The sequence below is a fragment of the Gigantopelta aegis genome, chromosome 4 (assembly GCF_016097555.1).
Source record: "Gigantopelta aegis isolate Gae_Host chromosome 4, Gae_host_genome, whole genome shotgun sequence".
NCBI lineage: Eukaryota > Metazoa > Mollusca > Gastropoda > Neomphalida > Peltospiridae > Gigantopelta > Gigantopelta aegis.
This window is the reverse complement of record NC_054702.1, coordinates 59317744-59378691: the sequence shown is the minus strand read 5'-3', so window position 1 is coordinate 59378691 and position 60948 is coordinate 59317744. Positions and strand designations below refer to the sequence as shown.

Sequence of the window (60948 nt, the reverse complement as noted above, 5' to 3'; positions counted from 1 at the left end):
TCGTAGTAGCAGACGAATCGCAAACAGGCTTGGTCTATGGCTGGGCTATGTTTCTCAGTACGTCGTTTGCCGGGCCTTCAAATGGCGAGGCGTGGCCCCCAGGGAGAAACACTGCTCGTATATTTAAGGCTTCATGTCGCCATATCATCACAAATCCGTGAATAAACGAGCAACATTTGTTTGTCTACAAATTTGTGTAAATGTGGATATGGAAATTCTTAAATACGGTAAGTGAAAACATTGTTGTAAGAACAACCACAAATAAAAATAATGATTAGGAAAAAAAAAAAAATTATAGACGGAAAACTGAAATGTCTGGTAATTGTACGCTATTTTTTATTTGTTAATATTCGTTTTATTCTCCATCCGAGTGTAAACATTGTTCCTGGTCTTTTGACGGTTCACCATATTCTGGTGGTGTGTAATCATCTTGGACCGACGAGGAAAGATATATATTTTGTTAGACAAAATGTGATAGAATCATTTCGATTCCACCCTGAACTTATCTTGAAGTTGCTACGAGATACTACATTTTATTCGAAATTTTAATATGCTTACCTGTAATACTCATACTTTTGCACATAACTACCTGTGATAGGCTACTTATACTTTTGAAAGTTCTTTACACTGGCCACCACCCCCTGCTACGGGCCTGTTATATGGCGTCGGACATATGGTTAAAGACTACGCAGATATTGAGGGAGGAAACCCGCTGTCGCCACTTCATGGGTATTCTTTTCGATTAGCAACAAGGGATCTTTTATATGCACCAGCCTAGAGACAAGATAACACATACCACGGCCTTTGATATACCAGTCATGGTGTACTGGCTGGAGCGAGAAATAGTCCAATGGGCCCACTGACGACATCACGAAATGATACTGTACTGCCGTCACATATTCTATATCAAGTTTGTTTTGTTTAACGACACCACTAGAGCACATTGATTAATTAATCATCGGCTATTGGATGTCAAACATTTGGTAATTCTGACACGTAGTCATCAGAGGAAACCCGCTACATTTTGCCGTTAGCAGTAAAGGATCTTTTATATGCACTAAACCCACAGACAGGATAGCACATACCGCGACCTTTGATATACCAGTCGTGGTGCACTGGCTGGAACGAGAAATAGTCCAATGAGGATCGATCGTAGACCGATTGCGCATCAGGTGGACGAGAAGAGGGGGGGGGGGGGGCGACTATTGGTGTGTATGTGTGTGTGCGTGCGTACGTGCGTGTGTGTGTGTGCAACCCGCACTATGTATGTATGTATGTATGTATGTATGTATATATCTATGTATGTATGTATCTATGTATGTATGTATGTATCTATGTATGTATGTATCTATGTATGTATGTATGTATGTATGCACATAAAAATAAAGAAAAAAGGTGTGATTGGGAGGGGGGGGGGGTGTCATTGCCCCCGTGCCCCCTTCCCTCCCTCGCTACGCCACTGATTGACCAACTGTTTGTAGTAGCTCAAACTTCAATTAACTTTTATATACATATTGCAGTGAAGACCAGAACCACACTGCATATATACAGACACTGGTATAGATATAACATATAACATATATATAATATATATAGTCGTTAAAAAGGGTTTAAAAAGTGGTCGATCTAGGATTGATCCCCGTTGGTCGGCCCATTGGGCTCTTTTTCGTTCCAGCCGTTGCACGACGACTTATATATCAAATGCTGTGGTATGTGCTATCCTGTATCTGGGATGATGCATATAAAAGATCCTTTGCTACAGATGCAAAAAAAAATATGTAGCGGGTTTCCTCTCTAAGACTATATCTCAAAATAACCAAATATTTGACATTCAATAGCCCATGATTATTAAATCAATGTGCTCTAGTGGTGCCGTTAAACAAAACACACGTTAACTTTAACACTATAACGGCTGTAAATTCAGGACATTTTTCCAGACAAGGCTGGACACACCACATCTTCGCAAGTCAAAGGAATAGAACCCTTCACTTCTGGAGATGGAAGAAGAAGTTTGTTTTGTTTAACGACACTACTAGAGCACATTGATTAATTAATCATCAGCTATTGGATGTCAAACATGTGGTAATTCTGACACGTAGTCATCCCTCTGCATTTTTCCTAATACAGCAAGGGATCTTTTATATGCACTTTCCCACAGACAGGAAAGCACATACCACGGCCTTTGACCAGTTGTGGTGTACCAATCAGATGAATGGATCCACCGAGGTGGTATGATCCTGCGACGCAAGCACCTCAAGCGAGTACTCAATGGACTGAGATAACCCCCCCCCCCCCCCCCCCCCCCCCCCCCCCCCCTTGCGCAGATGGATTAACCACAGTCTGTGACAGATTAATTATTTTGGAGCTTTGGTAGGACCACAAAATGACCCAGTGGGTTCATCTTGGGAAATCGATCCTATGACATACAGAAATGTCTACATACCGGTCGAAGATTACTCTTGTAGACGTATTTCTACCTATTGTGAAAACCTATCAAGTATATTAAACACCCACTGTCCAAAATTGCATTTCTCTATTTGATTTTAAAAATAATAAGCAAATGCCCTTATTACATACAGCTGCAATAAGACCCGTTTTCACTACAAAAAAATAAAACTCAAACAATTCTCTCTCTCTCTCTCTCTCTCTCTCTCTCTCTCTCTCTCTCTCTCTCTCTCTCTCTCTCTCTCTCTCTCTCTCTCTCTCTCTCTCTCTCAACATTGCATAAGAAAACGAAATTTCTAAATCAGTTTCTTGTGTCTAATGCTAGTGTCAGACTGTCAAATGTCACGACAAAATTGACCAACTCGACAGTTGCGTTGTAATTTCCCCAACTCTCGACTTTCGAAGTGTGCGCTCAGATTAACAACCAATGTGTTATATGACGAGAATCGACTAGCAATTGGACAGTCGTAGAAGTGGCGACAACAGAAAGTTGGCCATCCTTCTGCTGGCAGTTGGTAGTCTGAGCCTAGTATAATACAGGTACACGCCATCAACTTCCAGCTTCGGCATTTTTGACCTTGACAAGTAAAACATGTCCACAACCACTAAGCCTAATGAACAGTTCATATCAGAAACATTCTAGAACCCCTGACCGCTTTAAACATTCAGCTTCCACTTGCAATTGCGTTCTTGGCATGATATTTGCACCCGGCGAACCGCTGGGAACCTCGTGTCAAGGCCGCGGCGATGATCATTTCCCCGTTCGTTGATAACTCTCTATTTAATTAATGGGCAAAGCGCACCACGTGCTCTAGGTGTGTGCGTGTGTAGCTCGTCTTAATAACGCCAATGTATTATACAATAATGCAAGGTGTATTTTTAAAAGTGCCTTGTCATCAGTACTGGTTGGGATAAATGTCTTACGCCAATAGGCTGATACTTTTTCTTGAGTGGATGGAATCGGAGGAAAAATAATTGCATCTCTTGAAGATGATGACACTTTTGTTCCTGATACATTTGGAGAAGAAGTATTATATACCTCAGTGAACAGGTGAACAATTCCACATGGCTTTCAGCTACCGTGTTTCAGAACTTTTCAACATTACAGGTATTGCCGCAAATTGGAATTTCATTGGATACAATGTATAATATTTAGTTTTTTTCTGTTTTCGAAGGTAATGATTTAAATGTATGTGTTTAAAATCATCAAAATTAAGGAGTTTTGGCAACATATAAAATAATTATACTAGAGATTTTAAATATATGTTATTTTCTCGGTCCTTTAATGGATTTAATTATGGTTATTGATAATGAGTGAGATGGGATGGCGATAGATGAAGTGGACATCAGATATGGCATACACGCCTTGTGGCATGTAAAACAAAAATACTTTGTGCTAATAATTACTTAATATAACTATGAAACAACTATAGACCTATGTAAAAAAAACCCACCTATATTATCATCCCCCCTTTTCCAAGAAAAAAGAAAAAAAAGAAAAAAAAGAAAAAAAAAGAAAAAAAAAAAAAAAAAAAAAAGAAAAAAAAAAAGAAAAAAAAAGTCGGTCTCTTGTCAAACCAAAGTTCTAGAATTAAAGGGGCGATGCGGCTCTTTTTGGTTCCATGGATTGCAGAGAAAAGGTGGGTATATTTAGATTTTTATGTCCTGCTCATCTGCCTTGGTCCAGCCTCAATGGCCATGGTGCCACCTCCCTTGCCTTGGTACCCTAAATATTTTTCTTTACATTTTCCATATAGTCACGGCAATTTTTATTACTTCGAATTTGGCCGCAGATATTTTAAAAACAATCCATGCTACTCATTCAGAACAACAGGACCTGTTTTAGAAAGAAATTAAAGAAAGCTCATAGTCGAAGCCAATATAAAGACCATTTTGGCTTCAAATGCGATTTTATGTTCTAGCAAGAAACACTCAGCAATAATTATACTGCGAGGGTCAAAATCGACACGCACGATAACCAGAGAAAAATCAAAACAAAACAACAATCAAAATGTATTCATTTTCTTATTTATTAATTTCATTTCAACTTATTTTCGTGCATATCCGATTAAGATTCAAGCACGCTGTCCTGGACACACACCTCAGCTATTTGGGCTGTCTGTCCAGGACAGTGGGTTAGTTGTTAGTTGGTTAGTGGTTAGTGAGAAAGAAGAGGGTGTAGTGGTCTTACACCTACCCATTGAGCCCTTAAGAACTCGCTCTGGACTGGAGCCGGTACCGGGCTGCGAACCAGTACCTACCAGCCTGTAGTCCCATGTAGTGGCGACAGCGGGTTTTCTCTCAAACTCTGTGTGGTCCTTAACCATATGTCTGACGCCATATAACCGTAAATAAAATGTGTTGAGTGCGTCGTTAAATAAAACATTTCTTTCTTTTTTCAGTATGTATCAATTTAATTTTAAATATTCACATTTACACTAAGAAGAGATACATTAATAATTAATACATGTATATGACAATAAAAAACGTAAAAGTAAAAGTTTGTTTTGTTTAACGTCACCACTAGAGCACATCGATTTTGACATTTAGTCTTAGAAAGGAAACCTGCTACATTTTTTTCCATTAGCAGCAAGGGATCTTTTATATGCACTTTCCCCACAGACAGGAAAGCACATACCACAGACTTTGTCCAGTTGTGATGCACTGGTTGGAACGACAACCCCCCCCCCCCTAACCCTAATCAGTTCAATAGATCCACCGAGGTGATTCGATCCTGCGACGCAAGCACCTCAAGCACCAACAGCGAGCACTCAACCGATTTGCCCCGTAATGCCATATTAAATATCCAAATGCCTTAAATGATATTTGACACGTAAATATTATACTGGTCGTGATTAATACAGCATTGTTATAGCTAGATGGTATTTGTAAACTTGGCACTGTTAGTGGCTCATTTGCTTATTTTGATGACAGACACGTATTGAAGTATGTAGTCCAGAGTAAACCCAAACAAACCGGTATGCCAGGTGTTCAAGGAGGCATGGCCTGTGACATTGGCGATTGCCAGGGCTGCGTTCAGTCAGACCGAGCGAAAAAACGTCCGCTAGACCGGTTTATGCGCTTCACGTTAAACCAAATGGCCACGTCGGGCACCAATCAAATAGTTCGCGAACGTTAGCGAAACGTTTACTGGTTGAACTTGGGGCTGGAGATACACTGGCGTAGCGAGGTTTTATATTGGGGGTGGTGGGGGAGGTGGGGGGGGGGGGGGTGGTGCAATCCACTTTTGTGGGGGGCGAACCCAACCTATTCATGCATGTATGTATGTATGTATGTATAATTTTATAAAGTTTAATACAGTAACAAAAAAATAGAACAAAATGTTTGATGTGGGAGGGGGCATTACCCACGTGCCATCCCCCATCCCCTCGCTACGCCACTGAGGTGATAACAATGCAAATCGAAGTCAAACAGGACTAAATGGAACATTCCTTCATCCAAACATTTTGCTTACTTTAAGATATGCACGAAGAATTCCTTTTTCCATATTAAATTAAAGATTTGAAATTCACTGCGTTATCCATCTACATATTTAAACAAATCAACTGAAGTTTGGTTAATCTATAAACCTATGTCTGTATTAAGTTACAATAAAGTGAAACATGAGTCTGTGACGCTGAAACGGGTAAATACCCTCTAAAAATAGATTAGAGCTCGTCTCCATAACAGTTATTTCTCAGAGGTACATGTGTTTCTAAAAATATGGAAAATGCATTTCGTGATATTAGAAACATCAGCATGACCAGAAACACTTCAGATGTACGGAAATGGATAATCTAAACAATAAAATCTACGTAGGCCTAATGTCAGATTTCAGTTATCAAGAAAACACACACACACACACACACACACACACACACACACACACACACACACACACACACAAAACACAAAATCACCCACAAAACCCCCCTCCCCCCAACCCAAACAATAACAACCGGATCTAATAGTGAAAAATACGCGAAAGCGTTTAAAACTAGGGCCTCCACGAGTGCAAAATATTGGACTCGAGTACTCGAGAGTCAAACTCGACCAGGACCCGAGTACCCGACACTGACACTGGATGAATGAATGAATGAATGAATGAATGTTTAACGACACCCCAGCACAAAAATACACATCGGCTATTGGGTGTCACAAATGGTAAGTGCACTAGATGATGATGAGATTGAGGAATAAAGCAAAATACTAGCATTATACATCTTAATTCCAGCGCTGAACATGGATGCCAAATCATGCCATTGTATTGCATTTAGAAGTGCTGTGACGGACGGACGGTCAGTTAAAATGAGAAACAAGCACATGATCATATAATGATTGTGTAACTTATATCGTTGATTATCTACTGCTGAAATTATTGTCCTACTTTGTCCGTTGTAATGTAGTTGTTCATTGTATTCCACCCTGTACGGGTACTCGAGTCCTGTGAACGGACTCGAGTCTTGCTAGACCTGACTCGTGCCCGAGTAGCCTACTCGTGGAGACCCTATTTAAAACCTTGAGTATGTCACTTTAATTGTAACCCGTGTTAAAGCCAAACAGTTTGATCATACATATGCGAGCTAAATGGAGAACTGTTCTAATACACATTACTGACCAAACGTGAATTCGCGTAACAACACCAAAACCCCCAAAAAACTTCACCACTTGCAGATAACAAAAACACCTTTACCAAACTGAAGAATTGTTGGGTTTTTTAAAAAGAGAAACTAATTATCATGCTGTCTGTTTAGTTTGCTATGATTCGTTCATAACGGCTATTTCTGTGTTCTTCACTTCCATAACGAGGGCTGATAACTTCAGTTTTCAACAAAAAAAGAAGAAAAAAAAAAGGGGAAAAAAAAGAAGAAGAAAAAAAAAAACCCCAACAAAAAACCCCAACAAACAACAACAAAAACACACAAATAAATTAAACATTTTGTTTAACGACACTAATTATCGGCTATTTTATATCAATCAGCTGGTAATTCTGACATAGTCTTAGAAAGGAAGCCCGCTATATTTTTTCATTAGTGGCAAGGGATCTTTTATATGCACCACCCCACAGACAGGACAGCACATACCACGGTATTTGATATACCAGCCGTGGTGCGCTGGCTGGAACGAGAAATAGCCCAGTGGGCTCACTGACGGGGATTGATCCTAGACGACCGCGCATCAGGCGAGCGTTTTACCGGTAGGCTACGTCCTGCCCACTCAGAAAAAAAACACGTTTTATCAGTTAAGTAGTTCTGAAAGATAAATCCTAATAAAAAATAATATATATTTATATTTTTTTTTTTTTTTTTTTTTAATTATATACTTTTGTATCACCCCCCCCCCCCAAACAAAACGCAAAGAACAACAAGCAAACAAATTAATAATAATAATAATAATAATAATATATATATATATATATATATATATATATATGTGTATGTATGTATGTATGTATATATATATTAATAATAAAAACAAACACCTTCCCTCCGAACCTCCATTAAAACACACACGCCTGCATACACACGCACATGCACATACAACAAGATGCACATGTCGTAAAACATTTATTATGTATATAAAAGTTATATAGCATTTATAAGCAGAGCTTCTAGAATACGGTAGCAAGTGGGTTTTTCTTTTCTTTTTCACGGCCGGGCTTGTAAAAAAAAGTATATTGCCCATGCCCGACGGTTTTTAATAATAGTTAAAAACAAAATAATAAAAATCAAGTGTTTTGCTCATTCCAGATGCACGTTACATTAGAGGCCAGTCTGCAGTGATTCTTATGACGGTTGCCTTAGTGATAGTTTTGACGAAAATACCACACATCTCAGGGAGCGAACACGAACACAGGTAAGGCTCTCTTAAACTTTGGGCCGTACTTAAACTAAAAAACCAGAAAGGAAACGCATTTGTATTTGAGGCTAATATTGTAGTAACGGACATAATATTACAGTGGTGTAGGAAGGTGCCAAAAAGTGTGTATGTGTGTGTGGGGGGGGGGGGGGGGGGGGGCACACTTTTATATTTACACACTTTTACACTATTATAAAGCAAATATAAAGCAAAATATCTGAAAAGTGGGGGATCCCCCTTGCTCCCGCCCCCCACCCCGCTTCCTACGTCAGTATATTATGATTAAGGACCACACAGATACTGAGATCGGAAACCCGCAACCGCCGCACCATGAACTACTCTTTTCGATTAACAGCAAAAGCTATTTTATATGCAAACTATCACAGATAGCATAGTCGATACAACGATCTATGTTTTAGTTTTGATGCATTGGCTGGAACGAGAAATAGCCCAATAGTACCATCGACGGAGGTCGATCCCAGGCCAGTTCCGCATAAGTTGAGCGCTGTACCACTGGTTGCGCCCCCCCCCCCACCCCCATCCCTACCCCCCACCTAGACTAAGATACCTAAGCATTCCAAGAAATTACAGTTTAACGACACTACTAGGTCACATTGGTTAATCACTGGCCAGCTAATGAATGTCAAACATTTTGATAATTTCGATACTTTGTCTTCGAGGAACACCGTTACATTTTCCCATCAGCGACAAGGGATATTACGAACTTTCATACATACAGGACAGCACGTACCATGGCTTTTGATATATCAGTCGTTTGGCACTGGTTAGGAACAGAAGAAAACCAACTGGGTTCGATCTTATGTCCCAAGCACATCAAGCGAGAGTTCTTCCGATTGAGCTACTCCCCCCCCACCCCACCCCCACCCCCAAAAAAGCATTCAAATAATGCAAATTGTTTGTATCATGCGCTCATAAACACTTCCTTTAGAAAACATTGGTGAAATTTACGTCGTTACTTTATTTATTTATTTAAATTTTTAAAGATCACTATGAAAATGTGGAGGTTGTTTTCTTTTTAATTTGTTTTATGGGGTTGGGGGGTGGGGGGGGACATTGTGTATGTGTATGTGTGTGGTGTATGTGTGCATTGTGTGTGTGTGTCTGCATTGTGTGTGTGTTTGTGTTTGTGTGTGTGTGTGTGTGTGTTTCGGTTTTTGTGTGACATTTGTCTGTGTGTGTGTGTGGTTTTTGTTTTGTTTTGTTTTGTTTTGTTTTGTTTTGTTTTGTTTGTTTTTTGTTTTGTTTTTGTTTGTTTTTTGTTTTTGTTTGATTTTAAATATTATATACATCCCTGGTTATTAGTTGTTAGACAAATTCAGTTATAGCAGACTTCACTGTATGTAGAATTATTTATAAAGCTGAGTCTACAGCTATTAATAATTTATTTAATGTCTATAACACCTGATAATCTCACGAACAGGCAGTGATATATTACAGTCCCGACACGGCCACACGTTATATTTTACTCATGCAGTCACGACCGAACACGCCGCACTGATGACAGGATATGTAATTAACACAACGGCAACGGATGCAATCAAAATATTATTAATAAAAAATGCCATATCACCTTATTAATGCTTCCCACACTCGAACAAAGAAACTTGTTTAGGGTTGGACTATACCAAATAGAATTCTACAGGCGGTAATGTCAATGTATGTATTAAGCAATATTCCAGCCAAACCATTAGTCGACCAATAAATATGAATATTACCACATCTCCTAAAGTATCAACTCATGAAAATAGAACTTTTCATGGCCGGTTTCGAATACAACTTTTAATAGTAATAATACATATACATGTAGTTTGCTTGAAACATGTATATTTTATTGCATTTGAAACACAAATGAATCTCGCACAAGGTTTACAACTTACTAGGCCTTGCAAGATTGAATCTCGTCGGTAGACGTATTCTCTGACTGGGCTTTTCCCGTTCCAACCAGTTATGTCTGTGGAAAAAGTGCTTATAAAATAATCCTTGCTGCTAATGGATAAACGTTGGAGGTTTCCTTTAAAGACTGTCAGAATTTTCAATTTTCATTTCAACTTATTTTCGTGCTTATATCCAATTAAGGTTCAAGCACGCTGTCCTGGGCACACACCTCAGCTATCTAGGCTGTCTGTCCAGCACAGCGGGTTAGTTGTTAGTGAGAGAGAAGAGGGTGTAGTCTAACACCTACCCACTGAATCGTTACAATTGGCTCTGGGTTGCGAACCCTGTACCCACCAGCCTTATGTCCGATGTCTTAACCACGACATCACCGAGGTCGGTATTATCAATTGTTTGACATCCAAAGCCGATGATTAATGTGTTCTAGTGGTGTCGCTAGACAAAAAACGTTTGTCAGTCTTATTAGCCATAGGAGAGCAGGTGGTAGCCCAGTGGTAAAGCGTTCGCTTGATGCGCGGTCGGTCTGGGATCGATCCCCGTCGGTGGACCCATTGGGCTATTTCTCGCTCTAGCCAGTGAACCACGACTGGTATATCAAAGACCGTGGTATGTACTGTCCTGTCTATGGGATGGTGCATATAAAAGATCCCTTGCTGCTAATCGAAAAGAGTAGCTCATGAAGTGGCGACAGCGGGTTTCCTCTCTCAATATCTGTGTGGTCCTTAACCATATGCCCGACGCCATATAACCGTAAATAAAAATGTGTTGAGTGCCTGGTTAAATAAAACATTTCCATCTATTAGCCATAGGTTGTGTATACGACACTAAGACACCGATGTTGCCTTGGAATAATAGAATACTGAGTCTTGGTCCAACGTAATGACTGCGCTCAGATCCATTAGAAGGCCCGGCTTAAAGGGACATAACCTAGTTTTTAAACACTAAGGCACATTTTGGACTATTATAGCCGTTTTTTAACAACCGAAATCATACTTTATTTAATTTTATGGTTTAGATTATCAATTTCCGTACATTCAAAGTGTTTTTGGTCTTCCTGGTGTTTTTAATATCACAAAATGTATTTATCATATCTTTTAAAACGCACGTGCGTCTGAAAAGTAACAGTTATGGAGTCGAGTTTTAGTCTATTTTTAGAGGCAATCTGATTAAAATTAGCTCTACTGGTCTACCAGTAGATCTAACAACATTAGATGGACTCCCATGGTCAGGTGACATTTCATCTATAAATAACAATTTAAATATCGACCAATTACACTTCGCCTTTTATAGTGTTATTCGGGAGCATACAAATTCTAAAAATATCGGGCGAGACTTGTTGGTCTATTTCAACATTAAAAAACATGGGGAAAAGTGCAATAATAAACTCTGGATTGTATACTAGTATAAACAGATTTTATGGCTATACCATCACGTTTTTTTGTTTTTTTAATTTTATATTGAAATTAGTTTCTGGCATACTTCGTAATTCATCCGAATCATTTCGTATACCCTCGGTATAATCCCGAATGTTTTTAAATTCTTTTCAAATCACTGGCATGATTTTGCAAGTAAGGTTTTGATTGGTCGAATGAAAGGTCAACTGGACATGAGCTCCAACGTGGTGCTGTTAGATCCACCGGTTATAGTAATTAACCAGTGGAGCTAATTTTAATTAGATTGTTTTTAGAGGCTATTTCACCATTTCAAAGTCACAGATTCATGTTTCACTCAATTGTGTTACAGGTTTGTAGATTAAATAAATAGGGTTGAAACTAGGATCTGTCCCTTTAATACTATACATATACAGACGTCCAAAAAACCCACAAAAAACCCCAGTACCAAGAAAAACATATTTAAATACGTATATAATTTGGATAAAGGAAATAAAATGATGGTTAAATATGTTTGTGCTTTTATGGAATGAATTTTTTTTCACAACATGCCATAAAGACCATTCTCATGAATATATATAATTATATATATTTTTTTAAACAAGCAACATATTTTGGGTTTTCTTCAACAGTCTTCAGAGTCTTGGCATAGTTTCCTTTGGACGTCAATATATGGTTGCATAATAAAAACAAGGCACGGGATGCTTGGATACCTTTAGGCACTCGGTAATTCTGAATAAAATAGTTTTTGACATTTACAAGCATTTGCCATGATTACTTACTTATAGAATTTAGGGAATTCCATTTCAGAACATTTTGTTTGCGATTACCCCTAACTCTACAAACTAGGGTACTTTGCGCCGTAGGAGCGAAACGTGACCCAGTGGTACAACACTCGCTCGCTGTGCGGTCGGTCTGGGATCGATCCCCGTCGGTGGGCCCATTGGGCTATTTCTCGTTCCAGCCAGTGCACCACGACTGGTATATCAAAGGCCGTGGTATGTACTACCCTGTCTGTGGGATGGTGCATATAAAAAATCCCTTGCTGCTAATCGAAAAGAGTAGCCCATGAAGTGGCGACAGCGGGTTTCCTCTCTCATTATCTGTGTGGTCGTTAACCATATGTTTGACACCATATAACCGTAAATAAAATGTGTTGAGTGCGTCGTTAAATAAATCATTTCTTTCTTTGTTTCTTTCTTTCTTTGCGCCGTTGTTGTCAATCGGTCAGCCCTCCCCCACCCCACCCAACGTTCGCTTGCTTCCGCTGTGGCTGAAATAAAAAGAGTCAAAAGTTGCAAACAGTGTTCTAGTAATTGGATAACGAGGCATATCATATAACCCTCTTATTATACGTAGATACAGATTTAGATTAAAATGAACCAGAATGCCTCAAACTCTTAATTACTTGTGCGTACCTAATATAACGAACGGCATCGCATTCATATCAACACCACATTTGTTAATAACATAACCGGCATACCACTTTAACATGGGTCAAATTCCGACATTACCTCAGTTAAAAAAATGCGGATAGTAAAGCCAACTTTGCCAAAAGGTAAGGTCGAGGTTAGTCCACAAATGGTTTACACGAAAGTGAGATGTGGTATCTAGAGGAAACTTCCATATGTTTTTTTTTTTTTTAATATGGAAAATGTTTGGCTGAATTTAGAAATTGCATGTAAACACTAAACAAAGGCGAGTTTAAGAGAGGTGACCAAGGGGAACTCCCCCCCACCCCCCCATGTTTTTTAATATGGATAATGTTTGGCTGAATTTAGAAATTACATGTAAACACTAAACAAGGGCGGATTTAAGAGAGGTGACAAGGGGAACCTGCCCGCCCCTCCCCCCAAAAAAAACCACACAAAAAAAACAACAATTGTTTACAATTGTCATTTCAAAAGTGCAGTTTCAAGGAGTTGGTCCATATTCTCTTTTCACTCATATTTCGTCGTTAAATAAACCATTTTCTTCCTTTTGTAAGACTATAATATATCAAAATTGCCCAAATTTTAAAATCCAATAGCCGATGATTAATAAATCAATGTGCTCTAGTGGAGTCGTTGAACAAAACAAAACAAACTTTAACTTTAACTTACCCATCCCCGCCCCCATCTAATCATTTCTGAAGCGTTTCCCATTATTTGGCCGTGATTTAATAATTTATCATTACTTTAACATACCAGGCATAAATAAGTGTCGCTTTAAATGAAGTCGAGATATCAAAGATTTATTTTGCACGTGTACCAGCACATGTTTGTAACGAATATCCAGGAACCGTGCCGTACTTTATCACATTGATATACTCGTATATAATATGCCATGAAAACATTCTCATCTTGTTAATATCAAGAGCAGGATGCAGGTCAAACGTATGCAATAGGTCGCAGATTCCAAAATTCTTGGAAAACCAAACGTTTTCCAGTTCTTGGCAAAGTACTGTCCTGTGTATGGAATTTGTTTGAATCATTGTTGTAAAGCAGAACATCCCCTGTCAAAGTTGGAGATGCACCGTGAAATATTTACGGACATTTCATTTCATTTCAAGTTATTTTCGTATTTATATCCAATTAAGGTTCAAGCACGCTGTCCTGAGCACACATCTCAGTTATCTGGGCTGTCTGTCCAGGACAGTGGGTTAGTAGTTAGTGGTTAGTGAGAAAGTAATGGGTGTAATGGTCGTACATCTATCTATCCATTGAGTCGTTAAAACTCTCTCTGGGTGGGAGCCGGTCATATCCCCAGACTATGTAATAATCTATCACTTAATAAGGAAACACAGCTACATGTTTTTGATATTTATATATCTAGTGTGTTAAATTATGGATGTGAAGTATGGGGTTTTGACCCAGTTCATGATGTAGAAAAAGTTTATATGGATTTTTGTAAAATGATATTGAATGTGGAAAAAAGGTACAATGAATGCAGCTGTGTTAACAGAATTAGGCAGATTGCCTCTACATGTAGTACGTAAAGTAAGAATTGTTAAATATTGGTTGAAGCGTTTAGAAACGAATAATTGTATCTTGAAATCAATATCTGATGATAGGTTAGAAAGTCGGGAATCTTTTAACTGGCTACACCATGTAAAACATTTATTATTTTCTTTAGGATTTGGAGATGTATGGTTTAATTATCAAGTTGATAATCATGCAATATTTATAAAAAGAGTTAACATGCGCCTGTCAGATCACTGTATTCAAGAAATAGACAAATTGTTGAACAATTCACCAAAATGTAATAGTTTAAGGTATTTAACAGATACTTTTTGTTTACAATATTATCTGAGGTTATTTGTTATTCATCTCTTATCACAAAATTTCGTGTTTCATCGCACCAATTACTCAATGAACAAGGAAAGTATTGTGGAACTGAACGATCACAGAGAAAATGTCGTATGTGTAATCGGGATAACATTGAAGATGAATTTAATTTTATTTCAATATGTCCATTGTATTTGCATATTCGCGTATTGTATGTAAAAGAATACTACTGGTTAAGACCGTCTGTTTTTAAATTAATACAGTTACTGTCTGTTCAGAATAGAAAACAACTTTGTAACCTTGGAAAATATTTAAAATATGCATTACATTTAAGATCGCAACATGTATAACTGTCCATCCTCCAAATACACATCCACTTGTTTATGTTTATGCTGATGATTATTTATATATGACTTATAATATTGTATATACTTGTATGCTTATGAGTCACACGACTTAAAGGAAATAAACTACTACTACTACTACCGGGCTGTGAACCCAGTACCTACCAGTTTTATGTCCGATGACTTAACAACACCACCGAGGACGGACAAAAAGCAGCAGCGATTCTGATTGGTAGAAATATGTGATTCTGATTAATTATTTGTGCAAATACTTTCATTCATGACCAATAAATAAATAGGTCCACTCTTTTATTTAGTGTACAGCTGTTATGCAGTATACACACGATATTGAAAAAAAAGAAGAAATTTTTATTTAACGACGCACTCAACACATTTTATTTACGGTTATATGGCGTCAGACATATGGTTAAGAACCACACATATTTTGAGAGGAAACCCGCTGTCGCCACTACATGGGCTACTCTTTCCGATTAGCAGCAAGGGATCTTTTATTTGCGGTTCCCACAGGCAAGATAGCACAAACCATGGCCTTTGTTGAACCAGTTATGGATCACTGGCCGGTGCAAGTAGTTTACACCTACCCACTGAGCCTTGCGGAGCACTCACTCAGGGTTCGGAGTCGGTATCTGGATTAAAAATCCCATGCCTAGACTGGGATCCGAACCCAGTACCTACCAGCCTGTAGACCGATGACCTAACCACAACGCCACCGAGGCCGGTACACGATATTGAAACAAGTGCAAAGTACCCCCAAAATGGAACTGCGATTTTCAGCAAAATCAGGGTTGTTAATAAAAACATTCATCTGACGCCATATAACCGTAAATAAAATGTGTTGAGTGCGTCGTTAAATAAAACATTTCTTTCTTCCTGATCCAGTCCAATCTAATTAAAATTAGCTCCACTATTACATGTGGATCTAACAGCAGCCTGTTGGAGCTCATGTCCAGTAATTGGTCGATATTTAAATTGTTATTTATAGATGAAATGTCACCTGTACCTGGAAGTCCACGCAATGCTGTCAGATCTACTGGTACACCCAGTAGAGCTAATTTTATTCAGATTGGATCCAGTTGTATGTTATTTAGTATAGTTGTTCCTCGGAAAGTTAAAAAAAAAAAAAAAAAAAAAAAAAAAAAAAAAAATATATATATATATATATATATATATATATATATATATATATATATATATATATATATATATATATATAACTGTCGCAACATTTAGGGGAGGGGCGGGGCCCCGCTCCCCCCTTAGATACGCAACTGAAGGTGGTGGTGGAAAAGATCCACTGAGGTGATTAACGCCAGTGGTGTTGATAATGAAGACGAAGGAAATGTTTTATTTAACGACGCACACAACATATTTTATTACGGTTATATGACGTCAGACATATGGTTAAGGGCCACACAGATATAAAGAGAGGAAACCCGCTGTTGCCACTTCATGGGCTACTCTTGTTGATTAGCAGCAAGGGATATTTTATATGCTCCATCCCACAGGCAGGATAGTACACACCACGACCTTTGTTACACCAGTTGTGGAACACTGGCTGGAACGAGAAATAGCCCAATGGGGCCACCAACAGGGATCGATCCTAAATCGACCGCGCATCAAGCGAGCTCTTTACCACTGGGCTACGTCCCGTCCCCTGTTGATAATGAGATCAAAGGCGTGTGCAATAATTTTACGGTGTGTGTGTGTGTATGTGTGTGTGTGTGTGTGTGTGTGTGTGTGTGTGTGTAGACTGTGGCGAGGGAAGTTTATGTGAGGGAAAGGGGAGGTCCAGTCATGCTCTCCCTGGAAATATAAAGAAAAAAAATAAAAGAGAAGAAAATTGGCCCCCGGGGGGCGGATGGTGGGGGTACGGCGGTCGTCATCTGAACCCACCAGCCTACTGAACATCCGCCTACTGACATTCCGTTTCTCTCTCTCTCTCTCTCTCTCTCTCTCGAATCGTTGATGATGTTTGGTGTCTGTGACAGGGTTCGGGATGCGAGCGGAGAGACGTTGATGGAGGTGTGGCACACGGACTGTCACCGCGTGTGTCGTCACGACCTCATCGAGCACGTCGACGTCGCCTGCAGGTACGACCCCTACAGAATCATCGGCAAGCGGTCCGTGGACGCCGTTATGGACCCGAGCAGTCATTCTGAACATCAATGTAAGTAGCATTGCTTTCACTTACCTAGATCATGGAGGTCTGTAGACGCCATTATGGACACGATAAATTATTCTGAACATAGCCTACATATACATGTAAGTAGCATAACTTTCGCTTAGCTAGATCATGGAGGTTTGTGGACGCCGTTATGGACCTGAGCAGTCATTCTGAACATCCATGTAAGTAGCATTGCTTTCGCTTAGCTAGATCATCGTGGTATGTAGACGCCGTTATGGACCTGAGCAGTCATTCTGAACATCCATGTAAGTAGTATTGCTTTCGCTTAGCTAGATCATGGAGGTCTGTAGACGTCGTTATGGACCTGATCAGTCATTCTGAACATACATGTAAGTAGAATAGCTTTTGCTTAGCTACATCATGGGGGTCTGTTAGACGTTGTTACGGACTCAAGCAATCATTCTGAACATTATAAGTTTGTGATCTCTTTTTTTTTGGAGGGGGGGGGGGGGGGGGGGGGGGATTATAGGTGTTTGACGGGATGTTACAGTGGCTGTTTTATTTGTGCTTTTTTCTGAGATTGGAGACTAGGGGTCACAAAATTACATATTTCAAAACAAAATTTGCCAAATTGCTAACAATATTATGTTTTGTTTGTAATAATGACATGGATGGAACGAGGTTGGTTTGCGTTTTCGTTTGTTTGTTGTCCACATCCCCATCCCAGTGTTTTGTCTCCAATCACGACTGGTACTTGTCTCTTGTGGCCATCCGTATTACACACCTGTCATTTCCTCGTCATTTTCGAGCTGTCAGCTTATGCTAGACTCTGACTATCAAACTGTCACGATTTGTAATTGTGCTGAGCTCTATGTTCCCTCAGGATGAAGGTTCCTCAGCTCTATGTTCCCTCAGGGTTAGGGTTAGGGTTCCTCAGCTCTATGTTCCCTCGGGATTAGGGTTCCTCAGCTCTATGTTCCCTCTGGGTTAGGGTTAGGGTTCCTCAGCTCTATGTTCCCTCAGGGTTAGGGTTAGGGTTCTTCAGCTCTATGTTCCCTCAGGGTTAGGGTTAGGGTTCCTCAGCTCTATGTTCCCTCAGGGTTAGAGTTAGGTTTAGGGTTAGCCGAGGGAACAGACAGATGGGGAAACATAGAGCTGAGGGAACATAGACATGATCATGTCCAATGAGTGACATAACTATTAAACTGGTCATTTTATTTCAGCTCCATCACAACAACCAACAAGAGCCCCTTCTCTGTTTGTTGCAAAAGACACGTCAGCCTCGTTTCTGAAGAGCTACAAACTGAAACGGCAGGCTCATTCGGTTTACAAACGATCTATCATGGACGAATGCTGTGTAAGCAAGGCGTGCTCCTGGGAGGAATTCGCAGAGTTCTGCCACGTGGGCAATCGAAGGCCTGCCACACATGTTACAATATGTTATCCATGACGTCACACGGGTTTTTTTTCGGGGGGGGGGGGGGTCGGTTTTTTTTTTTTCCAGCCTTGACTTAAAGGCACAGTGCCACGAACAATTAACCTACTAAACGGCCCATCACATTATTACCTGAAAATATAAGTAATTGGATTTGAACCTCAAAACAGAAGAAAAAAAATCAATTAGCTACACAGTCGTCGATATTATGCTAAATTACGGCGACGTAGCTATTAATCGGAAGGAGAGAAATCAAACCTGTTATTTTGAGCACAGGCGTGCGAGGTATTACATTTGGATTCATGTGACGGGCATTGCCAGTCAGTGTCGAAAGCAAGACAATACTTAACACGTGTAAAACTCTGATCAAAACGATGACATAAACTTTTCAAAACTAGAAATTGCCCAAAATATGTATACTGAATGTCTTTTGTAGTAGATCGATGAAAATGTGATAGACGGTACAATAACAGTATTTGGTATAATACGTGAATGCAATTGTATTTTATAATCAATTATTAGACAAAATAACCTTTGTAATCCGTGACACTTCGCCTTTAAAAATGTATTGAAATTGATCGCTGTTTCCTGTCCTGGACGAAGGAGCCGGCCTAGGCCGACACCTGCGCTCATGACAGGCGTGCGCTACAACAGCTTGTTCTGAATGTGCACGTTAAACCCTATGGCCTGACCCGACCTGATGGTTTAGTTTTTTTTTATAGAAAGTATGATAATGAATTGTAGATTGTGGACTTTTTAAAAGTCCGTTTTAAAGAAGTATGAAATAGCGAGATGTAGAGTCTCCTACATCCCACGACAGCTGTGTTTGGATCGAGAAAGAATATAAATACACACATTAAACAGATGGGTCCCTCATATTGAAGCCCCTGAAGTTAATGCAAAATTTGTATTACGAAAGTGAATTTGAGCGTGATATATTTTATTAATGCCACTATAACCACCAACACACGGGCCCCTAACATACCGACCCATAAAAAGATTGCATATAGTTGTCTAATCCTAAAAGAAAGAAAAAACGAAAGAAAAACTCTGTACGATTATAAAGTTGAGGATATTCTGTGTGTATTCGTTTTGACGGAGTACTATTACGCATACATTGTAATTAGGCCAAGTAAAAAAAATTGTTTGGTTCCTGTTACATGCCAAAAACAAATAGGGTAGGTAGGTAGGGAAAACTTCTTCCCCCCCCCCCCCCCCCATTTTCGAGCTAATATTTCCTGAATAGTATAGCAGATTAATATATTAAAAGCTCTTTCTTTGTGTTACAGTGCAACTGACAATACATACTCTAATGAGAATCATTAATTATTTTCTATAAAAAAAACCCATGTCGTAACCTAGTCAAACCACAATCGGTATTAATGTAAACACCACCCAAGTCTAATACTACACGGTAAGGTTATAAACTACGATAACACTAAAATAACACTATAATTTGTTCATTGGAAAAAAGTTTTAATATCAAAGGTCTGATCCACAACATGGTTACACCCCCTCACAACTACAGCAACAACACTGATCTTCCCGGCATATTTCATTGCCAGTATTGCAGTAACAAAATGTACATCATGAACACAACGAAGATGTCAATAAAAATTAACAAAATACGTTAACAAAAAGATCTCCATACTAACTATCCTCATAGCAGAGATATCAAAAGAAAACAACTATTTTCAGGAAAACAGTTTCCCTTTTGGTCGTCCATAAGGACACTGCACAGTATCTTTGCACTGTTGACAAAGAGGTAAAACAGGTTTGTATTTTTGCTTTTAAAGGTCTGATCCACAACATGGTTACACCCCCTCACAACTACAGCACTGCAGACGCTATTAAATGTGAAAAGAGTTGTCATTTCTTAAGGTTTTGGGTACTACCAGTTCATTTCAAATGCCATGGATATCATATTTAATAATAAATACAGGGGTTATTTGTCAAACAAATGCAAAATATTGATAGAGTTGATGTCTAAATATTTAATTTAAGTAATCTTTTCAGCATAATCGGCTATTTTCATGTTTACTCTTTATGTTTAACATTGAATCGTAACTCGGTATTTCTAGAAGTTCGATTACGTTTTAGGGAATTCCCCTACCAAAATAGACTGGACATTTGTATCATTCTGCTTTTTAACAGTAAACTAGCGTAACATTTTGAAGATTGGATTCACAAGTTCCGAGTAGTTCCGAATGAGTACGAGAACACGTCCGAGAGCATGTGGTGTCAATGGCGTCTTCCATTTACAGAGTAGAATGTCAAAAATGTGCTCATTCAAATCAAATATATTACACATGTATTTAAATCAATTTCAAATGAAACGACATTCAAGGAATCGGAACACCTCGTCACATTCCGCTACGCTTATATTTCGTGGAAATGTACGAGGAGTTCCGAATGGCTCTCGGAAGCTTTTCATTTGGAACTCTTCGGAAGTAAAATTGCGCGAAGTGTTCCGGGTCTTCTGGTAACGAGATCTTGGACTGACAGATCTCGTGGCATCTCTCTGCAGTTGTTGTTTTTACAGTCGACGAAAATTAGGATTGATATTAATGGATTATTAAATAAAACAGGTGGAAAAAAAAAGGGTGGGGAAAAGGTTAAAAAAAGTTTAGGGTCGGCACCAAAAATTTAGGGACGGTCGGGTAACCGGAACCAAACAATTTTTTTTACTACGCCTTATATATGTGTTATTATTATTATGTGTTAAAACATTTAAAGCCACTGACTGTAGTTATTAAACAGTGAAAACCATTTTTGGCTATTATAGCTTTTTAAATACTTTATGCTAGGCTCAGACTATCGACTGTCACGACAGAGTTTGCCAATTCGACGGTTGCGTTGCAAATTTCTCCTACTTCCACCATACGACTGTTCCGCTCGGATTAAGAACTAATCGGTCGTATGACTTGTAGCCTATACCACAAGAATCGAGTTGTAAATGTGCTTAGACTAGCAATTGGATAGTTGTGTCAGCTGGTATTCTGAGATTGCATAATTTTACTTAACGTAATACTCAACTTGCGAATTACTTATAACGTTTGCTAAATTATCAATTGTTGACAAGTCCAGCGTGTTTTTGTCTTAGCAGGAGCTAAAAAATTATATTATGCTAAACTAAGGCACTTACATGTAAAACTAGGGTGAATGACTTTAATTAGCAATATGTGTATGGATAGATCTCATGTATAAAAACACACACTCACTTATTGCAAGTTATAAATTAAACGTCGAAGGCGAATCCAGGTGGGGAGGCGGAGGGTACCTGCAGGGCTTCTAAATATGGTAGCCCCACTCCCATGGCTAATGATATTCAATGTTGGGCTAGTAAACAACTACTATTTCCATGCCCGACGGCTAGTGAAAAACGAATTGTCAAATGCTGCATTTAAGTATATTTTGTAAATATAAATATCCTGCCCCACCCCCACCCCGTTCCCTGAACATCTTAAAGTGCCTCTTTTTCTGTTTTTTTCTTTTTGAATTTTCATTGGGATGCCATTTTCACGAGTTTGTCCATGTGCTCTTTTCCCCTATGTCCCCCAATATTTCGTGGATCCGCCCCTGAACGTTCTTTATACTTGTGTCGTTGTGTGAGTCACGAGAAGAGTATGAAGAGTTTTGTACGAGCTGCTAACGAACATGTGCTATTATTATGGTGAATGGATTTCTTTGAATGTCATATCACAAACTGTTTCATGTCTTATAAATATTTGTATTCAGGTCCCATCAAAAATGATGAGGCCTTATTACTTTAACCACGGAATTATTTCCCGAGCAGGCCCGTAGAAACCGTGTGCGTGTGTGTGTGTGTGTGTGTGCGTGTGCGCGTGCGCGTTCGTGTGCGCGCGTCTCCCTCCCGCCAAGGACGAAACTACATCTTTTTGCCAACCTATATAAATACGTGGGCGGGACGTAGCCCAGTGGTATAGCGCATGCCTGATGCGCGGTCGGTCTACAATCGATCCCTGTCGTTCGGCCCATTAGGCTATTTCTCGTTTCAGCCAGTGCACCACGACTGGTATATCAAAGCCCGTGGTATGTACTATCCTGTCTGTTGGACAATGTATATAAACCCGCTAGATTTTTTCAATTAGTAATAATAGATTTATATATATATCTATATCTATCTATATATATATATATCCCTTACTACTAATGGAAAACATGTAGCGGGTTTCCTCTCTAATACTATAAGTCAGAATCATCAAGTGTTTGATATCCAATAGCCGATTATATGGCTTGAGCCTCTCCACCCCGGCTCACTATAGAGGCTGTTGCCCCCATTAGAAATTGAACCACACACCCCCCCCCCCACTCCCCCCACACCAGATATCGTTCCTACGGGCCTGCCACTGAGCCACACTTAGTGGCATGCGTCATTCTTTATACTTAAAGTAATGTTTTAACTTTGTGAATAGCTCTTCAGGCGTAGATATAACATTTACGTATTATAATAATATTATTTCAAGACTCACTTTTTTGCGAAGAGCCGCTATCCAAAAACTTTATTTTCTCGACCATTGTTTACGGGGTGTGCAGACAGAATGTCAACGGACAAAATGTCAGCTGTCAAAATGTCAGTTAACAAACTTGTCAATGGCCAATATGTCGACGAACAAAATGTCAATGGACAAAATGTCAACCTGTGTGTGTTTGTGTGTGTGTGTGTGTGTGTGTGTGTGTGTGTGTGTGTGTGTGTGTGTATGTGTGTGTGTGTGAGAGAGAGAGAGAGAGAGAGAGAGAGAGAGAGAGAGAGAGAGAGAGAGAGAGAGAGAGAGAGAGAGAGAGAGAGAGAGAGAGAGAGAGAGAGAGAGAGAGAGATGTTTTGCTCGAAAATACGTGCATTATACTGCATAAACAAAAGGTTTGGGCATAAGTTTGCCAACTAACTAGGTCTTCTCCTATATATACAAAATATAATGGCGACAATTACTTATAGTAATGTATACAATCATATATGTACACATGGGCGTCGATCGATGGGGGACAGGGGGGACTCACTTTTCAACGCCGGGGGACAATCTATATAAATGCCCCCCCCCCCCCACTTTTTCGTTTAACAAAAGCAACAACAACACCACCACCACCAACAACAGAGAGAGAGAGAGAGAGAGAGAGAGAGAGAGAGAGAGAGAGAGAGAGAGAGAGAGAGAGAGAGAGAGAGAGAGAGAGAGAGAGAGAGAGAGAGAGATGTTTTGCTTGAAAATACGTGTATTTTACTGCATAAACAAAAGGTTTGGGCATAAGTTTGCCAACTAACTAGGTCTTCTCCTATATACACAAAATATAATGGCGACAATTACTTGTAGTAATAGTAATGTATACAATCATATCTGTACACATGGGCATCGATCGGTGTGGGACAGAGAGGACCTCACTTTTCCACGCCGGGGGACAATCTATATAAATGTCCCCCCCCCCCCCCCACTTTTTCGTTTAGCAAAAGCAACAACACCACTACCACCAACAACAACAGCAGCAGCAGCAGCAACAACAAAAAAAACAAACAAAAAAAACAAACAAAAAACCTAATTTAATTACTGTATTAATTATAAATTTATTTAAAATGTCAAGTAGTCATCCCTTTTATCATAGTTTTGTATGAATGTCATTGTTGACGTAATTCGACGTAAGAAACACACACAAACACTAACACCCCCCCCCCCCCCCCCCCCCCCACACACACACACACACACTTTTAAAGCCGGATTGACGCCCATGTATGTACATATAAAATTTGTATACAAATATATTTCAATAAGAATCAAATTGACGGAACGGGATTTTGAAAGAAATTAAATATACAAGAAAAGAAACAAAGAAGTACATGTGCAGTCAAACCATTAGACTATTTAAGGCACTACACACGTCCTAATCTTGTGTGTAATATATCTTCGTTTCCCACACCAAAGGTATGATTGAACCACATCTACCATTGGTCTTACTGGGTTTTTTGTAAAAGAATGATAGATTTTCAGAGTTGCTAATTCGTGGATTTAAATTATTCTAAAGATCAATTGTTAAATAAATAAATGAAGATTTTAATAAACTTTTTTCTCTCGAAACGGTGTTGATGTTTTCTGGAGTAAGGAGACTGTTTGTTCTACACTTTCTGGAATACAATCTGTTACGAAATTGGGAACCATTCTTTTCATTATTTTAAATATAGTGCATAATGTTTTTGATTTTCTTCTTTCACTTAGAGTAGTCGAACTTGTTTCAATATATAACGAAATACGTGAAGAACATTTGGGTATGCCAGTGATTATTCTAGCTGCTTGTAACTGTACTTTTTGTAATTTATCTGTATCTAATTGGGAACAGCCATCCTATATTCTAAAATATTTTGTATGAAAGTTATATATATTCTCATTAAAGTTTGACGATTTCCTAACAGTTTGTATTTCCTTAATACCGATATCATTACTGACGCGTTGGGGCGGGACGCAGCCCAGTGGTAAAGCGTTCGCTTGATGCGCGGTCGGTCTAAGATCGATCCCCGTCGGTGGACCCATTGTGCTATTTCTCGCTCCAGCCAGTGCTCCATAACTGGTGTAACAAAGGCCGGCCGTGGTATGTACTATCGTGTCTGTGGGATGGTGCATATAAAAGAATCCTTGCTGCTAATTATAAGAGTAGCCCATGAAGTGGCGACAGTGGGTTTCCTCTCTCAATATATGTGTGGTCCTTAATCAAATGTCTGACGCCATATAACAGTAAATAAAATGTGTTGAGTGCATCGTTAAATAAAACCCTTCCTTCCTTCCATCATTACTGACGCTGATTTCCACACACTTTGAATAGCACTAGACCAGTTTGCATCAGCTCACAGGGTTAGACCTAAATGTTTATGTGTTTTGGATAGTTTAAAATTTGTTTTACCAAATTCAAGATGTGGTTCATTAAAAGCACTTTTCTTTGAGAAAATAACAACACATTAGTTTTGTTCGAATTAAACGTAAATAACCATTTTTGCGACCATTCAAACATTTTGGCTAAATTAAAATTCAGATTTGGAAATGTTTTTAGATGATGTTCGAATAGTGGTATCATCCACAAATAGTCGCGTTGCACAGTCTAGTTTGTCTGCAATATCGTTAATATAGACTAAAAGGAGAAAAGGTCCCAGAACGCAGCCTTGAGGCACTCCAGCCTTCAGAATGCGATAATTTGATAGTGTTCCATTGATATACACTTTCTGTTTTCTATCAGAAATATAATTGCTAATCCATTTTAAAAGGCTATTTTTGATCCCAGTGTTTATGTTTATAGATTTATGTGCCATACCCTATCGAAAGCTTTGGTCATGTCACAAAACACAGCAAAAAACATTCCTTATTGTCTAGTGATTTACAGATTGTATTCTATATTTCAATTAGTTGAAAAAAACAGCACTAGGATCTGGTCGGCAGGCACACTGAAACTTGTAAAGTAAATTGTTGGATATGAAGTAATTTTACATTTTCAGTTCAACTTGTTTTCGTACTTATATCCAACTAAGGTTCAAGCAAGCTGTCCTGGGTTGTCTGTCCAGGACAGTGGGTTAGTTGTTGGTTGGTTAGTGAGAGAGAAGAGGGTGTAGTGGCCTTAAGAACTCGCTCTGGATTGGAGCCGGTACCTACCAGCCTATAGTCCGATGGCTTAAAGGGACATTCCTGAGTTTTCTGCAAGTTTTAAGATGTTATCGACTAACAGACTTTTTGACGACTGTAATTACATATCAAATATATTTTTCTGCATAAAATATTAGTGGCTGTATATTAAACGTGTTTCTAATCGTTGTAACATTTGTAAAAGGTTAAATTTCATTTTATTTCCTAAAAAAGATCTTACAATGGAGCAAACTCGGGAATGTCCCTTTAACGACTGCGCCACCGAGACCGGTGTAATTGTACAGGTCAGAGATGTGTATATTAGGGTTGAGAGAGAGAGAGAGAGAGAGAGAGAGAGAGAGAGAGAGAGAGAGAGAGAGAGAGAGAGAGAGAGAGAGAGAGAGAGAGAGAGAGAGAGAGAGAGAGAGAGAGAGAGAGAGAGAGAGAGAGTTACTGGCATTTAAAACAAATTTCATCACCCATGTCGTTAAGAAAATCATACACACATTGTCAAATGTATGCACGCATTGGTTTGATTGGTCAAATGAAAGGTCATACATTAGTACGTTTTGGTTTGTTTGTTTGTTTGTTTTTTGTTGGGGGTTTTTGTGGGTTTTTGTTGTTGTTGTTTTTTTGTTTTTGTTTTTACAAATTATGTTTAATCTGAAAGTTGACATTTTGACCTGGGTACCACTTTAAATATTAATAGTTGACATTTTGACTGCTGACATATTTTTCCCACCGACAATTTGATCATTGACATTTAAACCGTTGACATTTTGTCATACATCCCATTTACGGTGTCCAAGAGGATAAGCGTTTCTGAATGGTCGCCGCCTATTCAATATATGCCATACCGTATTGATCACGAGCGCCAGCGGGACATCACTCCCCTGAACAGGCATATGTTTGTTTTTTTGTTGTTGTTTTTCCCCACATCCGCTGCTTATTAATTACCGTGCACGTGTCACTCCATTGTGACGTCACAACACAGTAACTGTAGAATAAAACTTGGGTGTTGTTCTCACTGAACATATCAGAATACTTTTAATACAATTTCGACATGTTTTTTTTTCTTTTTCGTGGGGTTTTTTTTTCCCATCTCATTTGTAACTGTGGTTTCAATACGTTTACCAATAAATATGTAAATGTTTGGATGGCTGTTTTAGTTTTATTTCTGCTTTGTTTTCGTTTCAAGACTATACAAGAGTTTGTTTTGTTTAACGACACCACTAGAACACATTGATTTATTAATCATCGGCTATTGGATGTCAAACATTTGATATTTTGACATAGTCTTAGAAAGGAAACCCGCTAAATTTTTTCATTAGTAGCAATGGATATTTTATATGTCCCATCCCATAGACAGAATAGCACATGCAGCAGTGGATGGAAGAACCGGTTGAGGCCGGTACTTGTGCCCAGGACAGGCGTGCGCTATAACAGCTTGCTCTGAATGTGCACGTTAAACATTTTTCCAAGTTCCAAGTAGCTAGTGGGAATTTCCCTATTAGCTCCGTTGGTAGAACACTGGACTCTCGTACTGAGAGTCCGTGGTTCGAATCCCCTCAGTGGAGGTTGATTTTTCTGTTACATTTGGAGCCTACGTAGGGACTGGGTATGTTCTTAATTCGAGAATACAATTATATCCCAGTCAGAACCCGTAACAGTTCAACTGTCCGTGGCCCACAGCTCCGGGACGTAGCTTCACTTGAGGGGAGAGTATGTAGTAGTGTTGGTATAAAGTACCTCGACCTTAGATATACCAGTCGTGGTGCACTGGCTGGAACGAGAAATAGCCCCATGGGCCCACTGACAGGCATCTTCATAAATCAAGGCTAATATTCGTTCCTTGTATTCAGCCTTGATACATGTAGTCAAGATTACTGATATCCATTACTAGCGCCCTCTATTGGAAGAAAATTTGTAACACCGATTATGTCCCTTACACGATGACATCGCTGACCAATCACAGCATCGGTAACATGTGACAATCTTGAAAGCAATATAAAAAATTAACCGCCGAAACTTTTTTTTAACATATCGTGACAAACACGACACGTTTCCACGGACACTGACGCTGCCATCTTTGTTTACAATAACAAGGGAATCTATAAGGAGCGTTGCGATTCGTTGCAATCAGATCTCATCGCATCCAATGAAATTTAAGCATTTTGTGGCACGATTTCTTGACGACATGTATCAAGGCTGAATACGAGGAACGAATATTAGCCTTGATTTATGAAGATGACTGACAGGGAACGCTTTACCACTGGGATACGTCCCGCCCTTGAACAGCTAAGCGATGCTGAAAAAGTAAGCATGATGGATAAATGCTGGAAACCTGGTGCATCACTGCAAGCTTCATAGCCGGAAATATAAGGAAAGGAAACATGTGGCGTTTCAGTCGAGATGGCTCGATCAGAGTAGGTGGCTTGTGTTATGTTTCCTTGTCGTGTTAGTCTGGTATAATTAACATGACCCATAATGACCAGGTTTAGCAACTCTACGAGTCCAAAATACTGGACTCGATAACGCGAGGATCAAAATCGACCCGGACCCGACACTTATATACTAGATACCGAGACTAAGAAATAAAGCAAAATAGCATTATGCATCCCAGTTCCAGCGCTGAACATGGATGTCAAATCATGCCATTGTATTGCATTCCACACATTCGACTTTTGTTTTCCCTTCGTGTCTCATATACACAGCCCTGTAATTTAACCGGTGTCTAGCATATGGCAAAATGATGTAAAACATATAATTAAATGAGAATTCTCTTCTTTGTACGGATACTCGATTCTTGCTAGACTCGACCCTTGCCCTAGTACTCGAGACCCTAACTAGATTCGAACTCAAGACTTTTAGTTCAAACTGCCATGACCGAAGAGCGTACAGATATCACTACGCTCAACCATACGTTGAGGTAGCGCTCATAATATTCACATCCACTTTATTTCGTCAAGTTTAACATTAATGCTTACCTAACCATTTGCACAGTTCTTCTAAGTTAACATTAACTAAATAATCAAATGTCACTTGGATAAAGTTCTTTTCTCACCTGTTTTGGTTTAATATTAACTGCGTAAGCAACCGTCTTATTCTCTGTATGGAATCTCACTGAAATTTGTAAACTAAAATCACTCATCATAATAACTAAATAATCAGCCGTCTTACATGGCGTATTTTGACCCAGTCACCTTTCAGGATGATGCCATTATCAATGACAAGCTCGTCTCGGAATGGCCAGTAAGATTTCAGCATTGATGGTACTTGTCTCTGTGTTTCCAGCCAGCCTTCGAGAATGGTTTCGGTCAGCATCTATAGTTCATCGTCTAGGCACGTTTCTTCGCGTATACTCTGTAGTTTCTGAGATGAAAATTGGACTAAATCCACTTGTACATCCAAATCAGTTGTTGAAGCATCTTTACTAAACAATCGTGAAAGCGCATCTGCTATCAGCATATATTTGCCAGGTCTGTAAGAGATTGTCATATTATACGGCTGAATCCTCAAGAATAATAAATCTATGTAAACATGGAGATGCTGCAGCCATGTTTTTGAGGAAAGAAGGAAGGAAATGTTGTATTTAACGACGCACTCAACACATTTTATTGACAGTTATATGGCGTCGTAACCAAGTTTTTGAGAAGTATCATCTCCAGCGGCTTATTGTCCGATTCAACTATAAATGGTTTTCCATACAGGTAACTATGGAAGCCTTGACACCCATACACTACTGCAAACATCTCGCGTTCAATGTTGGCATATCTTTGTTCTGTTTTGCTTAAAGATTTGGATGCAAAAGCTATGGGTTTGCCTTTCTATAGGAGTACTGCTTCTAATCCTTTTGACGAAGCGTCTACTTGTAATGTACTATCACAAGTAGGATCAAAGTAAGTGAGAGTAATTTCTTTTTATATTATGGCTTTGATTTTGTTGAAGGCTTCTTGGGAGACTCTAACCATACAAATTCTCTATCTTTCTTGAACAATTCTCTCAAGGGAGCGGTGTGTTGTGACAAGTTTGGAATGAAAGGGCTTAAGTAAGTCGAAATTCCTAAGACTTCTTGCAGCTGTTTGGTGTCTTGAGATTGCTGTATTTATTTTATGTCCTTTACTTTGTTCGGGTCAGGATGCATCCCTTCAGTATCGAAAACAAGCCATAAAATTTAATTCGTTTGGTGCAGATCTCACACTTGCCTGGACTGAAGACAAGGCAATGTTCTCTTGCTTTCTCCATCAAGAATTTTAAGGTTTTTGTCGTGTTCCTCGTTGTTCTGACCTACCACAGCTATGTCGTCCGAGATACCGAGTATACTTGGGCACTGTTCTAGGATCTGGTCCATGACTTGTTGGAAAAGATCTTGGCTCAGGTGGAGGCCAAATGGGAGCCACAAACATCTGTATCGACCAAATAGGCTGTTAAATGTCGTCAGCCTGCTTGAGTCTTTATTTGGAACAATTGACCAATATCAATGTCTTGTCAAAATTAGAAACGACTTTTACTCCAGTTACCTCTTCCAGTGTTAGGGTCTTGCAATGTGGTCGCTGTATTGCTTGGTTCAAGACTTTTGTATCTAAACAAATTCCCTGTATACAATCTCAAAATAATGTTGCTTAGATTAAGCATGACAGTCATGGGAAAACCTTCGGGTGTTAGCTTCTTAGGATACATTCGTCTGAAGGAGGTTTCCCTGTGCTCCAGTGTCAAATGTAACTTTCAGTGTTGCTGGGATCTTTGGTCTATCATCCAACGTGATATCAATTATGGCGTATGTTTCATCTCGTTTGTCCATTTTGAATCGATTCCAAATTCAGAGATTCTTTTTTTGACAGACAAACAGACAGTTTATTCAGTAAAAGGCCCCTGGCCCAAAATACAATCACTTTACACAATTTAAGAGCATGCGTTACATGATTTAGTCACATAACGGTCTGCCATTTAATTTTATATTATAGTAATAGTAAGGCAGTGCATTTATAAATATTCAATGTAAAAAAAGTTCACCATTCATTCTTAATCTAAATACATAGTATAAGAATTTTGATAACTTTAGTAAACAAATTTCGTTCTGAGATGACATCAGATTAATGAAGTTAATTGTTAATGGTAGACCAGCATTTACTTTCACAAAGGGTAAAATGTACATATTTCTCAAATAACTATATTTTTTGCATACAAATAATACATGGAGCTGATCTTCAATAAAACAAAAACTGGTTATTATCCTGACAAAAAGTGCATACTCTTCTCTCATATACAGTATCATTAAATCTACCTGTATCTACACATAAACCAAAACTATTACATCTAAATTTTGATAATGCAATTTCGAATCTCAAGGGGGTATTCATGTGTAAATAACATTCAACATTTAATAGAGATTTATACTGGTTATAATAATAGCAAGAATCCGAACCGCTCTTAGAGGATGCCCATTCTTGTTGTAGAATATCATATAGTCTTTGCTTAAATACATTAATAAACCTACTGATGTCTCCCACATCCTGGCGTATCCATACAAATCCAAAACCAAGTTTGAAAAGAATTTGTTTAATGCATGTCGCCCAAGTAGTATGACCTGCATCATCAAGAAACTTAAGCATGACATAACTCTGTCTGGGCAGTCAAAAAAGAGGAAGCTGTATTAATTTACACCAGTATTTGATAGCACGAGTCATGTAAATAAGTTGGAGAGGAGCTCTTCCACACTCACCTAATACCATATCATTTTTACTGATTTCCCCACCTTTAAAAGGTGTTTACAAAATTTAATCTGAATGGCTTCTATTACCTTTCTTCTAGTAATACCCCAGATTCCTGAACTGGTGTTATCATAGTATCAGATATTTTAAAGCTATCAGCTACACTTATATCTCCAACCCTTTTTTGGTATCTAAATAGTGCCGACATGGACTTATTTGCCTGAGCAGCCAGACACAGCTGAGCTTTATTCCAGGATAATTTTGGAGTAAACACAATACCCAAATATTTATACAATGATACTGTTTCGACTCGCACTCCATTATAAAACCATTTTTTCATAATATCGCAGACGACCTCCTTTCCTAAACACCATCATTTTTGTCTTGTCAAGATTTTTCGCATTCCTGTAGCTTGACAAACAATTTAAAAAACCTTAATGTTTAGCTGTAACTGTAAACTTGAGTCGGCAAGAGCAGTAACATCGTCTGCAAACATTAATATATGCATATTTTCCAAATTTGCCGTAATAAACACCCAATGATTGCCAGAATTTCGGAAGAATCTGTTCAATTTATATTTAAAATAATCAGTAAGATCATTCACTGTTTTTACACAAGAATGTAATTTATTGTACATTGATGAAATGATATTTCAAAATTTGCCCGAAATTCCCACTTCAACTAAGCAATTCAACAGTACATCATGCTGTAACTTATCAAACGCTTTGGAAAAGTCTACAAATAAACAGTATAATCAGAGATTCAAAGCTTTCAGTAAGATCTTGGGAATTAGATGTTTGCAGATTGTTGTGGAGTATGTTGTGGAACTGTGCCTACCATCATATACTTTCTGGATGCTGATCTGCATTGAAAACTGTCTTGACTTCTTCTTCAGCTTCTGTTTGCTTATTGGGGGGGTTATGACTGCTTTTGCTCATTATTTTTCAATGGTTACGCTTACCACAATTCATACATGTGGATCCATATACCGGACATTGTTTTGGGTTATGTCTTCTACCACAAGGGTTGCATGGCTGTTCCCGTCTAACCATCTGCACATCTAGTTGTGGATGTTGTACATCGTGAAACAGTTTCATATTTGTAGGCAAGGAAGGGAACTCATTTTGCGTGTCCATACCCCGAAGGTTCTAGCACGCCCACCCCGGACAATTCCAGGGCGAGGGGAACATCATATTTGTAAGTGATGCTTCTTGTATACGTGCTGTATTTATAGCCTGGTCAAGCGTCAGTGTTTCATCTTTATTTATTAGCTCATTTTGTTCGTATTATTAATTTTCAATTAAGAGCTTAGTCTTTCCTTTAACTCTTCTTCTCCAAACTTACACTTGAATGCCTGTAACTTACACCGTGTCAACTATCGAACGATTTAGTTTTTTCTTGCTGAAATTGTTGTAGGTAAACCTTTTGTAACCTAGTTAACATTTGGCTCTATATGTTCTTTCAATATATCAAATATTATTTTGGGGTCTTTTGACTCAGCAGGGGTTAATGTCCAAGAGTTAAGCACTTCAATTCCTTCATCACCGTTAAATAATAAAATGTGGTCAACCTGTTTTTCCAACTTCGTGTTTTTCACACAGAAGTAAAAGTTCACATCTTTGAAGAGTTTAAACGTTCCTGCTTAATCACTGATAGACCAGTCTTAATCGCGAAGTACCCAGTGAATCCATTCTGAATTTGTCTTGTGTTTCTGGATTGCCGTTTTAAACAGGATCTGAATACCGGATATTCACATTTTGATCATCTGAAAAGGGAAGTAATTCTGGTTGACTTGTTTACACATAGCGAACAGAATTATCAGCACTTGGCGTTATTTGCATGTATACCTTAACCTTAATTTAATCTTCTGTTCCGGACCCAGTCACTGACTAAGACAGAGATTGTGCCCAGGAGTGACGTGCTTGGACCTCGATTGGATATAGACACGTTAATATGTTATCCAATCCAATCCAACCCTAATTGGATATAAGCACGAAATAAGTTAATAATTTTTTTTTTGTTTCTTGCTGCATTACGAGACCGTCACATTATACCTAGGTCAAAATGCACGGCAAAATCTACTGCAATGTACTTAGACTAGCACGGACTTTCTCAGTTCTGCATGTACAAAAGTTATGTCGTCTGCTACAACGGTTAGCGGGTCGGGAAAATGTACTTAACATACTAACAGTTCATCTCCATGCGTCATTGTTGCTCTCGTTAATGTGTACGTGCTGTATCTCACCGCTGCCACCATGTTATGTTTAGGGGAGATACGTAGCCCAGAGGTAAAGCGCACGCTTGATCCGCGTTCGGTTTGGGATCGATCCCCGTCAATGGGCCCATTCGGCTATTTCTCGCTCCAGCCAGTGCACCACGACTGGTACATCAAAGGCCGTGGTATGTGCTATCCTGTCTATGGGATGGTGCATATAAAAGATCCCTTGCTGCTAATTAAAAAGAGTAGCCTATGGAGTGGCGACAGCAGGTTTCCTCCCTCAATATATGGGTGGTCCTTAACCATATGTCCGACGCCATATAATCGTAAATAAAATGTGTTGAGTGCGTCGTTAAATAAAACATTTCTTACTTTTTCCATATAATCGTAAATAAAATGTGTTGAGTGCGTCGTTAAATAAACCATTTTCTTTCCTTTCCATGTTATGTTTCGTTGCCGTGTTAGTCTGGTATTATTGACATGACAAATAAAGACCAGGTTCGAACTCAAGACTTTTGCTTCAAACTGTCATGGCCAAAGCGTGTACAGATATCCGTACGCTCAACAGGCGCTTCATACGCCTGTACATATAACCACATAATATTACAACTTGCATACAGCAATCAGTCAGATTACAGAGGGGTTGGTGTCTTTCGTATGTTCTGTTCCTGAGTAATAACGAAAAGGAAAATTTGGGGGCTTTTGTAAGCACTCCGTTTACTAACTACAACAAATCAAACGAATTATTAGACAGTCACGAGACAAAATAATCTGATTACAATTAGCTCTACCGGTCTACCAGTAGATCTAACAGCATTGCGTGGACTCCCATGTCCAGGTGACATTTCATCTATAAATAACAATTTAAATATCGACCAATTACACTTCGCCTTTTATAGCGTTATTCGGGAGCATACACATTCTAAAAATATCGGGCGAGACTATTTATGCAATAGGCGATCTTGCTGGGCTATTTCAACATTAAAAAACAGGGGGAAAGTGCAGTAATAAACTCTGGATTGTATACTAGTTAAACAGATTTTATTGCTATACCATCACAGTTTTTTTCGTCTTTAAACGAATTGTATATAAAATTTATATTGAAATTAGTTTCCGGCATACTTAGTAATTCACCCGAATCATTCCGTATACCCTCGCATAATCCCGAATGTTTTCAAATTCTTTTTAAATCACTGGCATGATTTTGCAAGTACGGTTTTGATTGGTCGAATGAAAGATCAACTGGACATGAGCTTCAACCGGGTACTGTTAGATACACAGGTAATAGTAATTAACTAGTGGAGCTAATTTTAATTAGATTGGAGACAAAAATATTACCATTGAACGGTATTTTGTATTCGATCACAACAGCTCAACACTGAAAATCGAATTGATATTGAAATCAACCAAGTAGCATCACAAAATGCACAGTAAAAGTGTTTCCATTTTGCCGTATATAGTAGGCGCAGTATTAATATGTGCCAAGCAGCAAATTGCATTGCGTGGACAAAAAGATGACGAAATAGATTTTTGAATGGCAGAAATATACATTGAAGGCACTTTCATTGCAATCTTGCACCCTATAGCAAAATCTAATCCTGATGTTAATAATTATCTTGCGTTAGACCCCAAAAATGCACGGTACACAAGTAATCTGTGAAGATTTAAGTAATTCATGCTGCAGCAACATTGATTCGGGACACATTTCGTCAGTGCCTTGAACAGCGGACAAAGCGAGCTCCCATGGGCAGGAAATATTATCTGTCTGCCTTATAGTATTGGATGTAACAGACCCACCCAAACCAGTAAAACGTGTTGATGGGTGTGCTATTTGGAGAGAACCACCGGATTGATTATAGCTAATGCCAATCATCTATCAGATTTAGTCTCTCAATATTGGAAGATAACCGTTCCTATACCTTTTTCTGGACATAATATGTAATGAACCTGACTGTCGTTTCAGTAACGAAAAGAGGACACACTGTATAACCTTGTGATGTAATTCCAGAAGTAATCGTTGAAAAGGATGATGGTACTGCCGTGGATCTTGGAAAGATCCTGTACCAGACGCGAAACCATGTGATGCCCATTCCATCAGCATTTGAAAGCGAAATTTTGAAAAGAATTATTGCAAGCGGCAAATTGCTGTCAAATGATCTATCCACATTTCAATGACAACTCTGCTTTCTGAACACGCAGACGACACTTTCTTTCCCAACATAAGAGAGTGTATAAAGATCCTTGCTGTCTTACGCATAGGCAGTACAGAGGCAGAGAGATCGTTCTCTCGCCTTAGACGAATACACACATGGCTTCGTACTACCATGACAACATATAGACTAGCTGACCAGGGGCCTAATTCACAAATGGTTCTAAACAACATATATATATGTGTGTGTGTGTGTGTGTGTGAGAGAGAGAGAGAGAGAGAGAGAGAGAGAGAGAGAGAGAGAGAGAGAGAGAGAGAGAGAGAGAGAGAGAGAGAGAGTGTGTGTGTGTGTGTGTTGTTGTTTTGTTTTTGTGTTTTGTTAATGTTTTTCTTAAATATTATACATGGCCCTGGTTATTAATTGTTAGACAAATTCCATTATAGTAGACTTCACTGTATGTAGAATTATTTATAAAGCTGAGTCTACAGCTATTAATAATTTATTTAATGTCTATAACACCTGATAATCTCACGAACAGGCAGTGATATATTACAGTCCCAACACGGCCACACGTTATATTTTACTCATGCAGTCACGACCGAACACGCCGCACTGATGACAGGATATGTAATTAACACAACGGATGCAATCAAAACATTATTAATTAAAAATGCCATATCACCTTATTAATGCTGCCCACGCTTGAACAAAGAAACTTGTTTAGGGTTGGACTATACCAAATAGAATTCTACAGGCGGTAATGTCAATGTATGTATTAAGCAATATTCCAACCAATAAATAAACCTTTCATGGCCGGTTTCGAATACAACTGTTAGTAGTTATAGTACATATACATGTAGCTAGTTTTACAGGTAGGCCCCTACCCCACACTTATTTCAAACCTCGAGCTCTCTTCACGGATACGGATATTTATACGGCAAGAATCGCTAACTTTTGTTTTCAAAGGAGGTGTTCACATTTGTTCGGATACGGATACGATTATTTCGATCGCTACACGTAGCGATTTAAGTCGTATCCGCACGCCAAACCGCACCCCGGAAGCTGCCCATACTACTTTCGTTTAGAGAGATGTGATTGGTTGAAAATTGTTATTGCTACAATCAAAACACAAACACAAGGCAACACAATCTGATTATGTAGTCCATACATTATTTACTAATTAAAGGGACATACCCTAGTTTTTAAACACTAAGACATATTTTTCACTGTTAGAGTAGTTTATGATCACTGAAATCAAACATTGCTTATATTTTATTGTTTAGATTATCCATTTCTTTACATCCGAAGTGTTTCTGGTCATCCTGGTGTTTCTGATACCACAAAATGCATTTTTCATATTTTTAAAAACATACTTGCGTCTGAGAAATAACAGTTATGGAGTTGAGTTTTAGTCTATTTTTAACGATAGTTCACCGTTTTAACGTGACAGACTCTTGTTTTACTCTCTTGTAACGTTATCCAAATGTGTTACAGGTTTGTAACTTAACCAAACTTAATGTCCATTTCTACGGGTTGAAACTAGGGTCTACGCCTTTAAGACAAGATATCATATACAACGGCCTTTGATATATCAGTCGTGATGCACTGGCTGGTACGAGAAATAGGCCAATGGACCCATCGAAGGGGATCGATCCTAGACCGACCGCGCATCAGGCGACCGCTTTACTACTGGACTACGTCCCTCCCCTTCTACAACAGCTGGGAGATGTAACTCAACGGTCTGATGTGTGCGATATCGGAATGTGTGGTCTGAAGCATGCAAATTGCGTTTTAAGGTTGACTTACTGTTTCACATTTTCCTTTACCCGGTACTGCAGTTTCATTCGGTTTTAATAAGGTTTCTCATAACAACGGATGTGACGTCATTACACGTGCACTTCTTGACTTGTTTTTGGTCTGCATGAGTGGCCGTGGGATATCCCCATTTTTGGAGGTGATGGTGGGGTTGGGGGGGGGGGGGGCTGGCTTTTGCTCGAATTAAACGAAAATACCCGAATCTGGATAGTAACATTTATTCATATTAGCATTACTGCCAAACAGTTATATATGGTTGGAAACAAATCACTACGCATTTGTACATGGATTAAAATTAATTTTGAGGGTAGAATGATGGAAATATATGGTAAAAAGGTATGAGGTTAACACACACACACACACACACCCCACCCCTGTCTCGTACGCTTATGACTGGTTTTGCCAATCAAAGTTAAAAGTTTGTTTTGTTTAACAATATAAGCATACAAGAGGGGCTAGGGCAACTCCCCCCCCCCCCCCCCCCACACACCCCAAGTGCTGGAGTAAGTCCTCAAATTCGGGCAAAAACGATAGATATATTCGGTCAAAATGTGATAACCTGAAGCCTTTATAATATGTATTTCCATCATTCTACCTACAAACTTAGTTGTAGGCCTAAATCATGTAAAAATACATGTACTTTCTTTCGTTTGAGATCCGAATTAGAAAGAAATTTATTTCTCCTAGTATACGGAAATAAACAAGGGAGGTAATATGTATTTATAGAGGGCGTTATGTAAGTGGTATAAAAGGCAATGTATCATGTGATGAGTTCAAAGTACCAAAAGCCCCCTAAAAAGTAGATACCAAACCGCCGCAAATTTTCTAAGAACAAAAACAACCAAAAACGTTCTACCAACAAAAAAGATAAGGAAGGCTAAACCAACAGAACCAACACCTGGTGCCCAATCACCCGCAAGTAAGTCAACTCGGGCCATTCCTACCCATATATCCATCTCTTTCTCTTCTACCACCCCTCCTCCTTCTCTCACTCCCTCCACCCCCAACCCACTCCTAGCTCCCACCTCAGCGCCCAAAACCTCTGCGCCCACTACCCCAACCCCACTCACAAGCTCGTGCACTACCCCCTCTTCTACACCCACCACCACCACTCCTACCCAAACCCTACCTAAAACCCAACTTAAACCCACTAAATGTCACCACTGCCAACAATGGAGCCATGGAGCCAAAAAATGCCGCAGCCATCGAGAACAACAAACATGCTACAGATGCGGCCAGAAACATGCAAGGAGCTCCCGCAACCGCCCAATTCAATGCCCTAACTGCTTGAGTCGGCACATGGCCCACGACGACAAATGCCACTACTACCAGAAGGCACTACGGCAACTAAACAATAAAAAAGTACTCATAAGCCAACCAAAAGAAAACCTCATAAAACCAGCCCCTGTAACAGCCAATATCTCCTACGCGGACAAAGTAAAAACAAACGAAATAACCCAAGTCAGTGAATTAAAATCAATGATTGAAACGCTATTTATTGAAATAAACAACATTAAGAACAAACTTACAAGCCAATAAAACGCTTATCGAAACTAAAACTAGATAAAATAAACCTAAACCTAAATTAACTACGGGATCGAATATGGGAGACAAGTCTCCATACGCCCATACTCATAAACATAACTCAAGTAATAAGGGCCTTAGCGTTCTCCAGTGGAACGCTAAAGGCCTCCATTCAATGGGACATGGTGCTGAACTCATTCAACTAATTAGCACCAGTAACAACAAGCCAGACATCATTTGCCTACAGGAAACCTGGCTAGGAACATCCAAAAATAAAGCTAAGAAAAATAACACTAAAAATAATCTAACTAAACCATTCAAAATACCAGGATATACAAGCTACTTTAAAAACAGAGAAAACAATACTAGAGGTGGACTAGCCACACTAATAAAAAATAATATACCTCATTTAGAAATAAAATTCCAACCTAAAAATAATAATCTAGAAATCCTCGGCCTAACCATACACCATGATACTAAGAGTATCAACGTCATCAACATATACAGCCCGCCAGGTCCGGAGCACAATAAATTAAAATTAAATTACTATAACAAACTTATTAGCTCGAATAACAATAATAATAATGTAATCATAGTAGGAGATTTTAACTGCCATAGTAGCTTATGGGGAAACCCCACCACAGACATCCAAGGCGACATATTAGAAACCTTCATCAACAATAACAACCTAGTCTGCCTAAACGACGGTAACATCACCTTTATCTCTGATATCAATAGAAGCACTTCAGCCGTCGACCTAACAATCACCTCAAACAATATAGGAGCTAACTCAAGTTGGGAAGTCTTCAAAACTCTTAATAGTGACCACTTGCCCATATTAACCAAATATAATTGTAATGAAACTTTCATAGAAGAAGAAATATTTACGCCTAAATTTAACTTCTCCAAAGCTAACTGGGCAGGATTCTCCAAAGAATGCCTAAACCTTAAAGTCAATATCGAACTAAATATTAATGAAGCTACTAACGAACTCACCAATAATATTCTAAAAATAGCAAATAAACATATACCAATAACTAAACCCTTTAGGAAAAATCAACCAGTCAGCTGGTGGACTGAAGAGATCAAAAGTAAATGTAATCTCAGAAATCGAATGAGGAAAATCTTTAAAAAAAACTGGCAAACCAGAATATCACAATAAATACAAAATAGCTAAAAATGAAGTCAGCAAACTAATAATTACAGCTAAACAAAACAGCTGGCAAAAGTTCTGTAGTGAAATAGATAATAGAACAACAATTAGGGACATGTGGAAAAAAGTTATAGCCATCCAAGGGCACCGCGCCATACCCACAGTCCTTCAAAAACATAAACCTGCTCTCTCTAACAAACAAAAAGCTAACCTACTCAGCAAAACCTTCAGCAAAAATAGCAGTAACGAAAACTTTCCTAAAGAATTTCTTGATCAATTAAAAAAAAAAAAATACTCTACCCACTAATCAACCAACTGAAACCAACCAGCCCAATAATGATAACTTTGAATTTAACCAACCAATAAACCTAATTGATCTTAAAACAGCACTCAAAGCTTAAAAAAATACTGCAACCGGACCTGATAAAATCAGCTATACTCTCTTAAAACATGTGCCGGACGCAGCACTAGAGGTAGTGTTATCGCTATTTAACAAAATCTGGAGAGAGGGATCCATGCCCGAAGCGTGGAAACATGCTGAATGCTTTAGTCTCCCTAAAGCAGGCAAGGATCACTCTCTGCCGGGTAGTTACAGACCGATAACGCTCACTTCACATCTATGTAAAACCTTAGAAACCATTATAAATAAACGTCTCAATAACTACTTACTAGAAAACAACCTGATAGCTAATACTCAAAGTGGATTTAGATCTAAACACTCCACCATTGACCAAATAGTTAGGCTACAAAATACTATTAATGATGCTCTCAGGAAATCCAACAAAGTCATCGCCATATTTATAGACATTGAAAAAGCCTTCGACATGGTCTGGAGACAAGGACTACTAACTAAACTTAATGATAAAGGGATAAAAGGCAATATGTTCAACTTCATCAATAACTTTATTCATAACAGATCTATAGCAGTTAGAGTTAACGGTCAATACTCAGAAAAAACTGATATACTAAATGGAATACCACAAGGTTCGGTCCTATCACCAACCTTATTCAACATATTTATAAATGACCTAACTAAGGCACTAAATGACAAAGAAAAACCAAATCAAGCCTCACCACTAAACACAGCACTATTTGCCGATGACTGCGCCATCTGGCGAACAGGCAGAGTAACCTCAGCTGTCTGTGAAACAAAATGCAACTCGATATGAACAGACTTAACCAATGGGCACTAACTTGGGGCATTAAACTATCTGAAACTAAAACCGTATTTATGATCTTTAGCAAAACAAATAAACAAGAAGAAGGCCAACTAACTTCCAATGGCAAACCTATACCTAGAGTCAAAGAATTTAAATTTCTAGGAGTCATATTCGACTCAAAACTAACATTTAGACCTCATATTTTAAACCTAATTAATAGATCCAAAAAAACACTAAATCTACTCAGGGCTATTTCAGGCACGAGTTGGGGAGCGCAAACTGAGGCAATGCTCATGGTATACAAAGCCTGCATACTCTCCATACTGGATTATGGAGCACAAGCCTACAGCAGCGCCACCCCATACTTACTCCATAAATTAGACAGTATTCAAAATCAAACTCTTAGAATAATCGCTAGGGTACCAGGTAATACTAATGGACAAAGTTTAGAAGCAGAATTTAATATTATGCCACTGGACCACCGCAGAAAACTTCAACACCTTAAGTACCACCTTAAAGTTCACTCATTTGATCATGAACACCCAGTGCAGGAACTTACTCCAGTGGCTAAAAAAGTAGGTGTAACCTTTAAATCTAACTTAAAACTAGGCAACTCCTTTGCTACTAAAACACATAATATAGAAACCGAAGTAGGAATAGATGATATACCAGTGGCAATGCACACCCTAAACCAACCAGTGTATTGCCACACACCTTACCTAGTTAAAACAGCTACGGATAAAACCCCTTCCCTCCATTAAAAAAAAATCTTATATGAAGTCTGTGCCAACGAAAACTACCCGGAGCACACCCACATCTTTACAGATGGCTCCAAAAATCCAGATAATGGCAGGGTTGGGTATGCAATAGTAGAAGAGAAAATTACATGGCACCCTAAATTAATCAAAATTGCTAGGCTGTCAGATAATCTCTCAGTTTATACAGCAGAACTGACAGCCATTTTAGAAGCACTAAAATGGACCAAAAACTAAAAATACTCAAAAAGTGTAATCTTCTCCGATAGTCTCAGCTCTATCCAATCTATTCAATCTAATAGAACCACTAGACCAGATATAATCTCAGCCATCTACAGAGAACTAAACGAGCTAAATCAACTAAATTTAGACATAACAATAGAATGGGTCCCAGCTCATGTAGGTATGATGGGTAACGAAAGTGCAGATTATGGGGCAAAAAAGGCACTGACCATCAACATTAAACATCAGCAAACTATTCCACTAGGCAGTACTGAACTAATCTCAATAGCTAAAAAACATTACATTAATCTATGGCAGGAAAGCTGGGACCAAACAAAAAACTTCTGGCATTATAACATCAAACCTATTGTTAACTCAGTTAGACCTAAACATAAAAACTCTCTAATCGATAAAACAATAATCAAACTAAGAATAGGAAACTCAATGGCACTCAACAACAGTCTGGCTATTGTAAACAAAAGCTCACCTAACTGTCAATGTGGCACGCCAGAAGATATGAAACACTATCTCCTGGACTGCCCATTGCATAATAACCACAGAATGCAACTACTAAAAATACTTAACATTAGCAACCCTGCCACCATAATACCTAATAACCTACTACAACCAGATAAGAAAACAAAAAACGAAATCTTTCACGCGCTCTACCAGTTCGTACAATCTACCAAACCTAAGTTATAACAACCGTCACCCCTTTAGCCACTGGGAACGGAATTGCCACCATGCCGCACTCGACCACGATTAGCATTCCAAACCAGTGGTTGAATACCGGACAGGAGTTATATAAATAAAAATAGGAATAATAAATAAGAAAATATTAACCACTCAGCTAAAATAAACATACTGCCACCAACCGCCCTCTGAAGAGATGTTGCCCCCCTGTTGCACTCGACCTGATTAGCGCTTCAAATCGGAGGGTGGCTCGTGTGACAGAATAGCTAACTAATAGTTAAAGTATAACATATTAAGCTAAGTTACCACATACTCAACCAATAGGAGATTGTTATGTTATAGAATTTATTAAATGTGCATGCTGTATATAAGTTCTAATTGCAATTGGTATCCTCACTTTCGTAATAATTAGGGGCCCTTAAAAGGGCCAACACTGCAATACTATCGTGGTCTGATAGTATTGCGAATGCGAAAGAAGTACTTTCGCATTCCCCGGGGATTAAAGTGGACCCCATCATCCAGAAAATCTTCAAGATAATTCGTAGTCATCGGCACCGAGTCCCGCCGGATCAGCTTCTTCAACCCACGGTTGACGGCATTCCGAAGGATATTAAAACGGGCTATAGTCATTTCAGAGAACTTCCTAAATACCCCACGGCGGCAAATCTCCAGGATACACACTCGAGCCACGCCCTCAGTCAAAAAACGTTGACGCAACCTTAAAAGGCGGTCAACTATCTCCTTCGGGACTGTCCCGGGGGCAATGTCATTGCCGCCCAGGTGTATTATCACCAGGGACGGCTGGTAATCCACCACTGCCTTATATAACTCCTCCGAGATACGGTCCGACCGCATACCACCTTGACCAAAAAAATCGACATTCGGCTGACACACACATGTCACCACGTGTGTGCTGTCCTAACCGCCTGACATAGCTGCTACCAAATATAGCCACCTTCTCCATGTTAAAACAAGTAAGGAAGGAAAGGAAGGAAACTGGATTTAACGTGCCCCTATCCACAAAGGTTCAGGCACGCCCACTTCGGATTTAGCCTCTGACTTCGCCAGTGACCAACTCCGGAGCAGAGGGGGGGGGGGGGGGGGGGGGTAAGTTTGAGGTGGGCGGAATTTGGAAAAAAAGCCATTTAGTACGGTCAAACGCGAGCGCGGACCAAATAGCAGACACTTCGCAGACCTCAAGTAACACCGAGTGGGAGCCGTGCTCTGATTGGCTAGATTTCGATTCCTCGGTAAAACTTGTCAAGTACCTGAGTCTACCTAAGCTATCTGCGTCTAAAACTGTCTGGACTAAAAAGTTAAACCAAAAGTTAGTTTTGACTGCTCGGCCAAAAAGGTTTTAAGGTGATTTGAGCAATTTAGACGGACTGCCGAAAATAAAAGGTTACCGACTGTTTACAAAAAAATAAACAAAGTTTTGGAAATGACGGCCTAAAGGGTTAAAGTCAGTAAAGTCCATACTCACGGAGGCAAAGGAGGTTGGTAGGGGGTTGGAGGTTGTCTACGGCGTACCAATGAAATCCTTGGTTTCAAGGCGCGGGAGGTGGTGGCGGTACTCGGAGGCTGCTAGGGCTCGAGTGATGGACCGGTACTCTGTCCCCAAGATGGTCTTTAAGATCCGATGTAGTGTTGGGTTGTCCATCTCTGGGAGCAGCAGCGCTTGGTTGTAGACTCCGGACCGCCTGATGGTCACGCAAACTGCGAAGTGGCCCTCCTGCACCCTGAGACGTTGGAAAGCATAGTCGCCCTCATCACGATTTGCTGGTAACGGGTGGTACGTGTGATGCTTAGGCGGGCTGATGAGCTCTCTGACGTCCTCGACCTTCAGTTTGATCAGCTGGTGGTAGCGCTGGTGTAAACGGCCGGCCTGCAGTGACCAAGTTTCAGCTGTATCAACGGTCGGCTTCGGCGGTTGTTGTTGCTGTTGGCTTGGCCTGTCTCTGTTGCCACTCGGGGGAGTGGACGCCTTCCGCTTTGCACCCGCCCCCTTCCGGGCCTGCGCCTCAACGGTTGTCGCCTGTAAAATCGGCGACAAGTCCGGAGGCGCTATCGAAGATCGTGGTGCAGGTGGCCGGTTGATCGGGGTGTCACAAATCGCTGTGTCAAGCTCCGTCAGCTCTGGCTCTGCCGTTGGCATGGAAGCTGGAACATCCGGGGCCGGAACCTCTTCTGTTTCAGTCTTCCTGCTCGGGTGAGCGGCGTTCGGCGGTCGAGCAGAAGGAGTCGCCGCCGGCGGTTTAGCCACCGGTTTTGACCCCCCCCCCCCTGCGCCGCCGCTGGCGCACGTCTCCTCTTCCTCCACCTTCCCTTCTTCTGTATACGGTCTCCGTACACCAAGGTCACGGTTGCCCGTGACCCGGTGTACGAGACTCGATACTCCAGTAGGGAGCCGTAAGTAGCAATTAATCCCCCCCAGGGGGGTAATTGCAGAGTACAATCCACTGCGACTGCTTGCAAAGGCTGCATAACTGGACAAGAGTAAAACAAGTAATGGGCAATGGGCAACTGTATTTACGTGCCCCTATCCACAGAGGTTCAGGCACGCCCACTACGGATTTAGCCTCTGACTTCGCCAGTGACTAACTCCGGAGCAGGGGGGGGGGGGGGGTAAGTTTGAGGTGGGCGGAATTTGGAAAAAAGCCATTTAGTAAGCGCGGACCAAATAGCAGACACTTCATAAACTTGAAGTAACACCGAGTGGGAGCCGTGTTCTGATTGGCTGAATTTCGATTCCTCGGTGAAGTCTGTTTTTTACCTAAGTCTACAAAGAGTACTGCATACCAAAACATGTCTGGACTCTAAATTTTTAGCCAAAAATAGTTAAGACTGCTCGGCCGAAAAGTTTTTAAGGTGATTTTGAGCAATTGAACGGGCGCCAAAATAAAATGCGTTAGACTACTTATAAAAAAATAAACATAAGAATTTAGAACTGCTTCCAAAACTAGCCCAATAAAAGAGGTTAGTACTCACGGAGGAAAGATTGACTAGGGGGAGGAGAGCCAAACCCTGGTGTCCAGATGGGGGATCAGCTGGTGTATATCCGGCTTCGCTAGCAGTCTAGTGATCACAGGATACTGTTTGTGGAACACCTTCTTCATCAGGCGATGAATCGATATGTTGTCCATCTCAGCAAACAGTAGAGCCTGGCTGTAGCGGTTGTCCAGATGATGAGTGATACTCACAGCCGACCTCCCATCCTTAAAGGTCACCGGGTGCATCTCGTATTCACCGTCGGCGTTCGGGATGTCCTCAAAGTTGCGGCAACGGGGGCACTGCCAAGAGGTGCTTGGTGTCCAGGACATCAATGACAGCGCACTTGGAAAAGCGGCGATCCAGTTTCCCGTGCAGAGTCCAGGAGTCCATGGATTCGCCGGACTCTGCCCCTTCTGGTGGTGGCGGAGGTTGTTTTGGTGGGGTTCTTGTAGTGGGAACAGTGGTCGCCACCTCTGCCTTGCGCTTCCCAACAGCTCCTTGGCGGTCCGGGATAGCCATTGGTGACACCGGTAGAATAGGTGACACGTCAATACTATCCATAGTATGACGAGGCGAAGTGCTGGAACGAGTCGGAGTCCTAGTGATACTAGCCTCGTCTCGGACCGCCTCCGGAGCGGAGCTGGGCCGGTCGGAACTGGCTTCCCTTCCTTCTTTCCGGTGGAGACTACAGGAAACGGCGAAGCAGAAGGAGCCGCTGCCGGTGGTTTAGCCACCGGGGTTGGCCCCCCCCCCCCCGAACCGTTCCTGGCGGGTTTCTCCTCTTCTTCCTCGTCCTCCTAGTCTTGGTTGGGACCGGGTCGCCGTACACCAAAGTCACGGTTGCCCGTGACCCGGTGTACGCGACGCGGTACTCCAACAACATTCCATATGTTGTTATGAGTCCCCCCAGGTGGGGGGGAGGGGGGGGGGGGTAACTCAAGAGAGCAGGGACTCACGTCTAGCTTCATCGTAAACAAAATTGGAATGAAACAAGTAATGGAATATTAGCAATAGCCCGCCTATTTATTACAACCAGACAGGATTAAAAAATACATTCCACTAATTGGTCAACCACAGGACCAATCAGGGTCACCAAAGCTCCCAACCAGAATAGAACCCACTAATTACACCATCTCCCTTCCAGAAACATCAACTGAACAATATAACCAAACAACGACCGGAAAACTGTACATAACTGAGGACTGTTCATTCAAAAATTATCAAATGTTATTATGCACTTTATATATGTAAGGTAGTAGATACAATTCCTTTCACAGCAGACAAAGATGAGTAATAGTCGCTACAAACAGACCAGACGATCGCCAATAGAAAACAAGATACAAGTAAGATTAGCTAACCACTTACCTAAATAACTAGATATTCATACTCCCCCAGGGGGCCCAGGGTGGGACCGGGAGGCATACCTATCGACACTCGTATGACTTTTGTGAATGAATGGTACCTACTACCTAAACATTATCATATGCAAAGCACTAGGCTTTAAAAAAAAACTACACTCACACTATAAGGGAAATCCCCTTCAAATTAGATAGCTAGAGTAACCAATAACCTCCACCACCCCCCCCCCCCCTCCTTGCATTCACTATGCAATTCAAGGAGGGGGGGGATGGGTGGCTTTGATCAGCCGTTGGAAACATAGAATAAGGACTCGATACAATAAGAACAACCATAACACAAAAAATAGGTAAACATGAACACGGCACTCTCAGCATATCATAGGGTGCATTGACTAATGATAACAATGCACCCGTCCATACGCAAAACCAAATAATGGCCCAGCACGTACTCCAATAAGGAGTCGGACAAAAGAAACCGGCTCCGAGTACATCACTGCACTGCACCCAGAAGGGACTGGACAAAAGAATACCAGCCCCTTCCCCCAAACCCAAAACAAAACTTTCCTTGGCGCTGGCAGGACTTTGGGCAAAACGGACGAACCTACTCCACCTCCACGGCAACAGCATCGGCAGCAAGCTTCCAACATCAAGCTCTCAACCAACGCCTCTACCTCGTCCAACATGCACAAATTGCTCGAGTCTACCCTGGGTTGTCATGCCACGATCAGAAGAGATCAGGCCCTTTCTAAGGGCCCTATGGGCAACCTAGGGAGACACCCTACAGCACCAAGACGGTCATAATAAAGAGCCACTTTCGGAATACTAAAAGCAAAACCTATTGGCTCTCTTCACTATTTCAATTAGAACGACCATCAAAATTGCGCCAAATTTCCTTCATGTAAAACGAGCACCTCTTTCTCTTTGACATAATCCTACGGGACTTTCAAAATTCCATAGAACCAAATACCCCCCACCTGCCACCAACATTGGACTGCTGGTGCTCCCTTGCACTTGCCAGCGCAGGCGTTCCCTCTCTACAACCCTCCCCCAACCCTTTCCTGTCCTGGACAGAGGGAACCGGCCAAGGCCTGTCCCTGTGGCCAGGATAGGCGTGTGCTACAACAGCTTGCTCTGAATGTGCACGTAAATCTCTTTAATAAATAACTTTAATAAGTGATGAGTTCTCTCAGTTCAGTGGTCGGCAGTCAGAATGACGAGCTAGCAACAGGATATCAACGAGAAACTGGACGCCATCTTGAAAAAAGTTGAGTCGACTAAGCTTGAAGTATTTTTAATGTTCGAGAAGAATTTGCTTTTAATTCTTGCGAAATCAAAAAACTGAAAACAGAAAAGGAATATAAATGGTCTCAAAAAGGAAACAAAATTCAGTTTCAATTTAATTCCGAAACACTTGAAAATTTAGCACAAATTCAATTTGCTATTAAGTATAATAAATTGGAATACGCTTCTGAAATTCTTGATATTGAAAGCAAAAGGTTAGAGCAGAGGAATAAATACATTAAGATTGCGGATACTTCGGAGGGAGGATGGGAAACTGTTAGGCAGTATGTATCTAATGAACTTGCTTCTGATTCAGAAGACGATAAACGTTTATCGAGAGCGGAGAAATCGGCTGTGTTGAAATTAAAAGCCAAGCGCTCACGTTTTGCACGTTCTACATCGGTTAGTAGGTCAACAACACGTCATGCGGTGGGAATGTCCAGTGCTACGTCTTCTACTTGTGCTACTTTTCAGCCAATCAGCAATCAGCCCTTTCGGATCAGAGGTCAGCGATTCACTGATAGAGCGGTGTCATGTTATCATTGCGGAGAGTTCACTCACTGGAGAAGGGATTGTCCATACGTCAATTCAACGCAAGCGAAAACTGGACCAGGGCGTGGCAGTGCAACGATTAACCAGTAACAGTGAGGTTGACGTCAAGAAGGAAGAAATACAAGTTAAGTATGATAATGAAACGTTGCTTACTGATGAATATTTTGAATATGAACAAGGTTTGGCAGAGATTATTGTCAAAGGTAGATTAAAAACGAATATTGAATTTTGGAGAGAAATTGGAGCTATTGAATTTGTAAAAGATATTGTTAAAAATGGTTATAAAATACCATTTTATACCACACCATTGTCAATGGAAGTTAAGAATAACAAATCGGCTCTTGAAAACAAAACGTTTGTTACTTCAGCCATAAATGATTTAGTGTCGAAGGGTTTGGTTGTGAAATGTGAAACTAAGCCAAATTCAGTTAATCCTCTTTCTGTGTCTGTTCAGTCATCTGGCAAAAAGAGATTAATATTAGATTTGAGTTTGGTTAATAAACATATTAAAAAAGCTTCAGTTAAGTATGAAGATTGGAGAACTGCTTTAATGTATTTGCAACAGAATGATTGGATGATAAAATTTGATATTCATTCGGCATATCATCATATTGACATATGTGCTCGTCGTACAGAATTTTTAGGATTTGCTTGGAATGAAAATGCGGAGAAAGTGTATTATAAATTTACAGTTTTACCTTTTGGTTTAAGCTCTGCGCCATATATTTTTACAAAAATAACACGTCAATTAGTAAAGAAATGGAGGTATGAAGGAATCAAAATCGTAACTTTTCTTGATGATGGCATTTTGTTTGGATCATCGGAGCAAAATACGTATAAAATGGGAGGAATGGTTAAAGGTGATTTAATTAAATCTGGATTTGTTCCGAAGGTTGAGAAATCTTTATGGACCCCTTGTCAAGTTTTGGATTGGTTAGGGTTTACTGTTGATACTAAAATCATGGAAATGTCTATTCCTCAGAGAAAAGTTACTAAATTATTAATGAGCATTAATTTGCCATTGAAGCATAATGGTAGACTTTCTGTGAGAAAAGTTGCCTCTGTTGTGGGGCAAATAATTCCGATGAAAATGGTTATAGGATCTGTAAGTCAGCTTATGACTAAATTTCTGAGTAGTGATATACTGTTAGCCAAACACTGGAATGATAAGATTGTAATATCGGCTAGAAGTAGGGAGCAATTGAAGTTTTGGAATGATAACATTCAACATCATACCACAAATAAATTACAGACTCATTCTAAAGTTACGCGTATTGTATTCAGTGATGCAAGTAATACTGGCTTTGGAGGATATTGTGTGTCTGTTGATAATACTGAATCTCAAGGTCAGTTTGAATTCGTTGATCGAGACAAAAGTGCCACTTGGAGAGAGTTGAAAGCTGTGTTACTAGTTTTACAGAGTTTGCTTCCTTTTTTAAGATGCAGAAAGTTAAGTGGTTTACAGATAATCAGAATGTTGAATCTATAGTCAGTAAAGGCAGCATGAATTTACATTTACAGGATATTGCACTTCAGATATATACGATGTGTTTAAAATATCACATACAGATTGATATGCAGTGGATACCTAGATTAGAAAATGAGAAGGCAGACTACTTAAGTAAAATTGTCGATTATGATGACTGGAGTGTAGCGGACTACGTTTTCAAACAGTTAAATGAATTATGGGGAGTTCACGAAGTTGATAGATTTGCATCATATTATAACAAAAAAGTTGAATGTTATTTTTCTAGATATTGGAATCCTGGGTGTGAAGGAGTTGATGCGTTTACGTATAATTGGAAAGGTGTTAATAACTGGATTGTGCCTCCTGTCTGTCTGGTTGCAAGAGTCATTAAGCACATGTCAGAATGTAAAGCTTATGGAACTCTTATTGTTCCAATTTGGTATTCTGCTAGTTTCTGGCCTTTGTTATGTCCTAGGTCACAGTTTATATCACAAGTTTATGAGTGGAGATATTTACCGAGAATCAAGGAAGCTTACGTGGAAAGTCGGCATGGAGGTGGTTTGTTCGGTGTCCACGATTTACACTTTAATATGACAGCACTTAGAGTTAGCTTCTAATGAGATCATTTGTTTTTCAGGTTTATTTGAAAGTGTGTTTAATGATGAAATGGAACAAATGCAAATTCATTTAAAAGCGACAGTGGCTGAATTGCCGGCATTTCTTTCTAATGCGCGAGCCGAATCTACTAATAAAAAATATGAGTATGGTATTGCAGCATGGAGGAAATGGGCAGCAGCCAATGGGATGTCGTGTAGATTACCAATACTTCCATTGAAATGTGCTATTTATTTGTTATGTTGTGTTCAACAGAACCAAACTTTAGGTTCAGTTTTAACTGCTTTTTATAGCATTAAGTATGCTCACGAGATGATTGGTTTGTCAAGTCCAACTGATAATAAAATGGTTGTTAATGTATTAGAAGCAGAAAAACGAAAGCTTGCAAAACCTGTGGTGAAAAAGGAGCCCATTTCACACGATATACTTGAAAAGCTATTTGATGCTAAAATGAATCATCCTTCATTGTTTGATTTGAGAACGGTCACTATGTGTTTAATTGCTTATGCAGGGTTTCTGAGGTCATCAGAACTAATTAATATTACAAGAACTGATATTGTTTTTATGGAAGGGTACATGAATTTGTTTATTGATAAATCTAAAACTGACATGTATAGAAATGGTGCATAGTTAGTGATCGGTAGAACAGGTACAAAAATGTGTCCTGTGGCGTGTTTGGAACAATATTTGTGTGAAGCTTCAATTCTACACGAATCGGATGTTTATATTTTTCGGAATATGGCTAAATGTAGAAGTGGATATATTTTGCGGGAGAAAAAGTGTCCAATGTCTTATACTAGACTTAGAGAAGTGTTTTTGGAAGCATTTTAACCATATGTCAGACATTAAAAAGTATGGTCTGCATAGTTTCAGAGCCGGTGGTGCTACAGCAGCAGCTAATTGTGGCATTCCTGATAGAATGTTTAAAAGACATGGTCGTTGGAAAAGCGAAATTGTTAAGGATTGTTATATTAAAGATACTTTGGAAAATCGATTAAAAGTTTCACTTTCCCTGGGTATTTAGGCTTTCTTTGATCCTCATATTGGGCACTGACTGAATGCAATTATATGGTGTTCGTTTCTTGTATATGGGCCAGAATGTTTATTGTAGGGGGGGGGGGGGGGGGGGTCTAGGAGAAGTAGTGTTTCGTTTGCAACCATATATATATATATATATATATATATATATATATATATACCGGCCTCGGTGGCGTCGTGGTTAGGCCATCGGTCTACAGGCTGGTAGGTACTGGGTTCGGATCCCAGTCGAGGCATGGGATTTTTAATCCAGATACTGACTCCAAACCCTGAGTGAGTGCTTCGCAAGGCTCAATGGGTAGATGTAAACCACTTGCACCGACCAGTGATCCATAACTGGTTCAACAAAGGCCATGGTTTGTGCTATCCTGCCTGTGGGAAGCGCAAATAAAAAATCCCTTGCTGCTAATCGGAAAGAGTAGCCCATGTAGTGGCGACAGCAGGTTTCCTCTCAAAATCGGTGTGGTCCTTAACCATATGTCTGACGCCATATAACCGTAAATAAAATGTGTTGAGTGCGTCGTTAAATAAAACATTTCTTTCTTTCTTTCATTCGGATAAAGTTACAATATAGTGAAAGAAGCGTCTGTGACGTTATAACAGGAAAATTAATATCCTTAAAAATAGACTCGTACTCGTTATCATCATCTAGAATCCTGATACCTCAGGACATCCTAGATTCTAAAAAATTCCAGAATATCATAGATTCTAGAAAATTCCAGGATGAAACGCGTCTTGCTCATGGAGTAATTTGTACATAGGACTACCGGCTGATACTACAATTTGTAACTTTTTATTTTATTAATATTAGTGTAGCAAGAACTTATGGGGGCGCGACGTATCCCTGTGGTAAAGCGCTCGCTTGATGCACAGTCGGTCTGGGATCGATCCCCGTCGGTGGGCCTAACAGGGTGTACACTACCAAATCAAATCCCATAGACGACAATAGTAACATATACGGCTAAAACTCCTACCTGCAACGTATCAACCGACATAAACGCCACGGATATAAATACTACCACCCCTTACACTTAAAGTGAATCAGAAAAAAAATGGGGGTCAAGCTGCTCGTTTCTGAGATAACGGGTAGCGTCTATGACTACCCTAGTTTCGCACAAAATTTGAGTACTTTTTTTTACAGGTACCCCATACATGTTTCAAGCACAAGGCTACTTGACACATTGGTACTAGATGAAATAAAATTGCACATTTATTTTACCCAGATGAAACTATTATTTTTTACAACCAACACACTCACATTTATAACCAATCACAGGACTTGTGGTGTTCACTTCTCTATCAAAAGTTCGGTGCACCTCGAACTTTGACCCAGCCGGAAGTTATTTGGTATTGTACTACCTATAAGCTATGCCTCGTCCAGCCAGTGCACCACGACTGGTATATCAAAGGCCATGGTATTAGTGCTATCCTGTCTGTGGGATGGTGCATATAAATGATCCCTTGCTATTAATGGAAAAATGTAGCGGGTTTCCTCTCTAAGACTGTGAACTTTACGAAATTTTTGACGTCCACTAGCTGATAAAAAACTAAAAAGATTGAGTTATAGAAATAACTAAAAAGACTGAGTTGTGTTTGGTAGACTGTTATTTACGGGGTTTTTTTTCGTGAGGTCTGATGTATTAATTCAATGAACAAAGACCGTTGAGTATATTGCAAACTAAAATTTTGTGCATGTAGTTTGAAACTATATACTCTACTTTAATCATATATGTTGTGTTGTGTTGGTGTACTAGGTTTATATTTAAGGGTTTTTTTTATGTGCTGTTTCTTCTTTCCCATTTAATTCATGTTTTAACTTCGAGTTGCTATTAAATAATTACTATTTTTGCAACAATGTTTTTTTAAAATTATTATGATTATTTAAAATTGTATCATTATTATTTAGTTTTTATTACCCGAGCTCATTAAATGTGTTTATATGAGTGCATACGATGAACGAATGAACTATATAATAGTTCATTAAGAGAAAGAGGAGAATTACAGCTAGGATCATATATTTTAAATTTAAAGTTAACAATACATCTTAAATTTATATTAACAAATAGCTGAGCTGTAGTTTGATGCATTGCGTTCATCTGCTTTCTGCGGAAGAGCATTTAAACCGGGAGCCCAGAGAGTTTTAATTAGCATTTAAACCGGGAGCCCAGAGAGTTTTAATTAGCATTTAAACTGGGAGCCCAGAGAGTTTTAATTAGCATTTAAACCGGGAGCCCAGAGAGTTTTAATTAGCATTTAAACTGGGAGCCCAGAGAGTTTTAATTAGCATTGTGAGTACAAAAGGTTTGAGACCTGGAATATGTAGGTGTGGACCGTGGGACCCCCAAACAGCCATTCTTAAGTGTCATCTCCTGTACCAATCCGAGGGGCCGCCCCTCAAAATAACCCAAATTTTAAATTTAATTAGCATGGTTGAGTACACCAATCAAACCTACACCAAAATGTTCTCTGTTGATGTACTAATTAAGATTCACCATTTTTAAGTGTCAACTCCTGTACTTAATCCACTTAAGAACGCCCCTAATTAGCACTAATTAGAAGTTTAATTAGCATGGTTGAGTACATCAACGAAACTTAAATATCAACCCCTGTACTGAATTCACTTAAGGTCAAGGGTCACAATTTGCCCAATGTTAGGTTTATTAGCATTCACGAGTACATCAACACATTAATATGTTCTCTGTTGGTATGATAAACAAGACCCGTGATTCTTAATGTCAACTCCTGTAGTTAAAGGGAGGATCAACTCAAATATGAGCCTGATGTGTTGGAAAGATGCATACCCGAACGACCAATACATCCTAACACTTTAAGAAATGAAAAACACGTAATTTTAGAGTTAATAAAAAAAAACCCACGTGATTATTCTTGCTAACTGGGGCAGCCATTTTGTTTCGTTTTTGTGACGTCCGGTGGTATAGCTTGGGGTGAAGTGACGTCAGCTCCGTCCAATGCCTCTATGCACAGTATAAACAAACGCTCTAATTTACGATAAGGTGCTTCGCTTTCATCAACCTGACTTGTAAAACAACATAAATGACTTGATAGTATAATAAACTATTTAACTAAATATATTTCAATTTGCATCAATAGAACGAAATGGAGTTATAGTATTTTACTCTTTTAAAAAATCCAAAGAAAAAAATGCATATTATTAGGCCTATTGGTAGGGTACGTTCGAGCAAAAACAACCACTCACGATACCCAAATGGTAATTTTCTTTTCTTTGGGACTACGTAATTGGTCAGTTTTGTGATTTTAGATGGGAAAGTCTACTTAATCTTGAAAGGGTTTTACAGAATTACTTACAGTAATAAAGCAGGACGGCTGATAATGTCCATTACAATACCCTGTGATCTTAATAAGAGGCACGTCCTTTTAGTGTGTCTAGACACAGTATATGGGGACCGTCTAAATATACACCTGCCAATCAGGACCCACAGGTACAGGCCACGGAAAGAAAAGACCAATTAACCAAGAAAACACTCCGATTATTATTTCAGTATGTGGGATAATTTATGTACAAAACATAAGACAGTTATTTCAACACTGTGACAATGGTGGTTTATTTTGTATTGAAAAATAATATATACTTGGTGCTGGCTTACTGGGATGGATACTATTACAGAACATTGCAATGCATCCGCAAAAATCAGGTATGTTTTGTTTCTTAAGTTCGAAGACTAATTCCTGATGTGACACGTTAGATATTACGTAACCACCAGCTCGCCAGAGGGCGTATTCACTAGGATGGCAGACCTTCGTTTTTGAAAAACCCAGGAGTGCTAAAAATCGCACTCCTCAAAATGCTTACGAGGGGGGTGAAAATGACACTCCTCAAAATGCAGAGGGAAAAATCGCACCCCTCAAAATAATCAGAATTAGAGGCAAGAGACCGAGAGGAATTGCACCCATGAACATTATTAAGTTTGAGGAGTAATGATTTCTAAATTAAATATCTAAAGAGTTAATGTTTTGTGTTTTCAAAATAAATATCCTAATTTAACTAATATGATAGTTGTTCTCAAAGATGAAGGAATGGGCCATTGCAGTCTTTCACAAGAAAAAGAAACACCATGAACACAACATGTATCGATGTCTTATGTATTATATGCATATTATGTTGCATTAAAATTCTGAATTATGATAATCTGTTGACTGTTTATGAATAAAAAAATTGAAACTGATTTGTTTGTGTTTATTCTGTTTTATTTAAAACAAGTACAATAATTTTAATCTTCATCGCAGAATCATATGATTTTTCCATGGACACAAACCTGTGAACTGAATGTGAATTGGCATTGTAACAACTATGGTATTGTTATTAAGAATTCTAACAGTAAAATATCCAATAAAACACTCACAAAACAATAATGTCAGTAGGCCTATTTGTAAATGATTTGAACTAAAAAGAAATTAAAAGTAACAACCACATGACACAGGGTTATCACATTTATCATTATATCATAATATACATGGCATGTACCTTCAAATTCTCTATTTAAAAATGATAATAATAATGTCATAACAGAGATAATGTCAACATCTATTGTTTTCTACCCAAATATATCTTAATTTTTATAAATATATATTTTTACAAACAGGATTAACTTTAATTATCGGTGTACTGTAATTAACACGTCATTTATTATACTACTAACTCAATCATAGCAACCCATAAAAAACAAAAACAAACAAACAAAACCCAACATAACCACCCTAATGTAAATTTAATTTTAAAATATACATGCTTTACACTCGATACATTCGAATTACTGACTTGAAATTAAATCGGTGTATATTTGTTTCAGGGTCCCGTCAACCGATCACATGTACTAGAAATCCGACTCTACCAACGTCAATGTCCTTTGCTTTAAATCACGTGGCAGTATCGTCAAACAGAAAGTAGAAATGTCTACGAGTACATCGCTTTTTTATTAACGAAAATAAAACCTGCTTTACTAAATTACATTTTTGTTTGTGTACGCGTTTACTGTAATATCAACATGTATAAACATTATACATTATACAGTAAACATTATATATATTGGACAACGCGCCTATACTTTTTTCTAGCTGATTGGCTCAGTGTAAAGATAACCAACCAATCGTGTTTCAATATGTAAAACGTATTCTAGGAAGTTCATTGTGAACAGAATGGAAAGATTTGTGGCGTTGTGGATGGGATTCAATTAAAATGGCGGAGTTAAAAAACAAACAACACAAGCGTGATTTGTTCAATTTAGGGGCGCGTTATTTCGCGCCCGTCAGATTGAGTTGACGGGGGTTCACGGGCGTGATAGCGCTCGTGCCCGTCAAAAACGAAGGTCTGGGATGGTACAAAATGGCTGCGCCCATTATATATAATAGCCGTCACATTTAAGCATTTTATTACTTAACTATACGATTATACTTGTTGATATTAAGCAATAATGTGCATTATATATCGTTGACTATGCATAACAGGCCAAATGCCTTAATTGTCCCCTCCTTTAATCCACTTTCCCTTGCGAACAAATGATCCAGTGTAGTCACTACAGTCTTGTGAGAGTCTATCAACTGCTTTTGCATGAAGGCATATCTTGGTATCCGCCTCCTCGTGGTTATTTCTAACGTCATTGACCACATCGCATTTGAGAACTCCATCTACAACTTTGCCAGGAACTGTGGCAGTTGGATTTTGAATGATTTTGATTTCAAGGCATCACTAATGACCTTTGGTCTCCTTTGTTCAGGTCATGTTATCAACAAACAAAAAACTCCCTGATATCTGCTCAACATAAGCACAGGGAAGGCTGCCAATGACGAGATTCGGGAAAGTCTACTAAGCGTTCCAGAAAATGGACAGTCACGCCATCGAGAATGCCTACAGTCCTGTATTAGTGATCCCAACAGATTTGAAGAGAAGATAACAAAATCACAGCTAAAGACCTTTACAAATGATTGTGTGAAGAATCAAAGAGCTAAAGACCACAGAATAGCTTAACTTAAGGGTACAAGAGATCTTATGGGTCACCTTGTGTTACTAGCAACCAAAAGGAATCTGAACTTGCCATTCATATTTGAATATCCACTCACACCTGTACCATTATCAACACGCAGAACAGATGAAACAATGGCAAACACAGAAAAAAAACACTCTTCCATTTATTGGAATCAAAGGTGAAAGACAGGAAAGACCATCCCGAATTCATACGTGCATGCATTGTAGACGGCCAATTTCTCCTTCATACATTACCTCACTGTCTACCGCCAACTTACGGAGGACTTGCAAGAAGCATTATGATTCGAACAATGGCATTCTCTAGCATTCACGTTACCTCGTCTTTGACAACTACCCACAACCATCTTTGAAAGATATGAAGCAGAAGAGTAGCAGATAACAGGGAGTTTTGTGCATCATTCAAAACCCAACTGCCACAGTTCCTGGCAAGAGAATGGCAGGGCCAGCAATATGCACATGCAATTTGAAGCCGCCAGCTCTACCTTGATATTCCTGAGGAAAGCTATCATTTCAAAGTTGTAGATGGAGTTCTCAAGTGCATTGTGGTCGATGACCTTAGAAAGAACCACGAAGAGGCGGATACCAAGATATGCATTCATACAAAATCAGTTGATGACACTCACAAGACTGGGGTAAAAGAAGACATAGTCGTTCGTGCGCCAGATACTGACATAGCAGTCATCATGTTGTATCACTGCAAAAGGTTTGAGTCGCCACTGTGGATGGATGTTGGTACAGCTGTCAAATATGTGCAGCACTACCAGGATTCCATGCATTTCACCAGTAGTGCCTTTTGATACAAGATATTTGAAAAGGGTTATGGACCACAGTCAATGACAAAGAATCCGTTGGAGAAGCTGAAGGGCATAAATGCAAGTGCCATTCCACCATGTTTGGCAGAGCTAAACATGCATATGAAACATGCATCCTTTGTTGCATAAATGTGGGTGAATGCCGATCTCACTGATATCCAACAACATCCAACTGCATCAAATGGATGGGATTTTGACAACGGATATTATCAACCAATATGGCATGAAGGAACACGACTGCCAAAAACCGTCATTCCAGATGAAAACGAGATTGATGATGATGACAGCATCGAAGGTGAAGACACGACAGTATCATCTCATCTCATGATGAGGCAGTCCTTTCTGAGGATGAATATTAAGGAAGGTGAAAGTTGTTTAGGCAGGCAATGAAATGGAACCAAACAGAAACTCAAGTTCTGTTTTGATTAATAACTTTATTTCTGTCTGGTGACTAATCAGAATAATGAACCTTCAGTTGAATTTTGATCACATTAATAACTTAGTTTAGATTTAGGGACGCACTTTTCGTATTGATCTAGTCGTGGAGTTCGATTGCATTTAGTATAATTATATACTCATATTCTTTATTCATGCTGTGGTTTTGGAGAAATCCCATTTTTAATTCATGTGTTTTGGCGCGGAATCGAAAGTATATTGTGTGGCTTGTAGCTATTATTCAATTGAGTGACTATTACATCACCCAGAACCATCACCTATGGACCGTGTGAACTAGCTTGTATCATATGTTTGGTACACCAGGCTTTTCACTGTTCAACTAATAGTACACTCATAATTTTACTAGACACTGGTGAAAACAATGGATCAACGTATGTATAACTATTACAACAGTTACTCTTGTTCATGCAAACAGTATCGCTGCTATAACACTCGCACTGAGTAAATGTAATCTTTCATTGTTCAAATGGGGAAATAGTCATATTATCATATTCATATAATAGTACAATAAAATAGAAAACTATTTACTTATATTAATAATACA

General features: G+C 39.3%; 1 protein-coding gene across 1 annotated transcript; it reads left to right on the top strand.

Annotated features, from left to right (window-relative positions):
• Positions 1-3271: 3271 nt before the first annotated feature.
• Positions 3272-19941, top strand: LOC121372144 (probable insulin-like peptide 7). Its single transcript, XM_041498413.1, has 4 exons — positions 3272-3553; positions 8196-8301; positions 17229-17407; positions 18589-19941. The coding sequence occupies exons 1-4, from the start codon at positions 3511-3513 to the stop codon at positions 18813-18815; spliced, it is 555 nt and encodes a 184-aa protein (XP_041354347.1). The 5' UTR covers positions 3272-3510; the 3' UTR covers positions 18816-19941.
• Positions 19942-60948: the final 41007 nt, after the last annotated feature.

Coding starts and splice junctions, on each gene's coding strand:
- LOC121372144 (XM_041498413.1), top strand. CDS start 3,511: ATGGCTTTCAGCTACCGTGTTTCAGAACTTTTCAACATTACAG. Junction 8,302..17,228: donor GGGAGCGAACACGAACACAG/GTAAGGCTCTCT, acceptor TGTCTGTGACAG/GGTTCGGGATGCGAGCGGAG. Junction 17,408..18,588: donor CAGTCATTCTGAACATCAAT/GTAAGTAGCATT, acceptor ATTTTATTTCAG/CTCCATCACAACAACCAACA.